Source organism: Pygocentrus nattereri, chromosome 2 (genome assembly GCF_015220715.1).
Source record: "Pygocentrus nattereri isolate fPygNat1 chromosome 2, fPygNat1.pri, whole genome shotgun sequence".
Taxonomy (NCBI): domain Eukaryota; kingdom Metazoa; phylum Chordata; class Actinopteri; order Characiformes; family Serrasalmidae; genus Pygocentrus; species Pygocentrus nattereri.
The window spans coordinates 52,114,609-52,169,609 of NC_051212.1; the positions used below are offsets into that span (position 1 = coordinate 52,114,609).

At 42.3% G+C, this 55,001-nt stretch overlaps 3 protein-coding genes across 3 annotated transcripts; 2 read left to right on the plus strand and 1 right to left on the minus strand.

Annotated features, from left to right (window-relative positions):
- The first annotated feature begins 4,744 nt into the window (after positions 1 to 4,744).
- On the plus strand, positions 4,745 to 13,692 carry dnajb4 (DnaJ heat shock protein family (Hsp40) member B4). Its single transcript, XM_017703370.2, has 3 exons — positions 4,745 to 5,354; positions 8,342 to 8,925; positions 11,517 to 13,692. The coding sequence occupies exons 1-3, from the start codon at positions 5,144 to 5,146 to the stop codon at positions 11,748 to 11,750; spliced, it is 1,029 nt and encodes a 342-aa protein (XP_017558859.1). The 5' UTR covers positions 4,745 to 5,143; the 3' UTR covers positions 11,751 to 13,692.
- A 4,746-nt stretch (positions 13,693 to 18,438) lies between these two features.
- On the plus strand, positions 18,439 to 40,429 carry gipc2 (GIPC PDZ domain containing family, member 2). Its single transcript, XM_017703371.2, has 6 exons — positions 18,439 to 19,136; positions 34,505 to 34,690; positions 35,979 to 36,159; positions 36,910 to 37,022; positions 37,129 to 37,210; positions 38,772 to 40,429. The coding sequence occupies exons 1-6, from the start codon at positions 18,879 to 18,881 to the stop codon at positions 38,921 to 38,923; spliced, it is 972 nt and encodes a 323-aa protein (XP_017558860.1). The 5' UTR covers positions 18,439 to 18,878; the 3' UTR covers positions 38,924 to 40,429.
- A 1,376-nt stretch (positions 40,430 to 41,805) lies between these two features.
- txndc12 (thioredoxin domain containing 12 (endoplasmic reticulum)) lies at positions 41,806 to 52,739 on the minus strand. Its single transcript, XM_017703372.2, has 7 exons — positions 52,538 to 52,739; positions 51,907 to 51,967; positions 50,496 to 50,548; positions 49,230 to 49,303; positions 47,840 to 47,909; positions 46,623 to 46,706; positions 41,806 to 42,692 (listed from the first exon to the last, which is right to left on the minus strand). Exons 1-7 carry the CDS (start codon positions 52,632 to 52,634, stop codon positions 42,613 to 42,615), a joined length of 519 nt encoding a protein of 172 aa, XP_017558861.1. The 5' UTR covers positions 52,635 to 52,739; the 3' UTR covers positions 41,806 to 42,612.
- Positions 52,740 to 55,001: the final 2,262 nt, after the last annotated feature.

Here is a 55,001-nt window from a genome sequence, read left to right on the forward strand (position 1 = left end):
AGACACAAAATCCTCTATTAAGTAAAAAAAAAATGGAATTCCCACTCCACCTTAAATGGCGCAGCAGTTACAGTGGGTGCCTGAGGCGATATAGTTAGAACTGCGGCGCCATTTAAGGTGGAACGGAAAATTCGAATGAGTCATATTGATATATTTTTCTTTTTATTTCGCATTTTTATTTTTATTTTGTTTGTTTTTTTTATTTACATTCATTTAAATAGTGAACGATGAAAAACGGAACAATTTCAGTATAAATAACGGCTACAAACCGTCGTCGGGTGCATGCGAAATATTTTTTTCTTTAAAAAAAAATTAATAAAATCTGATCGTTCGTTACGTAACTCTGTCTAAAACAGCACCATGACTGGGCTTTGTGGTTCTGCAGGTACCGCTGAGTCATATGTGGGTTTGTAATCCACTTGAGTTGTTGCAGTTCAGGCGACCGACCAGGAGGCGGCGCCAGAAACCGCAGCTTATTCGGTAAATGAGTAGGAGCGACTGGGGCGCCTATAACTCCTAAAAATGAGGCCTTTAAAGCCGATCGTTTTTCTGTTCGATGCTTAAAGATTTAGCATTTAATGTTACAGTGTTTAATAGCTTTAAATGAATAACAGTATCAGGCTTGCTTTTTAAGCATAGCGCTGCTCTCGGAACAAAACTTCGTCTCTCCAAAACGCTAACTTTACAGGAGAAGGAAAAAACTCACCTCACTTTTAATTGAAGTCAATGGAACCAGACGTCTTTCCAAGTCGTTCTGAGCCATTTCTTTTGGTCCATTCATCGTGAAATTCACGCACAGTGTAAAGAACAGCAGGCTTCTTCAAATTATGTCAAACACTGAAAAACGACCGAAAAAGGAGATACGAGGTTTTGCTCCGATAGGTTTTTAAAGCATGGGGTTAGTAGCAGCCATGCTAACATGTTGAGAGCATCAAGGATATTCTAATGATTTTTAAAGTATGTGTATATTTTTAAGGAATAATTTACTTTCAGTCTATAATTTCAGTAACAGGGCTGTATTTGAATACTTCCTAAAAGTGAAGTATTTTAACGATTATATTTCAAGGTAAAAATGCGGTAGATGCAGTGTATTAATAGGATTTTCCTCACTTTTTAAAATAAAACAGTTTGTAGACGCTGGGACACCTTCAAATCATACCCCACCCATTAACACTGAAGCTATAGGGAGTGTGTCATGCCAGACTGAGGTGCAATACAGGTCATCCAATCAGAACAGAGCTTATTTACATATATCGGTGTTAAAGATGCAGTAACAAAACTGTGCGTTTAATATGTGGACTTAGGATAGTGGTGGCGTGGTGGGTAGCGCTGCTATCTCACAGCAAGTACGGCCTGGGTTCGATTCCCCGGCCAGGTGATTGGGGTCCTCTCTGTGTGGAGTTCTCCACGTTCTCCCCGTGTCTGCGTGGGTTTCCCTCCAGGTGCTCTGATTTCCCCCCACAGTCCAAAGTCCATCTGACATGGTAAATTGCCCCTAGGTGTGAATCTGTCGGTCTGTCTGCCCTGACCTGTCCTGCCTTCCGCCCGATGACCGCTGGGATGGGCTCCGACACCCCCCCTGCGACCCAGAAGGAGAAGCGGCTTAGAGGAGGTGTGTGTGTGCACCTTAAATACATCCACTTACTGCCCACTTTATGAGCTTCACATACCTTAAAGTAGAACTCCACCAAATTTTCAAAATTTCTATGGATTTAGTTGGTCACAACGTAATCAGAGTCATTCAGAGTGACTCTACAGTCAGAGCTGTTCACAGTGGTGGTGATAGGAACCAGACGTCCACCTTTAAATATAAAATAATCCCTATTTTACCATCCTCACCATGGCGTATGAAAACTCACTGGTGGATTGGATAGTAAATAAAATGGCTATATTTGTGTTGTAGCCATGGTGACCCCTGGTTCCCATCACCACCACTGAGTTGGTAATTTCCTCTAGAAGGAACCGTTTCACATCAAACCACTCTGGGCGACTTTGTTTACATCTCAACCATTTAATTCAACTGCAATTTGGAAAAATCTGTGGAGTTCCCCTTCCAAGGTCCACATCTACAGTATATTAGCCCACCTCAACCTTCGTCATTGGTCGTTTTCTGGTCGCAGGATCTCCAGGGTCACTGCTAGGTTGAGAGTAGTCCACCGCCCAGTAATGTCCAGCCAAGACATGCTCTGTGGTCAGAAACTGAAGGGCTAGTGGATAGCTAGCTAACACTTTTTAGGCCTTTTACTCTTTAATGGCACACATATTAATAGCCAGGTCAGTTATGACGACTGTCCTTTCCGTCCTCCAAGACCGGTGGGGGGAGATGGGGTTCTGTCCTTTAATATCACAGATATCCCACTTGCTATTTATAGGGAATGACCCGCAGTAGCCTGCATCTGTGGCAGCTTTGTTTCCTGCTCGCTGACGTGGCCAGTAAGCCAGCCGGCTGCAGTGCCAGCTGGCGGTCAGACGCTTTTGGGTAAACTCAGAGTTTTAGGCTGGTGTGGGTCAGCAGGGGCTACACAATCATCACAAAGTGCTCAGAGATGTTACTTTGGCCCACGTCAAGACAAGAGAGCACAGGACGGTGGGCAGTGCTTGTGTCTGATTCGAGATTAAAGGGCCCATATGTTGTTTTTTAACGTATTTTTTTACGGCTTATAAGATTTGTGAGGTTTTTGGGTTCCCAAAACAATTGTACTTTGTCCTTACATGATCATTTTCCATGAGAATGTGCTGTATATGGTTCTCTATAGCACCAAAAAGGGTTCTTCTGTTGTCACGAGCTTGACGTCAAAACAATGGACCATATGCATCAAATTCTCCATCAGTCTGAAGAACCATTTAAGCATGAAATGGTTCTAGATAGAAGTGCCTTTACCAAAGAAAAACTGGAGAAGTGTGTAGTGTGATTGGTTCCCTTCAAAAAGTAGCCTGAAACAGGGTGAAGCATAAATGGGCGGGGCTAAACTGCTGTAGGCTGAATAGGTGAATGTAAATATGTTGATATTTGTGACATCACAAAAACAGTGAATTTAACATTTACATTATACATTAAACTCTTTCCTTTATAAATAAAAAAAACAGTTTTCCGTGATGAAGTAATGGATGTAGGCCAGAGTTTCCTGTCCATCTGTGTTACCTGTTGGCTGAGGAACATGGGAAGGGTCAGTTTCCCAGATAGGGCTTAGGCCTAGTCCTGAACATATTACATATCACTGCTACCAGAGTGAAACCTCTTATCTCCATGTTTGTCATAATTTGAAAGTACCTGTTGTTCTTTACATTGTGTTCAAATGTCAGGATGCATGGACCAAAAGAAACGGCCCAAAATTGCTCAGAAAAAACTCTGGTTCCATTGACTTACATTAAAAGTAAAGTGTGTTTTTCCTTCTCCTGTAAAGTTACTGTTTTGGATATAGGAGGTTTGCACAGCAGTGATGTTCATTTCACTGGATGATCCCCACTCAGAGTACTGGACAGTCCAGGTCTCTGCCTAATGCCTGTGCCAGAAACCAACCCTAAACGTCTTTGGTGATTTTCAGGTAAAACATTCCAGGTATATCATAGTATAGTGATTATAATAGGGGGCAAAACAAGCCACACCAGTCCGATAAGCATTCCAAGGTAATATGCACCTTTAGTACTGAGCCATACTGAGACAAAACTGCAAAGCAAGCATCTGATTTCTGGCTAAATCTCAGATGGCTTATCTACATAGGCCTTGAAAAAGGGGGCTTCTATAGACAAACACTGTGGGCTGGTTTCACAAGCATGAATTAAAATGGGCTGGAGGTTAGGGAACCAGCCCGGTGACCGGAAGGTCGCTGGTTTGAGCCCGAGAGAGGTGTCCTTGAGCAAGACACCTAACCCCCAACTGCTCCCCAGCTGCCCACCGCTCCGGGCAAGTGTGCTCACTGCCCCCTAGTGTGTGTGTGCTCACCTGTGTGTATGTGGTGTTTCACTCACTGGTGGTTTAGGGTAGTAAATAAAATGGCTTTGTTTGTGTCGTAGACGTGCCGACCCCTGGTTCCCATCACCGCCACTGTACAGAAACCAGTAAGAGTCAGAAAGCTCCTCTACGAAAAGAGCCATTTCACCATTTTACAGTGAATGACTTCACTTAGGTCACACCTCAGAGATTCAGGTAAGCAGGAATCTTCTGGGAAAATCAGCGGAATTGCCCTTTAAAGGGGAACTCCACCAGTGTTTCAAAATTTCTGCCGAATTAATTGTCAATTAAAGTCATTCAGAGTGGTTTGGTGTGCAGTGCTCCGCTCTAGAGAGACTAACCAAGTCAGAATCCTTCACAGTGGTGGTGATAGGAACCAGACGTCCACCTCTAAAAGCTCCGTCATGGAAAGATATTATATGAAATGGTTATGAATACTCGGCCTGATGTCACCGAGACACCGTTTTACATTGTTTTGTAGTCAAGTTTAGGCTTAAAATGTATTTCAATCCTTTTATTTAACCCATTCATGGCAGAGGGGCACATGGAGGGCAATGCAAGGCCAAACAGTCCCCAAAGAAAACACAATTTGACCATCATCACAATTTGACCATCTAGATTTGTGCTGTTGTTCGTGAGGACCACCTGTTTACTGGTTCTGTAAGGAACCGTAGACCTTGAGGACTGAATTACTCCAAAATTTTGAAAAATTGGTGGAATGGTCCTTCCTGTTTAGACTGGGTTTAGACTGGGTTTGGGCTGAATCTGGGTCTGGGGAAAAGGGGGTCTCTTTTTGTGTGTAAAAAAGCCATTAGAGGCCATCATCCCTGGATCTCCAGACCCTTTTTTTTGTGGTGGTATCCAAAACTCAGCTATGTGGACGTAGGAGATGACGTGAAGTTTGGCGTTAGCTTTCTAGAAAGAGCCAGGGGTGCAGCACTGGCAGCTACGAGGGAGGGCGGAATGGCTATTTAAAGAGGGGGAACCAGAGAGAGGAGGAGAGGAGAAACAGAGCACAACACAAGCCACAGCATCGAGTAACCGCCTCCGATATAGACCGACGAGCGGAGGGAGAAAAGCCAGCGAACAGTGACGCTAACCCAGCTAGTCCCGCCATCACCCTCCACACATAACGGTTAACGGTTTTTCCTCCACAGGCTAACCGGCTAATTCGCCTCCGGGGGGGCAAAGATGGGGAAAGACTACTACAAAATCTTGGGCATTTCGAAAGGAGCGGCCGAGGAGGACATTAAAAAGGCGTACAAAAAACAGGCTCTAAAATGGCACCCGGACAAAAACAAGGCGCCCAACGCCAGCGAGAAATTCAAGGCGATAGCCGAGGCTTACGAGGTCCTCAGCGACCCGAAGAAGCGAGAAATATACGACCAGTACGGAGAGGAAGGTAGGAATGAAGACTCTCTCTCGGCTTTTCCCGTCTTCTTCCATGTCTGCTGGCTTAAAGGATCGAGTAGAAGCCAAGCAGCAACATTTATGGTCGTGTCTGCCTCATATTTTCGTCGTTTTCAGAGATTTTTTTTCGGCGTTTTTCCCCATCTCTCCGTTCCACCTTAAATGGTGCGGCGGTTACATTATGGCACCTGAGGCGCCAGGCTGCAACTGCCGCACCATTTAAGGTGGAACGGATAGTTAGTTAAAAGCCCATTTAATCTGAACCAAAACCACGTATTTAAACACACAGGCTCAAAATCTGTAGTTTGTGTGCTCACGAACCTTGTTTTAGCGTTTAGGTGAGACAATTTGGATCACATTAGTGGGGATGTGACGTTAGGATACTGAATATATAACATAGAATAGGTCTAAAAAGGATTGGGCTGGTCTCTGTGCTGTCAGTGTCATGTGCTGTAATCTGTAATATGCTCCACATAGGTGTCTGAGCTGGCACCACCAGTGCCATCAGTTACTGATGGTCCTTTTAATGGGCTGTGTTATATTTCTTGGCACATCCACACATTTTGGGGAGCTGGCAGGTCGCTGAGCTATGCAGTGCTGCACGATCTGGAAGGGACAGGTAGGGGGCAGTTATGGTGCCCCAACGAAATCAAGCTGCCATGTCACATCAAGATGCACTGGGCACCCCTGACATGAACATAATCTCACAGGTCTCACCTGTTCGAGCTTTTCGTGCTGCCTGATCCAGTGCAAGATGCTTCTTCAGTAAAGACAGTGGTTCTAGACGACTCAGAGAACCATATGCATGCTTAAAGGGTTCTTTGTGTGGTGAAGTGGTTCTTCAGATTGATGGAGAGTATGTTGTATATGGCTCTATATAGCACCAAAAAGGGTTCTGCTATTATTATAAGCTTGACACAGTAACAATAGTAGGACCCCTTTTGGTGCTATACAGAACCTCTTCCAAAAAGGTTCTATATAGAAATACCTTCTCCAGCAATGTGAAGAACCATTTCACCATGCCAGGGACCATTTAAGCATTCATGGTTTTGTATGGAACCATCGTCTTCACTAAGGAACCCTTGAAGAATCATCTTTTTTTTTAAAGAGTATATATATAGAACCATTTAACGCCTCGACGGCTTGCATGGTGAATCATATTGATGGAGAATGTGCTTTATATTTTTTCTATGTAGAATCAAAAAGGGTTCTCCTGTTGTTGTGATGTAAAGGTTGTAACAATAGAAGAACCCTTTTCGGTGCTACACGGAACCATTTTCCAAAAAGGCTGTATGTAGAACCGTACACAACGCATCCCCCATCAATCTGAAGAGCCCTTTAATCATTAAAAAAAGAAAAGAGCCAGAATAGAACCATTAGCTTTATTAAAGAACCCCTGAAGAACCCTTTGTTTTGAGTGTAGGGCTTCAGCCAAGTGTTGGTTAACAGTGCAGATTAAGATGGAAAGTAATGCTCAAAGATCTTAAAATAGATAAGACCTCCCAAAGTGAGGCCTGGTGGGCCAAAGTTGGCCTGCCCGAATGTTTGATTTGGCCCATCTGAGCTCCCCACCGCTTATCCAGTGAGAGGACAAACATTTTTATAAACGTATGTGTTTTATATGATCTCAGAATCATATCAGAATTGGCAGATAATTGCTTAAAAATTATTTTTGGGGAAAAAATGTTTAGATTTGATCAGTACCGCAAACTGAGATTGATGTTGACGTATTTGTTGTACTGCGGAAGAGCTGAGCGTTTAGACGGCTGGGATACTGTACTAAAGTTTCTGCATTTTATTCATTTGACTGTATTTGTGTCCCTCTATAGACAAATATCACATTCGGATCCAGGTAGATTTATCAAATTTCTACATTTTATAAACGTTTATGTATCAGCATCATCAGGCCGCATGGAGGTGGGCGATATGGCAAAAACATAACATCGCGATACTTCTGGAAATTTTCACGATACACGTTATGTCACGATTTTCAGCAGGAACAGAGAAAAAAAGAACCAGAAGTGCAACATTAAAAAATATATTATCAAAACTGTAAATATGATAGGATAGGGCTGCCCACCGCTCTGAGCAAGTGTGCTCACTGCCCCCTAGTGTGTGTGAGCTCACTAGAGTGTATGGTGTTTCACTTCACTGTGAAATTTCCCCATTTGTGGGACTAATAAGGGTCTCTTAAGAAAGACCAATTCAGGACTAGGCTTAATCCTTGTCTTGAAACCCTACTTTTAGTCTAATGAAATATAATAAATAAAGATTCAGTAATAACTAAGCATAACATGGATAATAACAACATGTAATATTGTATGCAGATGTTTAGGCATCCCAATTATTGTGAAAACACAGTAAGACACTGCTTATTGCCAAAGATCATATGTAAGGTAAACCAAGATGATGCATGCTTGTCCAAGTAAATAGCACACAGAAATGATAGTTCTGTGAGCTTATAGGGGAACTCCACTGATGTTTCAACATTTCTGCATAATTACTTGGTTAACGTGTTGGTAACAAGTCATTCAGAGAGGTTTGGTGTGAAATGCTTCGTTCTAGAGAAACTTTCTGAATCCAGAATCGTTCACAGCGGTGGTGATAGGAACCAGACGCAGCCGGGGAAAAATTATCGCTATTCACTGTACTAGTCGGTTTCTTTAACGGTTCTTTAGTAAAGACAATGGTTCTATATAGATCCATGAACCCTCAACAAACCCTTTCATGATTAAAGTGTTCGTCGTATCATGAAATGGTTCTTCAGGTAGATAATGTGCTGTAGATGGTTCCATGTAGAACCTTTTTGAAATGGGTTCTATGTAGCACCTTATGTAGGTTCTGTATAACAAACATAGTGCTAAGTGTCAAGCGTGTAGCAATAGAGAACCCTTTTCAAAAAGGTTATATAAAGAAAACTAAGCTTAGGCTGCCTAATGAAATCACTAGACTAATGTAGCAAAATCTCATGATTTTCAGGTCTGAAAGGAGGTGGAGGACCCACGGACGGACAGGGAAGCAACTTCACCTACACCTTCCACGGAGACCCCCACGCCACCTTCGCCACCTTCTTCGGCGGCGCCAACCCGTTCGAGATGTTTTTCGGCAGGAAGGTGAACGGGAGGGACGATGACGACATGGAGGTGGACGGCAGCGACCCCTTCGGCTCTTTCACCAGCTTCAACATCAACGGGTTCCCCCGTGGTGACCGGCACGTAGGGCTGGGAGGACAGCCTCGGACCAGGAAGCAGGACCCCCCCATCCACCACGAACTGAGAGTGTCGCTGGAGGAGGTCTTCCACGGCTGCACCAAGCGCATGAAGATATCCCGCAAGCGCCTGAACCCGGACGGGCGCACCATGAGGACGGAGGACAAGATCCTCACCATCGAGATCAAGCGCGGCTGGAAGGAGGGCACAAAGATCACGTTCCCACGTGAGGGCGATGAGTCGCCCAACACCATCCCGGCCGACATCGTCTTCGTCATCAAGGACAAACCCCACGCCCACTTTAGAAGAGAGGGATCTGACATCGTCTATCCTGTGCGAGTCAGCTTGCGGCAGGTGAGACTCCCCATACGGCAGTTTAGCTCCGCCCATCCACGCTGAAGTTATAAGGAGTGTTTCAGCCTGGACTGCTTTTGAACGAGGCACAGTACAATGAGAACGTAGCTCGTTTACATAGATCAGTCTTAAAGGCACAAATAGAGCCTGTGTTTGGTACATACAACCACACAAAGTTCAAATGATTCTATTTCAAAATTGAATTAAAAGATAAATGTAGGTTATGGGCCTATGCGCCCGGTGGGGTGATGAGAACCGCGAGTGAGTGGGTGATGCAGTGTAAATCCCGAACACCGCTGAGGGACGGGAGTGATGACGGGAGAAGGACGACGAGGACTACCACGAGAGGCACGAAGTCCCGCAGTCCCGGGACTTGCGACATCACTCTCCCGACATTGCTCGCGTCCCTCAGCAGTGTTCGGGATTTATGCGCTGTCCCCCACTCACTCCGAGTTTGTGCCCTGCCTTCCTGCCGGCTCTCGCAGCCGTCATCGGGGCTCAGGGGACAGGCGCGTACCCTATAGCCCTTCAACCCATCTAACCCTATTGACTAGAATTGTCCTCTTCTGTTCCACCTTAAATGGTGCAGCGGTTAGTTTGGCTCCACAGGTGCCAAACCAACAAGCTAAATTGCACTATTTAAGGTGGAATTGTAAGATTTGAAACCAGCCTCTTCTGCTCAGATACAAGGCAGGTGCCAGATTCTAACTGCTGCACCATTTAAGGTGGAACGGGGAAACTGTAATAAGAAGCTGCCAAAAGAAACCAGCTTCAGCTTCGTACTCATCAGCTCTTTACCAAACTCTTGATGAGCTTAAAGTGGATGTGCAGTGCAGGCTAAGATAATATCGGCGCACAATATGACACGTAGTCTTTCCAGCCATTTCATATTCAGGTCTTAATGTTCTGCACGTCACACCTTGCATTACTAATATGTGCACCATAAAGAAACTGAACTGTAGGCCTTTCGATTATGGCTATTCTTGTACAGCGCAGAGCCTTGAACAGTCATGAGATGAGGCACTACTGGGGCCGCAGTTATTGCATCTCCCTTCAGTCAGCGCGTCTCTTATGTAATGTAAAGTATGAGCAGCGAGAGACGTGAGTTGAATCAGCTGTGCGGTGCCAAAAGACAAGCATCCGCCCCCTTAAATTGTTCTTGGCTTACTAGTAGCTCCTTGTACGGCAGAAGCAGTTGGAAGTGAGAGCCAGCAGTTTTACTCTAAGGAGCGCTTTGCCTTTATCGTGGACGGCTCAGTCAAACTAGGCTCCAGCTAACAGTACCAGCTCTAAAAGGTGATAAGATAGTCTATAGTCAGTAACAGGCACAAAACACACAATATCACATTTAAAACGGCTAGGTTTATTTTTTATAGGTGTATCACTGTATTGAGTTCAACAGTGGCCAGTGAACAAAGACTATTAGATATAGCCTTTCAGGTCAGGCTGTAACTGTTAAAAACTATTCAGAGGTTAAGTGATACTTTTTTAATCCCACAAACGGGGAAATTCCACCTCCGCAATTAACCCATCCGTGAAGTGAAACACCACATACACACTAGTGAATACACACACACACACACTAGGGGGCAGTGAGCACACTTGCCCGGAGCGGTGGGCAGCCCTGTCCACGGTGCCTGGGGAGCAATTGGGGGTTAGGTGTCTTGCTCAAGGACACCTCACTCATGGACTGTCGGCCCTGGGGATTGAACCTGCAACCTTCCGGTCACAGGGCCAGTTCCCTAACCTCCAGCCCACGACTGCCCCCAAAAAACAAGATTTGATGATGCTCATTTCTGCTAGTGTCCCTAAGGACTTTGTAGGATGTAAGCACTAAGCTAATCGCTATTAAACATTTTTGGTCGTTTTAGATTAAGCGTGAACATTTGAAGCAGACTTTAACGTAGTGAACAGCGACTCTTTCAGTAAGAGTTTCAGGAGAGCTGCCGCCACTGTTTTCCATTCTTTACAACTAACCGAAACCGGCTTAGACTCTGGCTTGTTCACAGTCAGTAATGTGTGTCGAACTTCCAGAATGTCTAGAATGACGTTTGTTTCTCATTAAATTGGTCTTTATTAATCAGAACGTAACTGGTCGCTTGCTAATTTTGTTTCCGGATGTTCAGATCATGAAGTCCTAAGTATCTGTCTAGATAAGTGGTAGAAAAGTTCTGATTGGGTCAATGTCTGTTGAGCGTTTTTCGAGATATTTGTTTGTTTCCAACCAAAAGTTACCAATGAAATAAGAGTTACTGCATGGCGCCCTGCTGGTGACATCCGGTATAAACGAAAATATTTAGTAAGGGGTGGGAACAAGACAACAGCTCAATAAGGCATGATCTCGTTCCAACACTTTACTAAGTCAGCCATGAATTATAGATCTTGTTCCCATGCCTTATTGCCACACAGTATGACCTTAGGATGCAGTTATTCCATATCCTAAAATTACTGATCTAATCAGAAATGAATAGAATTTCATCCGATCACCCAGCTAGTCTCGATTTCTAGCTTGAGTGATCAGATCTATTCATTTTCCTGACGTCTGCTCAGTAAAACGACTGACGATGCCTCTCCTGTTTCTTTGGTTCCAGTCTTTGTGCGGCTGCTCCGTTACCGTGTCGACGATAGACGGGAAAACGTGCAATATAAAGATCACCGACGTCATCAAACCCGGCATGAGGAAGATAATCGCGGGACAGGGGTTGCCCTTCCCTAAAAACCCGGAGCAAAGAGGGGACCTCATAGTGGAATTTGACGTGACCTTTCCGGACAGCCTGCCATCCAACGCCAAGGACGTCCTGAAACGGCACTTACCAGCTTCGTAAAACAAAAACGGGACCGGACTGAAAGGACAATAAAGTCCCGAGAACTGCTTTCCACCTCCTCTCTTTGGACGTTGCCGACAAATCACCGCTACGCCCCCATACAGAATGTGCAATTTCTATTTTTTAAACTATATTTAGTGTTTAGTTTTGTTGTTTTTAAACTGTTGCATGCTGAAATAAGGTCATAAGTGCAATCCCAGTGTCCGAAAGTAAACATCGACATTTGACTTCTTTCCACGGTGGCTGTATTTTCTCATTTCTCTCTTCAGTCGTGCCGTTTGGGCAGGAAACACTGAGCACAAGTACAACACTCTGAGAAATGAGAGACTGTTTCCTACATTTTACAGAGTAGCATTATTTCTATGTGTTTCTATAGACGGCGACGATTTTCTTACCGAAAGGAACTGCCTAATGCAAACTGTGAAACGGTAGATTCTACATCTTGCTTCAGAACAGGTTTTCAAGCCCCCAGGTAACCTAAATCTGTGGTCATCTTGCACAAACAGTGTCCTGTGAATAGCCTAATGGCTGGTGCATTTCTCCTCTTTGGAAACTGTCCTGATCTTGGGTGGCACTTGTATAAGCAGTAACATGAAGCTGATGTGGGCTGTCCTGCCCACGTAGCTGCCCATGTAACTTTCAGAGCGAGCGCTAACCACCAAGCGACAACTAACCTAACAAGCATACCTGAGCTGTCAGACTGGCTAATCTGCCTGACTGTCCGGTTATTTAACCGGCCATGCCAGCAGTGTCTGTGCGCAAGTCCTGCAGTAAAGTGAAAAAGAGACGTCACTGATGTTTTTAGTGACCCATAGACCACCTGCATATCACTGCCGTTGGAACAAAATATCCATTTTTGTCGTTTTTTTTTTTTTTGGATGTAATTTGAAAATGCCTGTTGTCCTTTACATTGTGCGTTAATTTCATGATCATTGGACCAACCCAAATGGCCCAAAATTACTTGGACAAAAAGTCTGGTTCCATTGACTTGCATTAAAAGTAAAGAAAGTTTTTTGCTTCTCCTGTAAAGTTACTGTTTGGGAGATTTTGTTCTGACAGCAGCGACATGGAGAGTGCGTCTCACGCATTTCTCACCACTCACACTGTTGTGTTTAGTTCTGCTTCAGTGCCGTTGAAGGATGGGAGTGTTGACAGACCGTCGGAACATTAGACCACACCCAGACTTCTCGGATTGGTCTGACGAGCCATTTTTAAGCTGTGTTCTTATATTTTTCTATCTTGTTTTTCAAACATTGCTGAACATTTAATATAGCGCCCAACATTAGCATCATTTTTAATATTTCACCCTTTGTGTCCTGGGACTTTAAAGGCTACGAGTACAAGCCTGAGACCCTGAAGCATAAGAGGGAGAGCCTTGATTCCTGGAAGGCTGATACAAAAAGGTTGGCTTAAAGGAAAGTGGCCTTCTCGAGTGTCCTAGATGGATTTCTGCTCACGGCGCTCTGGTCTATGCTGCTGCTCCCAGTGATGAACTACTGTGTTTGGAACATTGTGCCCGGGAAATGTTAGATCCATATGTTCAGCTCCTCCAGATGTTGGTCATATTGAATATTCAGACGTCCACTAGGGGACGCCACATGTCTGGCTGCACCAGAGCAGCTGCCAGGCGAGTGCTGGATTGATCAGGACTGTAAATGAACCATGTTTGGAACTGTTTAATTCACAGTTGTTTGCATCAGGTGTGATATTTAAAGTGGGAGGTACGAAGAAGATTCGCATCGAATTGAATCGCTTGCTGTCGGTCTTGGACGACAGGTTGTGTTTAGGTGAAATATACGCAATGCAATACTGAACAGAGTCAAAGATGGACACTTATTGTGATCAAATACATCACGATACGCTGTTGGGTATCATCAGTACTTCTAGAACGCTGAAGAACTGTATGGACCATTAAAAAGACCAATTACAGAGAACCTATAAACAGCAGCCACTGTGAAGTATTTGCATGAACTGTGTAGTAACAAGCATTCGATTGGTTATCAGCTCATTATGACATCATCTGATGGTCAGGACCCCCATTGACATTCACAGAGCAGGTACTATTTGGGTGGTGGACCATGCTCAGCACTGCAGTAACACTGACGTGGTGGTGGTGGTGGTGTGTTAGTGTGTGTTGTGCTGGTTTGAGTGGATCAGACGCAGCAGTGCTGCTGGAGTTTTTAAACACTGTGTCCACTCACTGTCCACTCTATTAGACACTCCTACCTTGTCGGTCTACCTTGTAGATGTAAAGTCAGAGACGACAGCTCATCTGCTGCTGCACAGTCTGTATTGGTCATTCTCTAGTCCTTCATCAGTGGTCACAGGATGCTGTCGGCTGGATGTTTTTGGTCGGTGGACTGTTCTCAGTCCAGCAGCGACACTGATGTGTTTAAAAACTCCAGCAGCACTGCTGTGTCTGATCCACTCAGACCAACGCAACACACACTAACCGTGCTGAGAATGATTCACCACCCAAACAGCACCTGTGAGGGTCCATGGGGGTCCTGACCACTGAAGAACAGGGTAACAGAGTATCAGAGAAACAGATGGACTACAGTCTGTAACTGTAGAACTACAGAGTGCAGCTATACAGTAAGTGGAGCTGATAAAGTGGACAATGAGCGTCGAAACAGGGAGGTGGTCATGATGTTATACCTGAACTTTAGAGTAACAAGTAGCTGATTGGCTGTCGACCCATTATGACATTTGTATGTATGTAATACAAAAGTTGTGAAAGCAGCTGAGCAGAGTTGAAGGAAAACCTACAGGTAGGTTTTACGATATTATAGTTGCTGTGATAAATTACGTCACAATACGCTTTTGGGTATCATCACTTCTTCTAGAACAGCGAAGAGCAGTATGGATCATTAAAAAGACAGATTTAGAAACAAACACTGAACAAAATGTCCAATTATTTACAAACCCCAGGAAAATTCGTTGATGTGAAACTATCACTATCATGATGTTTATGTACACTATGTTTCCAAAAGTCTTCGCTCGCCTGGCTTCACACACATATGAGCTTGAGTGACATCCCATTCTTAACCCATAGGGTTTAATATGATGTTGGCCCACCCTTTGCAGCTATAACAGCTTCAACTCTTCTTGGAAGGCTTTCCACAAGGTTTAGGGAATTTTGGCCACTCTTCCAGAAGCGCATTTGGCTCACAGTCTCCGTTCTGATTCTATCGGGTTGAGGTCAGGACTCTGTGCAGGCCAGTCAAGTTCTTCCACACCAAACTGGCTCATCCGTGTCTTTATGGACCTGCTTTGTTCACTGGTGTGTAAGGTTTGGATGCAGCTGCTCGGCCATGGAAACCCATTCCATGAAGCTCTCTACGCTGTTCTTGAGCTGATCTGAAGGCCACATGAAGTTTGGAGGTCTGTAGTGATTGACTCTGCAGAAAGTCGGTGACCTCTGCGCACTATGCCCCTCAGCATCCGCTGACCGCTCTGTCATTTTACGTGGCCGACCACTTCGTGGCTGAGTTGCTGTCGTTCCCGATCGCTTCCACTTTGTTATAATCCCACTGACAGTTGACTGTGGAATATTTAGTAGTGAGGAAATTTCACGACTGGACTTGCTGCACAGGTGGTGTCCGATCACGGTACCACGCTGGAATTCACTGAGCTCCTGAGAGCGACCCATTCTTTCACTAATGTCTGTAGAAGCAGTCTGCAGGCCTTTTGGACTTTTGGATATATAGTGTATATATGGCCCATCCTTAATAGAAACCTTTGGTAGCAGGAGACATTAGTTACCAAAGGTTACACTAATTACCAACAGTTATGCAGAGCAATTGCACTGAGATGGGTTGCTCTTTCCTAAAAACCTCATCACTAGAAAGCAAACAAGCTTGTTTTATACCTGAAATCAGATGAACAGAGTGGAGAACTGAAACTTCAGGGTAGCGTATTTGTTTCTAGAGACAAGGTCCAAAAAAATGGTTGAAGCTGCTTTGTGCAGCATGAACTGTCTTAATATTGTTTACCGTTTTACAACATTTTAGATTTACTTCTTATAATTAAGCCAACTTTTACACTGATTTTTATGAAGGACCATGACTGGCCCACTGTGGACCATTGGCTCCTCCTCAGTACCGGCCCGAGCACCACAATAGGGTGCTTTGCAGCCCACTTGTGGTCCAAGGCCCGGTGGTCTAGTCTTCATTAACTCCAGCTGAAATACTGCAAGAGGGAAATCAGCACTGCAGGAGTTTCTGTCGAATGAGCACTTTACAGTTTAGCTGGGCAGTGTAGCCAAGCTGAAGGGGCAGCGTGGCAGTGTCAGAGTTAGTGGGCTGTCCACCGACTTCTCAAAATTTCTGCATAGTGCAGTTGTTGAGACGGTCATTCAGAGTGGTTTGGTGTGAAATGGGTCATTGTAGAGAAACGTAGTCATTTCTTTACAGTGGTGGTGATGGGAACCAGGCGTCACCATGTCTACAACACAGATATAGCCGTTTTATTTACTGTCCAGAACCACCAGGGAACCCACACGTGTCTCCTGAGGTTTATATGGAAAGCTGATGAGGGTAAATAGCCATGAATCTGGAAAAAGAAGTTTTCTTTGGGGGCTATTTTGCCTTAGAACGATCTACAGTCGTCACTTTACAGTGGCGGTGATGGGAACCAGACGTCATGATGTGTACAACACAAGTATAGCCATTTTTTAACCATCCAGAATGACCAGAGTTTTATATCCCAGATGGAGAGCATACATCTGTCCACTGGCTTGATAATGTACTCTGATAATGGACCACCCAGATTTCTGTTTGGCCTAACTCGTTTTTTAGTCTTCTCTGAGAGACTTTTATTTTGGAAAATAAACTAAATTACGAAGAAGTGAGAGAAAAATGAAGCGGCTGTGCCTAATATTAAATGATTTTTGTTGACACTGTGCTAGATTGAGTACAGCTGTATAACCAGCTTTGTAATATTGCTGTTAAAATGATCTAATAAAGTAATTTCCAAAGCATGAAGAGAGAAAGAAATGGATGAAAAATGAGTAAAATTGGACTGTAAGTGGAAAATGAGAGATGAAAAGTGGCATTTTCTCTAATGCTGCTTAGCCACCCGTGACCTGACCGCGTACTGACCTGCAGGTTAGGCCAAAAACTTTTGGCAAAACTACTGAAAAAGTCAGATATTCATTACTGCTCTGCCCAGTCGTGGGCTGGAGGTTAGGGAACCGGCCCTGTGACCGGAAGGTTGCTGGTTCGATCCCCAGTGCTGACAGCACATGACTGAGGTGTCCTTGAGCAAGACACCTAACCCCCAACTGCTCCCTGGGCGCCGTGGATAGGGCTGCCCACCGCTCCGGGCAAGTGTGCTCACTGCCCTCTAGTGTGTGTGTACTCACTAGTGTGTATGTGGTGTTTCACTTCATGGATGGGTTAAATGCAGAGGTGGAGTTTCCCCGTTTGTGGGATTAAAAAAGTATCCAGATGTGTACAAAGTGCACAAATCATGTACTTGAGTTAAAGTCGAGACGCCCAAGGTAAAATATTCCTCCAGTAAAAGTAGAAGTTCCTCCCTTTAGACCTCCACTTGAGTAAAAGTACTAAAGTATTTACCTTCAAATGTACTTCAGTATAAAGTAAAAGTACTAAAAGAGTAATTCTGGCTCTGATGTCCTGTTATCATTTTTATAACCAGACTGGCTTCATGAACTCATTTCAGGTGAAAGTCCTCCAGCGTCTCTCTTGGTAAACCAGTCTTTTAATAGAACGTCATTAATTAGTGACGCTGACGTCTATTAAAATGACCAGAAGCACAAAACACTGAAGGTAAACAGTTTCCATCAGGGAGAACCGAGTGGCTCTGAAATCACTTTTTACACACAAGCAAAGTTTCAGTTTCAGATTTATTTACAACTTAGTTCCAAGTTTAAGTTGAATAAAAACTGGCTTTAAACTCAGGATCACAGATGAGCTCCTTTACTATGTTGATCTGTAGGCGTCTGTTCATAAACATAAACCAGCCCAAACTCATTTACTATAAAATGAAATGGTGTTTGTAGAAATTCAGAAAAAAGCCGCGTCAGTCTCGACTGCATATGTGGACATATTTCTATATTGAGCTCTATTTACACAAAGTTAGGTTAGTTCATCATTTATGTTGAACAGACTCTCCCAAAGTTTTACGCTGCTGCGCTGACGTTGAACCGCGTGCTGCACTGGGTCGGTATGACCAACAGGTCAAAACCAGCTCTAAACAAAGTGACCGCTGGGCCCTGATTGGTGCTCTGGCTTTACGCTTCTTTCGTTTTGACATGTTACGTTTTTATACACACAGAAACCAAAAGGAACGACAGATTTCTCAAAATGTAGGAGGGAAAAGTCGGATATTAGACTCTGAAATGTAGTGGAGTGAAAGGAAAAAGTCGCCCAGAAATGGAGAAACTTCAGTACAGATACACCAAAAATACTAAAGTACAGAAACCAATTACATTTACTCAGTTACTCAGTTACTGTCCACCACTGAAAGTATCACTTAACTTAAAAACCTTCTGTGAGGGAGCTTTTAGAGCCTTGAGCACTTTGGACTCTTCTCTTTCCTCATCAGCCCATTCTGAGTGATGACCGTTAACATCTTAACGGCCGAGTCAGCCTGAAAGTCCCAGAGCTCTGGCTGGATTCCCCTGACCGGAGCAGACAGTCATTACCGAGGGATTCAAGGCTGTTTTCATCCAGATCAACGCGTCCACTCCGGCTTGGTTCAGCTCTGCGGTCGACTGTTTCTGCCTTTGGGCGAGAAAACAGAACACTCGAATACCTGAGGCAGGTAAATGAGTTTCTGTGTGACGTAGGCAGGCTCACTGCGCGTGCGCACTGAGCTCGAGCCCTGTGGGGAAACACTGTCAGTATTGTTCTCGCGTCCAGTTTAGGAGCCCGGAGCAGCAGGAGGAGCAGCAGGAGCAGCAGCAGGAGGAGGAGGAGGAGCAGCAGCACTCCTCTGACAAATTCAACACTTTTCTTCTTCCAACTCCCGAGCGCTTCCCGGCAGCAGAGAGGACAGGAAAGCTGGGTTTTTTCTACAGGTTGTTGTTGTTTCTAATGAGCCTCTCGTAGACCCACCTGAGCCTGAGAGAGAGAGAGAGAGAGAGAGAGAGAGAGAGCAGCCATGCCTCTGGGGCTGAGGAGGAAGAAGAACAAGTCGCGGGAGAGCTCTCATCTGGTGGAGAATGAGGAGGTGGGCGGTGTGGGGAAGACGGAGCTGAACGGCGACGGGGTGGCTCCTCCGCCCGCAGCGCTCCGGCCCCGGCTGGTCTTCCACACGCAGCTCGCTCACGGCAGCGCCACCGGCCGGATAGAGGGATTCAGCAACGTCAAAGAGCTGTACGGCAAGATAGCAGAGGCCTTCAACATACAGCCCACTGAGGTAACCAGAGAGAGAGAGAGAGAGAGACACTGAGAGAGAGACAGACAGACAGACAGACAGACAGACAGAGAGAGTAAACACAGTAAAATAATCCATAAATGCTGAGAGAGAAAATTAATCAGAATTAAATGCAGTAAAATAATCAATAAATCAACATACAGCCCACTGAGGTAACTAGAGAGAGAAATAATCAAATAAACAATCATACATCCGTCTGTCTACCTTTCTATTACTCGCTGTGTGTTTGTGTGTGTGTGTATATATATATATATATATACACACACACACACACACACACACACACACACACATGTACATTTAATGTCTTGTTCATAGATTTCTTGAACTATTGACTAAAACATCTCCCAAATAAGGGGAATATTTAGCTGGTTAGGTTATTATTGTTTATAAAATTCCAAGATTTTTCGATTTTTCAGTTGTCTCTCTCTCGTATGTACATATACATATACATGTACGTGTGTGTGTGTATGTATGTATGTATGTATGTATATATATTCACACACACACACGTGTACATACATACAAAATCAATACACATTATGGCAGGTGTGCTAAACACTCTGTTCTACTACAGAAAAACTTCATATTTTTAAAGTAATATTTTTTTCACACGTCCGTTTTGTCCTCTGTGTAGAACGTATGAGTGTTGGTGATTCAGCAGATTCAGACTTTCTTTACATGTGAAACTCCACGTTTTGCCTCCACTCAAAGCAAAGAGGAAAGTAATGGGGTCTCTTAATAAATATAATCACACAAACACGCCGTCGGATTCCAGTAAAAACACGCTTTTCTCGGCGTATTGTCCTTTTCTGTGGGTTTCCAGGGACTTTATATTCTAGGGTCACGTACAGTGTACAGTGTAATATCTGCAGACCCTGTCGCTGTAGTGGATCGCGGTGTGTGTGCGCGGCAGGTGCGAGGGGTTTTGTTTGAAAGCTGACGCTCGGAGCGCTCAGGGCTGGGACGGAGGCCTCTGAAGGAGCTTTAGACTTCGCACTGCCCTTTGACTCGCTGTGGAAGTTAAAGAGTAGAGAGCGGCATTAGCTTCCAGGGGTGCTTCCTAGAAACCAGTCTGACGAGTAAAGGCGCAGTGTGGGCCGAGCCTGACGCTGGGCTGGGTGTGGGGTGGGGTGCGGAGAGTAACCTGGGCAGGTAACAGCTTGACACACTACCTGCTGGTTATATATTACCAGGAAGACCATCGCAGAACGAAGAGCGCAGCTCTTTACCTGTGAAGGCCTCTATGAGGCAATAAAGTCTGAGCTCAGTTGAAGGAGATACAGAAACTCATATCTCTGAAGTGGTAGCTCCCATATCTGTCCGTTCTCTAGGAAAAATGTTCTTACAAGGGAGTTCCACTGTTTGTTTGATATTCCTGCATATTTCAGTCATTAAAATGTGAGCAAAGTCGTTCAGAGCGGTTTGGTGTGAAACGCTGTGTTCTAGAGAAACTTACAGTCAGAACTGTTCACAGTGGTGGTGATAGGAACCAGACGTCCACCTCTAAGAGCTCCTTCACGGAAGGTCATTACATGAAATGGTTATGAATTCACTGCCTGACGAGACATCGTTTTACCATGGTTTTTGAGATTTCTGCTTAAAATATCTTATTTGTTTTAACCCTCCGGTCATCTTCCCGGTCAAATTGACCCGTTTCAAAGTTTCAAAGTACAGGAAAAACGTTTTTATGCATTTTTGGAGCATGAAACCTTTTCTTATTGCTCATTTAGTGTGATTAAACACGTCAGTTTGACCCGGAATAGAAGTTTGTACAAATCAATATGCCCCAAAATTGTAAATAAGAAAAAAAGACTAGTGGAAATTTTTTTTGTTTTTTTTTTTTTTTTTACCAAAGTATAGAAAAGAAAAAGGTTAAAAACTATTTTTTTAAAATGAAAAGTGAGTGAATTATTATAATTTAACTGATTTGTAATGGGTGAAAAACTTCATTGCGCTAATTATTGATTAAATTGATATTAATTGAGGTAAAGATAATATAAAAATATTTTTTGGATGGTTAAACATGTATCAGGTCAGTTTGAGCAGTGATCATTATAGCTGTTCCTTACAACCGAACATATCAGGAGGGTTAAAATAGATGAGATGTAAGGCTGCATGTGGATTGGTGTGAGGCAAAGTAGTCCCCAATACATACAACCCCAATTCCAATGAAGTCGAGACGTTGTGTAAAACATAAATAAGAACAGAATACGATGATTTACAAATCCTTTTCAACCCATATTCAATTGAATACACTACAAAGACGAGATATTTAATGTTCAAATGGATAAACTTTATTGTTTTTTGCAAACTGAAAGGCTCAGTCATTCACGAGCAAGGACGAGGCGAGGTTCACCACTTAGTGAACAACTGCGTGAGCAAATAATCCAACAGTTTAAGAACAACGTTTCTCAACGTGCAACTGCAAGGAATTTAGCTGTTTCATCATCTATAGTCCATAATATCATCAAAAGATTCAGGGAATCTGGAGAAATCTCTGCAAGTAAGCAGCAAGGCAAAAAAAAAACACTGAATGCCCGTGACCTTCGATCCCTCAGGCGTCACTGCATTAAAAACCCACATCATTCTGTAATGGATATTCCCACATGGGCTCAGGACACTTCAGAAAACCACTGTCGGTGAACTCAGTTCGTCGCTCCGTCTACAAGTGCAAGTTAAAACTCTGCCATGCAAAGCGAAGCCACATATCAACACCACCCAGAAACGCCGCCGGCTTCTCTGGGCCGAGCTCACCTGAGATGGACTGACGCAGAGTGGAAAAGTGTCCTGTGGTCTGACGCGTCCACATTTCACACTGTTTTTGGAAATCACGGACGTCGCGTGGCTTCATAGTAAAAGAGTGCGGGTACTAGACTGGCCTGCCTGCAGTCCAGACCGTCTCCCATTGAAAATGTGTGGCGCATTATGAAGCGCAAAATACGACAGCGGAGACCACAGACTGCTGAGCAGCTGAAGTTATACAACAAGCAAGAATGGGAAAGAATTCCACCTACAAAGCTTCAACAATCAGTGTCCTCAGTTCCCAAACGCTTATTGAGTGTTAAAGGAAAGGTGATGTAACACAGTGGTAAACACGCCCCTGTCCCAACTTCTCTGGAACGTGTTGCAGGCATCAAATTCAAAATGAGTGAATATTTGCAAAAAACAATAAAGTTTATCCGTTTGAACATTAAATATCTCGTCTTTGTAGTGTATTCAATTGAATAGAGGTTGAAAAGGATTTGCAAATCATCGTATTCTGTTTTTATTTATGTTTCCCACAAAGTCCCAACTTCATTGGAATTGGGGTTGTATTATTTCAGATTTATTACAATTTTTCCAGCATCAATATTACATATAAAAGCTAGGAAGACATGTGTGGGTTCACTGGTGTTTTGGGTAGTAAATAAAACTGTGTTGTAGACATGTTGACGTCTGGTTCCTGTCACCACCACTGTAAAGAAACCTAAGCCTGTAAGTTTCTCTAAACTGAACCATTTCCCACCAAACCACTCTGAACGACTCACAGTCTATGGAAGGTTTTCAGATGGTTTCCCAGGCCCAGAGTCTAGACTAAAAGCCGTATTAGGCTATAATAGGTTTCCAGTGGTGAATAGCCACGTGCACTATAGTTTATCCCAAAACTAGGCTTGACCCAAGCCTGAGAAACTGGGCTGTATTGCTGGTCTTGAACTTTTTCTGTGCCGTCAGTGAGGTGATGTGCAGGGTTGAGGCTTTCTCATGTGATAATTGGTGGGTTTTGGGGGTTTTTGGTGGGCGTAGGGCAAACTCAGGCCCTTGGAGGAAGTCCCTCACGTCCTGTGCGATGGAACTGCCTGAAACTTGTGCTGATAAAGCTCACAGTTAGGATCCTCTGGGGAGTGGGGGGCTGCCCACACACTCGTTCCATCCGCGGCCGATGGACAGGTCTAACTGGACCATCTGTCAGTCCTGAGGGTTACAGACATACTGCTGCTCTAATGGGAGGATGGTTCGAAATGTGTGGGAGGTTTAGTGACGTGGCCGTTGGTCGAGTCAGTTTAAACAGCTTTTGATTAGTAATTATAACAAATTTAGAGCGAATGGATGTTGGAAAAAATCTACATATGAAGATCCATGTATATCTGATTTTAGGACCTCCTACTACAAAGAAGGTGTAAAGTCTGAATGCTCACAGTGGTGGTGATAGGAACCAGACGTCCACCTCCAAAAGCTCCCTCACAGAAAGTTATTACATGAAATAGTTAGTGAGTTCACTGCCTGATGCCTGAGATGCTGTTTTATGATGGTTTTTGAGAAAAGCTTTTGGTCTAAAACATGAAATCCATTCATGCTGGAGGGGAACATGCAGGGCGTTGTGGGGCAGAGTAACCCCCAGTGAAAGCTTATTTTTCCAGATTTACTAACATTTTATCATCAAATTCCATATGAAAGCTCAGAAGACTCGTGTGGGTTCACTGGTGGGTTCAGACAGTAAATAAAATGGCTATGTTTGTGCTGTAGTCATGGCGACGTCTGGTTCCCATCACTACCACTGTAAAGACATCTGAGCCTCTACAGTCAACCACTTCACACCAAACCCAATGTAAATGACTCTGTTTACATCGCAACAGTTGGATTATGCAGAAATCTATGTGAGAGGATTGTAATGGAATATTATAGTTTTACTGTATAGTCACTGAAATAGACTATAGGCCTAATCCTCTCAACTTCTGAATTATATACAGCCATGATAGACTGTTTTAGCCTAAATCCTGAGATCAGAGTTTACTGATTTATTTTGCCATAGCATGAATTTTCCTTCTAGATAAGGAAGGAATAATATTGATAGTAGTTTTAGTTCTGAGGAAGCACAGTTTAGTGATTCCTGTACTAACATACAGTCTAACGCAAACGTCTGTAGCGCCCTGGACAAATAACATGTTTTTGTTGATTTCCTAAATAAAAATAAGTCAACGCTTCTTCTAAATTATGCATATTTTAATGTACAGTTACTGTTTGTGTAACCTGTTGGTGCATAAAACATAAAAGTGCAAAAAATATGCCACATTAAATTTTTATATTTATACTTTTTCCAGTATTTTAAATAGTTAAATTGTGAAGCAAGTTGCACATTTAAAGAGGAATTCCAACAAATTCTCAAGATTTCAGAATAATCAAATGGTTAAGATGTAAACAAAGTCATTCAGAGTGGTTTGGAGTCTGAATTGTTTACAGTGGTAGTGATGGGAACCAGACGTCAAAGTAGTCTGATGCCTTTAACAGAAAGCTGTTACATTAAAATTTTACCAGTTTACCCAATGCCTCATATCTGACACATTGTGATCATTTTGAGATGATTTTGGCCTAAAATTTATTTATTTTAATTCCATTATAGGCACTGTGAGGAAAAATAGTACTCAAAAAAGTTTGGAATCGTCATCATCATCATCATCGTTATTACATATAAAAATTCAGACAGCGTGTATAGGTTTTGTATAGTAATTAAAATGGATATATTTGCACTGTAGACATCAAGACTCCTGGTTCCTATTGTTGAATTCTGTGGAAATTTTGAAAAAGTGGTGGAGTTGCCCTTTACACTGTACACACAATGAAGTGTAAACTCATTTTCACTCGGAAAATCGACAAAACATGTAATTTGACTAAACATGCGACTGTGTACTGCTCAGCTGTGAAATCCTCCTATAGCTGCAGCATTTCTATCTTTATATATCGCTGCTGTCGGAAGAAAACCTTGTATCTATATTTTTGTCGTTTTTCAGTTTTTGACCTAATTTGAAAATACCTGTTGTTCTTTACATTGTGTGGGAATTTCAGGAAGAATGGACCAAAAGAAACGGCCCAAAATGACTTGGAAAGACGTCTGGTTCCATTGACTTACATTAAAAGTAAAGTATGTTTTTTGCTTCTCCTGTAAAGTCACCGTTTTGGAGATACAAGGTTTTGTTCCGACAACAGTGATTGTGTGTGTGTGTGTGTGTGTGTGTGTGTGTGTGTGTGTGTGTGTGTGTGTGTGTGTGTGTGTGTGTGTGTGTGTATACATACAAACACATACATCTAATGATCTGTCTTGCTACTTGGAAACATGTCAGTCATATTTTCATGAAGTTCACTCCAATTTGAATGACACAGCTCGTCTATTTGCCCAGTTCTGACCGCGGCGGCTTCCATGACTCCAGCGCTGCATTAACATGTACAGTCTAATGTAAAATGAATGAAACAAATAGGCTCACTTTGTCCACTGGCCTGGGTTTTGTTTTCCACAGCCAGCGCTGGAGCTCATTTCAGCCGACTGACTGTACTGAGTAACACCGGTAGAGCGATCTGACCTCACTACATCGGGCAAAGTCTGTTTATTACCATCGTAGCTGAAGCATAAAAGCACATGTTTGACTACGTGACTCCTGGATGCAGTGGTTGTCCATCACCTGTTCATGTGGCTGGAGGATCATTTGCTTACAGTTTGAATGCAGCGCTGTGAATAGAACAAGAGACAAAACTAAGCGATGGTGAGAAAGTCTGAGAGCTGCGCTTAAAAATGACCTCCAGGGCCTTCAGATTATGGCCATGTTATGGCTCGGTTATGTGAATCCCATTGCAAGGAAAAGCCCTAAAAGTGTCGATGCAGCTTGATTAGTGGATTTTGCTGGTGTGACATTTAGCTTTTATGACCAGGAGCGATTGCGAATCCCCCTTTGTCTGTTTAACTGTGCAGAAGTCAGAGACCACCTTTCGTGTCCTAGTTCCAGTCAAAACAGCCATTAAGTACTAGTTATTTTCCAGCGATGTTTCCAAGGAGATTAGATATAAAACAATCCACTTGCATAAGAAAGAGGAATGTCAAAGGAAAATTAGGACCAATCCCATTTTATATGTGTACCCCTAACCCTTGTTTTCGAGCGTCATCTTGCCCTTTGAAATCTTGCCCTACAAAAACGGGGCCAGCAAATAAAAAGAGCCTCACTTCATTAACAGCTACCAGCGCTGCTCTGTAGGCGACCCTGCCCGTCTGCAGTCACAGCAGAGGAGGGGAAAATTCAGCTCCTCACTTTAGTTACATTTAGGGATCATACGCCTTCAAATTTCCCCCTGGGATCAATAAAGGAATCGGAATCTGAATCTGAAAGAGGGGGACAATTATTTATTATCACCCACCACTCATTCTTCAGTGGTTAAGCTTAAGTCCGATATTCACTAGATTCTTTTTGGAATTTTCCTGTTCCACCTTAAATGATGCCTAAGGTGCCAGAATGTAACTGCTGTCCCATTTAAGGTGGAACGGGAAAATTTGAACAAGAAGCCGGTGAATGAGAAACTTCAGAAACTTCTTTTAATTCTCTTTCTTTTCTTTGCCGTTTCGTAGCTACTAGCTGGGCGAGACTGTTGTCTGTGTTGCTATGGCGACCAGCCGTCTGCGCTGATCTTCAGGGTTAAAGGGTGAATCAGCAGTTCTACATTAACTCCAGTGTTTAAGACCATTTACTGTTAAACTGTGTTGAACGATCAGCTTTATTTTACTGTAAAAGAGGATTATTTTATTATTACCATCAAATCCGATTCTGCTGTGGAGCCACAACAGGGCAGTAAAAGAGCCGCATGTTGCTGACCCCTGGTGTAGCTCAACCATTTGTGCAAGTTTGTTTGCTGTAGGGATTTTAGAGGTCTTCGTTGGGTCACAAGGGGTTGTTGAGGTATAGAGTAGGGTTTACTCTTAAGGAAAGGTTTTAATGAACGTTTCAACCCTTTTACCCACAGCGTAATTAACACTACCTTCAGGGATTTGAGCAGTAATGGTGCAGCAGCCGAGTCACTGACTTGCCTCAAATGATAAAGGGAAAAGCCACTTGTTGCCCTCGTCGTATTCATATACAGTGCTGGAGGTAAAAGCCAAAGCGTTAAATTATTTCCCTATATTTGCATTGTTGGTAAGCAACAGACATCAGGAGCACTGGCCTTAGGGCAGAGCTGCTGTGTTTGGAGAACGATGGTTATGAAGGTGTAGAACCTCTTGAGAAGACGTTTAAAGGCTTGATGGGTCCTGGATTGTGTCTTGAAAGGTGCACAGCTCATAATTCTGCTAATTCACACTGTCTTATTGATGAGTGTAGGTGTATCACTGGACTGGCTCTTGTTTTGTGTTAGAAGGCTGCTGAAGATCCAACAGAGGAGAGCCAGAGCCAGCAGAGGACATGGGCGGGTGGCAGGGTGGAAAAAGTCATCATGGAACACTTGGCAGCTAATAACAAAATAATAATAATAATAATAATAATAATAATAATAAACAGCAACTATATTTATATGAAACAGCAGCTAGTAAGGGATTAATAATAATAATAACAATGATAAACTAACTATATGGAACAGTTAGCAGCTAGTAAGGTAATAATAATAATAATAATAATAATAATAAACAGCAACTTTATATGAAACAGCAGCTAGTAAGGGATTAATAATAATAATAACAATGATAAACTAACTATATGGAACAGTTAGCAGCTAGTAAGGTAATAATAATAATAATAATAATAATAATAATAATAATAATAAACAGCAACTTTATTTATATGAAACAGCAGCTAGTAAGGGATTAATAATAATAATAACAATGATAAACTAACTATATGGAACAGTTAGCAGCTAGTAAGGTAATAATAATAATAATAATAATAAACAGTAACTATTTATATGAAACAGCAGCTAGTAAAGTAATAATATTAATAATAAACAGTAACTATTTATATGTAACAGCAGCTAGTTAGATAATAATAATAATACTAATAATAAACAATAACTTTATATGGAACAGTTAGCAGCTAGTAAGGGAACAATAATAATACACAGTAACTTTATAGAGCATGTTTATAAAAGTAAAAGCAGGAAGAAAAAAAACAGTAAGACAGAAAATGCCGTCATATCAAATGACATTGTTTATTTAACCTATTGGAGGGAAAAAGCATATAAGCAATACATTAACAACCATTTTGGGAGAAAATATAAAAATATTTAACAGAAAAAAATTTTTAATGTTTAATTTTTTTCTCAAAATGCTTTTGTGTACTAAGATGTGCAGAAGCGAGTTCTCTGTAGAGGATGTGTTCACTTATTGTCTCTTAGAACATCAACAAAACACATTTGACCATGGGTGCCAACATTTTTGCACACGTTTGCCAGTCCAATTGAATGCATGCTGATTACAGATTCAGACTGAGGTGTTTAGGCTCACTCTACTCAACAATCTGATGGAAAATCTCTGTTTACATGCTCACAAGTAATCCGATCCAAACTTTCACACATGCGTAGAGAAACACTTTGTGTAGATGTTACTATGACGACCAGCATCACGAGTCCAGTCAGAGTGAGATGAGCAGCAGTGAGCAGTGCTTGTGTTTTTAACTGCTTTAAAATGACGTCAGACTCAGGAAAACGTCCTTCACATGTCCTCCTTAAAGAAGGCCGACGTGTTCTGAGACACATAAGCTGGACGTCCGTCCCACCGCCGTCTTTTAAAGATCAGAGCATGAACTTCGTCTCCTCTGCAGACCAGTTTCTGCTCCGCCGTGTTGAACGGTATAAACTCTCACTGTGACGCGACGCACATGCAGAACGGACTTAAACTTTCCGATAGGGAATGTAATCGGATACAGGCGTTTACACTGATATTATTCTTCTATTTAACGGATTATTTACAGGATTACCCACCTTATTCAGTCAGGTGGAAACTGTATTCTGAATGGCCTCAATCAGACTCGCCTATTCCAATTGAGGTGTATACATGGACATGTTAAATTCCGATTGAGCTATTAGTCGGATTCTTAACAGAATATCAGGCTGCATGTAAACGTGGCTACTGTGTTGTGTATGTATTGGTTATTGTGCTGATGCACTCCACACTGTCTAATGGTGAGACAGCATATTGTAAATGGCCTTGTCTTTCGTTGTTGTAAAGTCTTGATGTGCTTTGCTTATGCAGCGTCTCCTGTGAGATGAATGGTGTGATATTTCTTTAGTCACTCAACTCTCTGAGAGTGAATGAGGCCTCAGCCCTGCCGAGAATTAATTAGCACTGACGCGCTGAGCTACTGCTAAAAATATCAGGCTCACCATGGCCACAGACAGCCTGAGCTTTAAATATAAAGCCAAATATTCACCGTCCTCCGCACTCGCGCTGATTCCACAGCAGACAGTTTTAGAGTGACATGGCCGGAGTGGGCTTTTTTAGTCATTACTTCTTCATGGTCAAAAAGAAGAGGATGACTACATGTGGAAATGACTGCGCCGGCTCATCCCAAACATGGAATTCTCTTTTATCTCAAAGACGCGGGTTATTACATAAAGCATTCGATCAAAACACAAGCGCATACTTGACCTCTTTCAACAGCTCCTTAAGCAGAGTGGAATGCGTTCAGACCCGTAAGACGCCGCAGGTTCAGCCTCGCTTGGAACAGGTTTTTAAAAGTTCAATCACTAGTTTGGCAAGAAATCAAACGCACAGGCGTAGGTCTTGCCTTAAATGCAGTCGGTGAGGACTTGTTTGATTGTTTGGTGTCCTAACTTGCTTAAAGATTCAAAAGATGGTTCTTATTGGGTTCTTTAGTAAAGAAAATGGTTCTATATAGGACCATGAACACTCAAAGAAGCAGGGTGTAGCTTTACTTCTTAAATGGTAGCGCTCATGTTAGGAGGCTAAAATCAAAAAACATGTTGTATTATTTCCAAAAAAGCCAAAAAACCCCCAAAAACAGTAGATGTTTGTGTTGTAGAGGTAACGGAAGCTGCCTCAGATGAGCTAATGAGGTAGCTCTGAAGAGAAACTAGCACAACGCTGAATGAGGACTCATCTTCTACATCTTCTCCTTCGTGGACGATGTGCCAACATGTTACTTTCTCTGAGAAATATATATTCATTGGGCCTCATTTTCCAATATCTTGGACATCACATTCAGACACAGCAGTGCTGCTATAGTTTTTAAACACTGTGTCCACTCACTGTCCACTCTATTAGACACTCCTACCTTGTCGGTCCACCTTGTAGATGTAAAGTCAGAGACGATAGCTCATCTGCTGCTGTTGGTCATCCTCTCGTCCTTCATCACTGGTCACAGGACGCTGTTTGCTGGATATTTGTGGTTCTCAGTTCAGTTCAGTGTTTAAAAACTCCAGCAGCACTGCTGTGTCTGATCCACTCAGACCAGCGCAACACGCACTCTCACACCACCACCACCACGTCAGTGTCACTGCAGTGCAGAGAATGACCCACCATCCAAATAGTACCTGCTCTGTGAGGGTCCATGGGGGTCCTGACCACTGAAGAACAGGGTAACAGAGTATCAGAGAAACAGATGGACTACAGTCTGTAACTGTAGAACTACAGAGTGCAGCTATACAGTAAGTGGAGCTGATAAGATGTAGGGACACAGTTTATATGATGCTAATTGGTGGGCTATAAGCTTCCATTGCTTGTTAGCTACATTAGCCTCATATGTCTGGTGCAAAAAGAAACAAACTTCAGGCACAAAACCTGTCTTGGTTAATGGACTACACTCAGAATAAGAGTAAGAGGACGCTGTGTAGACTGTTAAAGTGTAAAACTATTGCTTTACCGCATTTCCGCCTGGGTAATGATTGTTTATGTATTACTGCTGATGAGCATTTCTGGCTCATGTATTTGGACTTAAGCGGTCATGTTATAAGCCACTCAGTCAGTCATTTAAAAGAATGATTTAAAATGACTGACCCCACCCCCCAAACAACAAACATATGCTGTCCTGCTGGAAGGCTTGTGGCACGAACTATGTCCAGATCAGCGTTTTAACCTGCTTAACTAGGTTAATCTTTAAAGCCCAAACTCACCATAAACACCGGCTTTGTTTTTCTTTCCCTGACTGATACTGAAGTCCGGCCGCTCTCGAGGCTCTGCCACGTCCATTCTTGCTTAATTAGTGTAGAGTGCAGTGGCCGTGCCCCAGAGTAGTCCCCCGTTGCCACAGAAACAAGCCGTGCTGCCTGCTCCAAGCACTGTTACACTAATTTTTAGGCCTCTCTTTCTAAGGCCTGTTCTGTTTCCCTAGAAGTGCTTGAACAAGGCTGGTACATGCTGTCATACGCTGGCGTTATCAGGGCAAGCTATAATTGGTCATTGTTGTTTTCATTCATTTTCAAACTCTCTGGAGCTCGAAAAGGAAAGGAAAATAATTTCACTCTCTGTTCTTTGGAATCCAGAATAATGACATTTGTTTGTATTGCATGTTTCATTCATAGCAATGCAGCTTTTAAAAAGCCAAAGAAAAGCAAAAAGTATTTAAAAGCTAAATAGAAGTAAATAAAACTGTCAACTGAACGAGTCTTCCAGCAGTTAAAACTGCACTAATAGTTGTTTTGTGTTTTGTTTTTTTTTTTAATTGAAAAAGTAGCATTACTGAGTCAGTTTTTTGGCCCAAATGTACGTCTTTGAGGCCTCAAACGCAAAATCAACGTTATACTAATGAAGATTTGATGACAACAGTAGATAATCACTCGCATCCTCGGAGGACGCGTCCGTCAAGTTTCGGAAGGAGTCTGAACACCACCCACATTATTCTGCATGCTGTGTGCAATTACACCTTTCCACCAGAGAGGTCGCCAAATCACATCTTACATTATGCAGCTTTGAAGGAATCGACATGTACTCTAGCACCACATTTTGTACTAACTGTAAGTGGTTTTAAAGTAATCCATTACAGAGGAGGTTGTTTATCTTCATATCTCCAGAGACAGAGTAGTACAGTGCATTTGGACAGTCCTCATCAACTCGTAAATTCAGAGAATTGTCACATCAGATCGTAAGTAAGTAGTTGTTTATGTTCAGGCCGACATCAACAACTGGTGAATTTAAATTTAACACATAAAAAAATATGTATCTGTTGTGCTTGATATGCTGTGTTGCCAAGTTCTGCAGCATATTTTCTCATAAACTCAGGCACAGTATATAAACTCAGGTGACTTGCCCGGGTTTACCGTTCGTGTTTATGACTTTGTCAGACATTTAAGTGCAACTTCCGTGAGGTTGACTCAGACATTTGCAAGTTTAAGAGCACCGACCAAGTGCGTTACTGCTGCAGCAGAAAGACAAAGAAAGTAGGGAAGGGAAATATGAACTAATATGACATTTTATACTATTCAGACAATAACTGTGTCATGATATACATACTACACCTAAACTGTCACTGGGGTGGTCCCCTCAAGGGTACACGTCAGTTCCTTTAGTCAGGGAACATAATTATTCCATAATGATATTTTTTAAGCTGTACTGACTCCACACACCCTGCCTCGCCTCCAGGCTTTTATTTTATTGTTCTGTTTTAAAACATTTGGTAATGAAACACTACAAATACAAACTTTTTACCTGGAAAAACTGATTTAAGGTTCACTGCTGTACCTTTGCGGGCGCAATCACACTGTTTGTACCTTGATGAACTAAATATACCTGATATTCCCTGTGTACCTCCCATCTGTAAAATGCTGTATTGATCCCTATGGAGAAAAAGTAGCAATTAACACCAGACAGTATGTGCACGTGATAATTGCACATAATTACAAGTGTATGTCCTCAGTTTGCCCTGGTCAGCTTGTGTGTATCCCATAATTGACTGGACCTGCGAACCGAGCATGTCCTGCAGAGACCGGAGCTTTGCCCCATACGGCGCGCCCCTCTACGGGTGGTGTGTCGTTGCAAGGAGGCAAAGGTGCCCAGGAACATCCTGTGCACTTCAAAGCATGCCTGTGAGAGGCAGCATGATGTCAGCTGCATCCTTGGCAACGGCAGCGTGGGTGTCTGTGAATCCGCCCACAGATAACAGCTTTTAGTGTATTTTTTTTTTTCTTAGCAAGACTCGAGCAGGCGAAACCTGCTGCTTCATTCACTCTAACACCCCCGCCCCCTTTCCAATACCCCTACCCATGCTCCCTCCTAATCCAGGCCTTTTTATACGCTCCGGTTACCAAGGGCAACATGCCTCAGTGTGAGTGCGTGTCACAGCTGATGTGTGTCCAGCGCACAGACGGCTACAAAACAGGCCAGGTTTTGTCGGAGCACCTGGCAATCCGAAGGTCACTCTAGTTAATTGATACAAGCCAATATAGCTTTTCTTCCTTTTTATGACCACAAATTCCAGTCTTGTGCTCTGTCCAAAGGTCTGACTGAGTGTGTCGTCAGACGTTTTTATCAACAAACGAGTACAACGTAAGATCGGCTGCTGGAAGTGAGCCAAATTAGCATTTGAAACGCAGCCCGCTTTGTTCTCGCTTGCCCGTGCCGTTGTGTTCCAAGGCCCTTATGCTAAACTCTCTCTCTCTCAGCTAGAACGTTCTTCCCCTGGCTCTCGCCAGCACAGTGCCTCAACGGTTGCTCTTAAATCTGGCAACAAATATCTCAGGTTGCCAGGCATCGTGTTTCCTGTCTTTGCTGCCAGAGGTCACACTGAAAGAAGGGATGCCAGATTTGAGGGCGATTGGAACCCACGATATGGTCACTCTATCAGTGCATATGGACATCTCGCCGTCTGCCATGTAGCGGTTAAGAAACCCATCAGACTGACCAGACGGATCAGATTTCAGTTTAAAGGAGCAGCCGCTGGAGTCTGTTCCAAGTATTCAAGTTTCATGATATTACTGAATAGGTCACTCTGTTATTAAGGCCTGGGATAAATCAGTATTGTGCAATGTGTGTGCATGGGCGTTTCATCATAACGTTCCCGAAGCCTTTGCTCTACCCATTCCCAAATGCTCAGGGATTTACCCATTTCCTTAATTAAACCAATGGCTTTTCTTCTCCATAATTCAAACCAATTACACTCACATTTGGTAACTAATGAGTGAAAGTTAGAGGCTATTTAGAGGTAGAGGTATTTCATCAATCTTTTGTTCAGCCTTCTCATCAACATAGCCCATTACCCTTTTCTAAAAAAGCGCTTTATACTATACACTGTTAGAAATAAAGATTCTGTTCAGGTACATCAAGATACAAACACTGTAAATGTTCTCTCAAAGGTACAACAGTGGTCCAGTTGTGTGCCTTAAGTAAGTTTTTCCAGGTGAAAAGTACGTATTTGTACCTTTTCCTTAACAGAACCTTTTTTAAAGCAGAACCATATAATTAAAAAGCCTGGAGACGAGACTGGGTGGGAGGAGTCAACACAACTAATTTCAGTGGATTATGGTTCAGTTATGTTCCCTGACTAAAGGTACTGAGATGCACCCTTGAGGGAACCACCCCAGTGACGAGAGGGGTCCTGCCCCAGTGACAGTTTTTTTCTGAGTGTGTATCTATTTGCGCTGTGGAACGTTAACCTTCCTTTCTTGCCTGGCAGATTTTGTTTTGCACCCTCAACACTCACAAAATTGATATGGAGAAGCTGCTTGGAGGGCAGATCGGCCTGGAGGACTTCATCTTCGCTCACATTAAAGGGATCAAAAAGGAAGTGGAGGTGTTCAAGGCTGAGGACGCGCTGGGCCTCACCATCACAGACAACGGGGCTGGATATGCATTCATAAAGGTAGGATCACTGGGCAACATAGTCCTGAGAAGAAAAAACACGTTCTTCCAAAGCGTCACCTGAAGGCACCAAAGTGAGTGGATCTCAAAATCTGTTTGCTTTTGACGTGAAGCTGAATCTGATCATGTGACAGGCTCCAGTCCTCACGGGCCGAAGCTCTGCAGACTTCAGCCTCATTGAACACACCTGATTCAGGCCTTGGTGAACGCATTCAGAGCGTTAGATGAGGGTAGACGCTAATCTCTGCAGCACTTTGGCCCAGAAGGTCCCCAGTTTGACCTGCCTGGTTTGGAGAAACATATGGTTGCTGTCAGAACTAAAGCTTGTATACGAAAGCTCACAATGGCAGCTTTACAGGAGAAGGAAAAGCTGTAACATTCCATCATTTCTGACCGTTTCTCTCGGTGAGTTCATCATGAGCTGTTGGAATTTACAAATCATGGCTTTTTCAGACAGTGATGACGTAACTCCTGTACAAAATTAAATATCCAGGTCATGATGACTGAAGAGAGTCTGCTCTGTCATCTGGAATAAATATGGATGTGACTTGCTGTTTTTTTGAGAAGCGAGGAGAAGGGTGCCACCTTGTGTCGATGAGGCCTGCCGTAGCTTTAGTTTAGCTTTAGCAGGTTTAGTTTTGCTCATCATGATTCAGATTCATGATCTGGGTTAATTTGAAGAAAAAAGAAACTATTGTTTATATAAACTGATAACAGATTTCTAGGTTATGCATCTGCCAGCAAAGCATATGGACTTGCATCCCTTCTAAAACCTTTTCAGAAGCTCCAGTGAGGATTTAAATATTTCAGACTATTCAGAAAAAAAGATTTTTTAGATGTTTTATTGAATGTTTCAAGAATTCTTTCAAAAAAGAAAAGTTTGTTAAAGGATAATTTGACAAAGTCTACTAAATTAGAATTAATAGACTAGTTTATTTGCATTTTTACTCTGATTTTTGTTAAAATATCTTCTTTGAGATTCGATGTCCACTTTGAAATCTGATGAATTCTGGATGCAATTTCTTTATAACGTAATTCTGGACGTTATACAGCTTTTAGAATCATCTGCAGCTCTGTTTGTCATTTTGGACTCCTCTTAAATTCCTTCATTTTTATTTACAGCTTCCCCGTGGCCTCCTTTCACATTTGAGTGGTAGTGGAACTCACCAACACCACCCTGCTTTATCTGTTTATCTGTGCGGCTGACCTGATGATTTCTAGGTGGTCCTAATCTGAAAAGCTGACTACATGTTTTATGCGTAACCCCACACATTTCTGTGTTTGTGCAGCGTATAAAGGAGGGCAGTGTGGTGGACGGTGTGAAGGTGATCTGTGTGGGAGACCACATCGAGTGCATTAACGGGAAGAACATTGTGGGAACGCGGCATTACGAAGTGGCCCGAATGCTGAAGGATCTGCCCAAAGATCAGTCCTTCACCCTCAAACTGGTCGAGCCCATGAAAGCCTTTGGTCAGTCTTTCTCCAAAACTTCTTCATCTGCTTAACTGATGGGAATAGCAAGAGTCAAGAATACGTGAATTTTAGAAAAGTGATCAGTAGGAAAGAAACTAAACACAGCTTTTAGGCAGAGGTCTTGTACATCTGACTGAAACTGTGTATTGATTTGGAGATTTTAACTCAAAACTAACTCTGACCTGGCTGCAGTGTCTGAAACACTGGCCCAATCCCTGTAGATTTCTCGGTAACTAGCTAAATTTCCCATTCCACCTTAAATGGTGCAGCAGCTAGGTTTACCATTTAAGGTGGAACAGAAAACTTTGAAGAATCTGGAGAATCTCTGACTTCATATCACTGAAGAATCAGGGGTGCGTGATAATAAATAATTGCCCCCCTCTTTGAAGGCGTATGATGCCCTAAATGTAACTAAAGCCCAGCAGTGAGGAGCTGAACTTTCCCCTCCTCTGCTGTCACTGCAGACGGGCAGGGTCGCCTACAGAGCGGCGCTGGTAGCCGTTAATGAAGTGAGGCCCTTTTTATTTGAGGGTCTCATTTTTGGGGGACGATTTCAACCATTAACCCTTGCAACTCAGTTCCAGGAAGCAAGATAACACTGGAAAACAAGGCGTAGGGGTAAAAGCACTAAATGGGGTTGGGCCTTTGGTTTTAGGTGTTTTTATCATTTCAGGTCATTTGTCCCTTAACTTTCCTGTTAACTTTCTTAGAGTGTTTTGATCTCAAACAGCACTGGTTTCATTGCAGATATGCTGGAGCCAAGGTCAAAAGGAGGCAAACCTGGAGGAGAAAACAAGATTGGCACTGGCAGAGGGACTCTCAGACTACGCTCCAAAGGTCCAGCAACCGTGGAGGAAGTGGTGAGAACACTTGCCATTATTATGCAAGTAATGATATCGCTTGGCCAGTGCAGTATATGTTGGCAATTTGTCTGACTGTTTCCATATGGGATGCTCTCTTTCACAGCCCACAGAGTTTGAAGAGAAGGCAGTGAAGAAAGTGGATGACCTGCTCGAGAGTTACATGGGCATCCGTGACACGGAATTAGGTGAGTGGATGTATAAACTTAAAACGTTACACATTCCCACACATTCCCTCACATTCCACTTTATTAGAAGCACCAACCGTACTGGCCACTTTGAGCTCCACCTACTTTATGCGCCAACTACTGTATGTAGACTGTTACTGTCTTCCAAAGCCTAACAGTGGTTAAAAACGTTCTCTGTTAGCCAAAGTTTAGGCATTCAAACTAGTAGGCTTGTTCTTGCCAACCAAGATATCCTGCCTCATTAGACGCTTCATCTGACCAAAGATGAAAGGATGGCAGCAACAGATGGTCTACAGCAGGGGTTCCGCAAACGGATGCAACTAAGCAGGAACACTGCTGATTCTACTCGCCTAATCAGTTGGTCAGAGGTTCACACCTGCTTAGTTCCGATGAAAACCTGTGGTCACATAATGTTCCTGCAACTTGACAAAGTTGTAAGCAACATATCTAACCACTCCACTGGCCAAATTAGCTGCTTGTTCGTGCTGAATCCTGTCATCTACATGGGCTTTGTTCTTCTCGATGTACTTAAAAGTTGATAGACTCTCTGTATTGCAAGACTTTGAAAATTACGCTGTGACGTTACTTTTGTACTTGACCTTATTAGGGGGCATGGAGAGGAGAACAATCACAATAACAGAAGGCTAAAAACGTTGCTCAAGGTTGCTCAAGCAGCCATTCTTACAGCTCCTGGCCTTAGCTGACTAGTCAAACCTGCTGGTCACAGAATGTTTTCATGGCTCAGGAAACTGAAAAAAGTGAAAAAGCACCAAAAAGCCAATAAGGGTCTCATTTTCAGCTGTCCAACAAAACGTCATCTGTTCCATTTTCTTGTCCGCTGACCCGTTAGAGCTTCTTTTCAAATGATGAATTCATCACGAGATGCATCATCAGCATTTTGATTGGCTGTTTCATGAAACTTGTTCCACGAATTTAAGACGCTTGCAACAGTGTTTCAAATGAGTGTTAGGACGCTTTACATTCTGCAACTCGAGAGCAACATTAAGAGCCAAGTTGGAGCTACACCTTCTCTGTATTGATCTTCTACATAGTACAGCTCTTGAGACGAAAGTAAAAACCTGTGACACTCATGACTCTCATGACTATCCCTGATAAAAGCTCCCGCCAAAATGCAGACGTTTCTGCCCATAGCCACGTTATAGTGAAAGCTTTTTACCTCTGAGTGCCATGAATTTTGACCTTTTGCTCAAGATTTTGAACTTGATTACCAATAGCAAATCGCTGTTGTCGGATGAAAACCTTGTATGTCCATTTTTGTCATTTTTCCGTTTTTGACAGTTTGAAAATGCCTGTTGTTCTTCACATTGTGTGTAAATTTTATGAGAAATGGACCAAAAGAAACGGCCCAAAATGACCTGGACAAAATTCTGGTTCCATTGACTTACATTAAAAGTAAAGTAGGTTTTGTCCTTCTCCTGGAAAGTTACCATTTCGGAGAGGCACGTTTCTGTTCCAACAACAGCGGAATGTTCATTTCCTAAAAGCAGCCCTCTCTGTTTGTATTCCTCCGAATACCACAACTCCCATTTCTCTCCCACAGCGGCAACAATGGTGGAGGTCGGTCGGGACAAGGTGAACCCGGACGAGTTCGCTATGGCTCTAGACGAAGCTCTCGGAGACTTCGCCTTCCCAGACGAGTTTGTGTTCGACGTGTGGGGAGCTATTGGAGACGCCAAGCAGGGACGGTTTTAATCTCACCCCCCCACTTCCCATGCTCAGCGAAGTCTTCGGGATGCTGTATAGAGAACAGCAGTACGTAGAAGGGAGTGATGCTGATTTCCTACCACTGTGATCTGGCGGCACATATACTATAGCTCACTCAAAGTGTACTTATTTTCTTAGGCATCACAAACTTGTTAAGGCATATACTTTTCTGTAGAGCGGAGAAGCAAACCCCAGTCATTTTAACAGGGCCCTCATATTCTGGGGATTTTAAAATTACACTAAGAAGAGTTCTAGTTTTTGTGCTTCAGTTTGCTGATTTCCTTCTAAGCACCACGTATCATGAATGTGCCTTTCAGGCTGATTTACTAATGTTTGATTAAAATCGGTAACAAGGTCAGTGAGCGGTCACTGTGTACGAGTAATAGAATGGTCTGTTGTTTTGTGGGGTAGTGATTTTTCTTGAACAAGCTCACTGAGGCCTAAATGAGGGGAAACTCTGAATATAAGTGAATTCATGTGTGACCTGGGCGACAGTCACAAGCATCCGGCCTGTTTAATGTTCGCACCACATTTTTCTACCGTATTTTCTAAACCATGTGCTAGAAGGGGCTTCTTTTACTGCACTTGTGTTGACCTTAGATTCAAAGCAGGTTCGCGTTGCTTAGAAATCTGTTCCAATGAAGGACTATAGGAGTTTTAGCCTCAAGTCTAGACTTCAGTCTGCCGTTATGTTTTATACAATATCTATGACTAAAATATGAAATCGTGACGCTTAACTTTAGACGAGGGTGATCTCCGACACATTCCTATGAGAATATTTTGTACATGAATATACGATAATTGTCATTTTATAGATGGATAGATATATTTTCAGCCTTTTAATTTATTTGTTTAATAAAATTCTTGTTTTACGCAGAATGTTTCGAGACACTGGACGAGGACTATTTTCGATATCTGATATGTTTTATAATGAAATTTCAGCTTGGGAAGCTACAGTTTTGCCTCAGCATTAAACTTCTGATGTAGTGCCATCTTATTGCTAAGCTAGTTTTAGAAAATCTCACTGCGGCGGCTCAAAGTTTGTTGTCTGCCTGTTTTTTGTCCATCGGGGAGGAAAACGTACTAGTGAGCCAAAAATGAAAATGGAAATATGAACAGAAAGCTTTTAATTAATGTGAGAATCGCTGGCTCAGAGCTAGTGCGCCACCTGCTGGACAAAAAACCTCTATTGGGCTGCTCTTTTTTATAATCGCTGTAGTGTCACTCCATAAGGGACATTTGTGATAGAGATTTATGTACGTATGTATGTATGTATGTATGTATGTATGTATGTACGCCTACACAGATGTATTGTGTTATTTTGTATGAACAATACTTTATTGTGCTCAAATGCAGGTACTCAGTTAAGCAGCGTGGGACTACTTTCACCAAACCCTGGAAAAGATATCGGTGTCGGATATCAGCGTCCTATTTTATTAAGCAAATGTTTGAATAGTCACTCACTGTGATGAATAAACTACTATGATCCTTGTAGTTCTTTATGAAGTAGTATTGTTTCACTGGGGCAACAGTAGGGGGTCATATTTATTGTCATTGTGATAAACTTGTATTACACTAATACAGTAGATCCATTATAGAGCCTAATTAGTCCTGTTTAACCGGATCCAATGCAGCACAGTATAATCGATGCTGTCAGACCAAAACCTTGTATCTCCAGAATGGTAACTTTACAGGAGAAGGGAAAAACCTACTTTTAATGCAAGTCAATGGAACCAGACGTCTTTGCAAAGTAATTTTGGGTCATTTCTTTTGGTCCATTCGTCATGAAATTTACACACAACGTAAATATATTTTCAAACTAGCAAAAACTGAGGTGGTTTTGTTCTGAGAGCATTGATATGGTAGACATAATTCATTTATACATTTACCACTTTCCAGCCTCTCTTTATCCATGTTTCTGTTACTCTGCCTTTAATGCTGTTGTATTTAAATCAGCTCTTTTCTGATTGTCCTGTATTGTACCTTCGTTCAAGAGGGGGCGGAGCTAAACTGCTGTAGGCTGAATAGGCTTTTAACTACGAATTCAAAACTGGCTGTTTGTGCAGTTCATTTGATCATATATGGACTCTATTGAGTGAAGCTTTAACAATGTTTAAATATTACATTTTTAAAAAAAATGTGATTTTCTATAATATGGGCCCTTTAATTTGGTATAGTATTTAAAATACTATTGGTTCTTTTTTTTCCCCCGTTCCAACTTATCAAAATGAAACACGATAAATATTGGCTTTTGTGAAAATGTCGAAGTATTGTGTTTCGATTTTTTGCCATATCTCCCATCCCTAGGCAACATTGTCTTCTTTCCTCAAAATCAAAATATCGCTGCTGACAGAACAAAATTTCATGTCCAAAATGGTAACTTAACAGAAAAAGCAGAAAAAAGACACAATGTAAGTCAATTTTGGTTTTGGTTCATTCATCATGAATTTCATCAAATTGCATCAAAATCTGATGAAATGCAAAAATGGAGATACAAGGTTTTGTTCTGACAGCAGGACCTGAGCGACGTCACCACGTTATCAAAGGAAATATCACAGATGAAGCTGCACAAACCCATTCAGATGTTTGGGATTATCTTCAGCACAGAACCATATATATATATATATATATATATATATATATATATATATATATATATATATATATATATATATATATATATATATATATATATATATATATATAGTGTGTGTATGTATATATGTATGTATGTCCATGTAGAAGTTCACAAGAAATGACTGTGTTATGTCAGAATATGATAATGCAACATCGAGCTCCCCTGAGCGTCTCCACGGGAATCTAAAACACTCGCGAACCAGCGTGTTCCTAGATTTTAGCCAATGACTAGATAACCTTAATCAAGTACCAACTTTAATTGTACACTTGGCCATATACATACATGTAAAAAATACAGTATGGCAAAGACACTTTCACACAGATTATTCCCTCTTTAGAAAACGCTTTAAACACCAGCTCGTGTCACTGGCCCTTCACATTTCTATTAATAGGCATTTACTACAGTAAAAATCTGAAGTCTTATAAAACCAGAGGCAAATCCATACTGCTGACTGGATTACACAAATTGGCAGGATAAGAAATATACTCGTTAGAATAATCTCATCATTTTAGGACTGTTAAAGTCAGAAATACAAAATTTTAAGCTCATCACGCTTGGGTGGGGGAAGTAAGGCCCTTTGTTCATGTGGCTGGCCACTGTGTTGTCATTCTGCAGCATGAGATGGAGCTTGGAAGCACGTGATAACGGTTTCATCGTCTCAAGTGTAGTCAGTAGTTTAATTTTGAACAAAATCGCCTATTAAAAATGCAGTAGGAGGGCGGTATGCAGACATATTGCTCTGAGCTCAACGAAACATTTATATGAGGGCATAACAAACAGAACCTCAGCATAATGTCAGATGACCAAACCCAGTAGCACCTTTAACAAATGGACAGCTAAGTAGAATGCTTTGGTTCGATTTATGCCATTTTACGGAGAGCGGGTACTTTGCAACGACTGAAAACATGGAGAACAGTGGACGGAGAGCGAATCCGCTCCGCTAAAGTGGACCACATAAACTGAAACGAGGAGTTGAGGTTTGGGCTGGCCCCAGTGCAAACAGTGGTTTGAAAGTGATGTAGTGTTGTGGCCGCGCTTCTCACAGCTCGTCGCCCATGTGGGCCTTTCTGAAGGCATCTCCGGTCAGCTTCTCCTGAGCCTCCTTCATGCTGGCCACCACTGCGGATAAAGGAGAAGAGAGGTGGTCACTTTAAACATGCGTCATTCATTCAGTTGCCATTAAAGGTTTCGTTATAAAGTACAGTGCTGTGAAAATGCCAGAGACTACCTTTCATCTAATTACGTCCCAGTCAAAACGATCGCCGAGTCAAAGTTATCAATTCAGGAACATTTAAAAGAAGATTACACATAAAACCTCAACACATAAATATAATATCAAAACGTTCAGTGTTTAGTTGGCTGCATCTTCTGCTTCTCATGATCCAAGTAATCAAAAACATTCAGTGGTGTTGAGGTCTGGACTCTGGGGTGGTCAGTCCATCGTTCAGCTTCTTTGTTTGATGTGTCCGTCTCCTTTTCTCAGTGAGGTTCTTCTTGATCAGCTACACGTCCTTTCAGACCCACGGTGCTGAGTGGTCTTCTCACAGTGGAATGATGGACAGAAACACCTGTGGACGTTTTCAGATCTGAAGCAGCTTGATCTCCTCTATCTCAGAGATGAAAGCTTTAAGTGCTGTTTATCTGACGGGGGCGGTTTTGGTGTCTACCAGGTCTTGCACGGCTGGTAGGAGTCTCCTTTCATTGTTAGGAGCTTTGGAAGCTCATTTTTCCTTTTGACTTTCCTCTTCCTCATGCAAATGGATTAGGTTACGTCTAGTTGTCTCAGAAATATGAATAACTTGTGTTTAACGGCTGTTTTGACTAGAAATTAAATAAAGGGTTAGTCTCTGTATTTTCTGGCTTTAGGCATGATTGTTCATCCTGGCACCAAGAAAAAAGTCTTTCCAATTCTGACTGACATTTGAAATCACAGCTAAAGCTGGAGAAAAATATCTAATAATTTGTGGTCTTTATATCAAATAACACTCAAAATGTATATTTATTTATTTAGGCTGCTCTGGCTACAGTGTGTGTGCATTCCTCCACAACAAGAAGGCAAAGGTTTGACCACACCAACCCTCTTTATGGCTGCTTCTATGGTTATTCCTCTGATAAAGTCTCTGCTATAAGGACTGTTGCAAAGACAGAAGCAGCCTAATTTGCTGTTGTGTCAAATGTAAGACTATGATATCTCTGACACTTTTCCTAGTTATGTCTTTATTAAAAAGTCCATTTTATATTGAGCGACAGGATGTCCTGTAACGCGCTTGCTATGTTTAGCGATACAAGCTATGCCATTTACATTTCACCCGGTAAGCTCCTCTGGTGTCGCATCTGCCGTGAGCACCAGTTCAAAGCACGTATGATCCAATTAACTTGGCAAAATAAATAAATAAATAATAACAATACAAATTATGCCTTTCATGTTTGTTAAACAGTGCCTTGACAACACAAGTTAAACAATGAAAATGCCTGGTGAACTTTGAAGATCATTTTTCCCTCAGAGAAATAAACAGTTATTATCGTTAGCTAGCTTTGTAATTAGTATGGACTTTTCTAAAAGGAAGTGCAAAATTAAGCCCACAGTGTTTTGACACATTTCTCATTTACAGGCTGCACTGTGGGCTCGATGAGAACAGCCAGTGCAGATGCTGCATTTATAGCCTGAGAGAACAACATACCAGTAGAGCTGCATAACTAGTAACAAACTTTTATACAGACCAAGACAACTTTGACCCCGTTTACACCTGATCACTTCATGTGACTGCATTCTACACTATACTTCCAAAAGTACTTGCTCATCTGGCTTCATACACAAATGAACTTGAGTGACATCCCGTTCTTAATCCATAGGGTTTAATATGATGTCGGCTCGCCCTTTGCAGCTATAACAGCTTCAACTCTTCTGGGAAGGCTTTCCACAAGGGTTAGGAGTGTGTTTATAGGAATTTTTGACCGTTCTTCCAGAAGTGCATTTGTGAGGTCAGACACTGATGTTGGACGAGAAGGCCTGGCTCACAGTCTCCACTCTAATTCTATTGGGTTGAGGTCAGGACTCAACCCAAGTGCAGGCCAGTCAAGTTCTTCCACACCAAACTGGCTCATCCGTGTCTTTATGGACCTGTTTTGTGCACTGGTGGGCAGTCATGTTGGAACAGGAAGGGGCCGTCCCCAAACGGTTCCCAGAAAGTTGAGAGCATGAAATTGTCCGAAATCTCTTGGTGCTGAAGCTTTAAGAGTTCCTTTCACTGGAACTAAGGGGCCGAGTCCAACTCCTGAAAAACACCCCCACACCATAATCCCCCCTCCACCAAGCTTCACACTTGGCACAATGCAGTCAGACAAGTACCGTCTCCTGGTAACCACCAAACCCAGACTCATCCATCGGATTGCCAGACAGAGAAGCGTGATTGGTCACTCCAGAGAACACGTCTCCACTGCACTAGAGTCCAGTGGCGGCGCTTTACACCACTGCATTCCACGCTTTGCATTGCCCTTGGTGATGTAAGGCTTGGATGCAGCTGCTCGGCCACGGAAACCCATTCCATGAAGCTCTCTATGCTGTTCTTGAGCTGATCTGAAGACCACATGAAGTTTGGAGGTCTGTAGTGATTGACTCTGAAGAAAGTCGGTGACCTCTGCGCACTATGCCCCTCAGTATCCGGTGACCCCGCTCTGTCATTTTACGTGGCCGACCACTTCGTGGCTGAGTTGCTGTCATTCCAAATCACTTCCACATTGTTATAATACCACTGACAGTCGACTGTGGAATATTTAGTAGTGAGGAAATTTCACAACTGGACTTGCTGCACAGGTGGCGTCTGATCACGGTACCACGCTGGAATTCACTGAGCTCCTGAGAGCGACCCATTCTTTCACTAATGTCTGTAGAAGCAGTCTGCAGGCCTAGGGGCTCGGCTTCATACACCTGTGGCCATGGAAGTGACTGGAACACCTGAATTCAAAGATTTGGATGGGTGAGTGAAAACTTTTGGCAATATTGTGTATATTGTTTCCAGATATGCATTTGACTAAATCTTTTAAACTTGGTAGTCAAATCTGTCTCTAGATAGCTGGATGGAAATCAGACTGCTATGTGGGACAGAACATGCAAATCCACTCATTATGTGGCAACCAGATACCAACTATTTATCCATTCATTCTCTTCCTGTGTTACACTGAAGATGGTTGCTGCCTAAAAATGTGTCTGTCCGTGTTGCTAATAAGCACTTTGTGTCATCTGGTCCCCAACCATGCATGTCCTCCATGATTATCTTCCTCACCGACACGGATCACATGCCCAGTGACGTACTGCATAGGGAGGAGTTTCGACTGCCGAATGTCTTGGAGAGACAGTTGCATTTACACTGCTTTGATATGTAGTTCAAATCCATTTTGAAAGCGTCTTGAGTCCCTTTACACTTGTAGGTTTATGTGGTTTGGCCTCATCCAGATACAATCCGGATACTCACGATGCAGTGATGAAGTGTCCAGGCGCATACGGGGCCTTTGGCAAACGTTATTGTATCTGTGATGTCAGTGAGATCATAATAAAAACCTCTTACTTACAAAATAGTAGGAGAATGGGGGGGGGAAGCTTTTAAAGAGTTTTTACTGTCAAGTAAATGTCAATTTTTTTTTTCTGTCAATTTTTATTCCAGTGAATTTGGACTGTTTCCTAGTTCCTATGTTCATACAATCTAAAGAGCAGTTGGTATTTTTTTTAACCGCATAACAAAATACAAGCCAAAAAGTTATGAGATTTTCTTATGATAGGAAAAGTAGAATTACTGGGAAACTAGCCTGGTCAAAGTCAGGCCGAATCTTGTGCTGTTTCATTTTGTTTTCTATGGATTTCGGTCGGTCACTGGACTGACGCTGATTGCAGAACTGATGAACAGTTCAGTGGTGATGTCCACAGAATCCACAGAGCAAAGATGAAACTGAAAGCTTGTGAGGTTCAGGGTGTTTTTACAAGGCAAATGAAAAACAAACAAAATGGTAACTCAAAGCAGAACTCACAGCTTGAAATTTCTGCACTGTGCTCACCTTGATCTGCATTGCTGTAGAAAAACTTGTAGTTTGGGTTCCCGTTCTTGTTTGTGATCTCAGCACGGACTTTACCGCTGGGATCTACAATGGAAAAAAAAAATCATCATCTTCATCATCATCATCATCATTAGATCACTGCTCACCTTTCCAGCCTACATGGGTCTTCACCCTGGAATACTGTAGGCTAACACTTAACTGGTTAAAAAAAACTATTATTTCATAATTACATAACAAAGTAAGAGTGTGGCCTTTTCCCAAAACCAAGTGATCTGGTGTACCTCATGCTTTTGAAGACCTGTGGGGGTATTTTACTCAATTAGGCCAATGTAAAGCCTGTCAAAGGGGAGAAGAGCTAAGAAAGGTTTCTACTGGAGAACTGCTTAAATATCCCAGCTACCAGGAAATTTCATTTAGTAAAATACACAACCTGACTGCTTTAGCAGAGCAGTGTCAGTGTCAAATTTATGACATTTGCTTATGTTAAGTTGCAATCTACAACAGACAAATTGTGACATACATTTTACACGAATACTAGATTCCAGATCCTACACGATACTTTCAATGTCTGTCCAAGTTTACTGAACTGAAACTTTTTTTATAACACTCAGCCAGGTTCAAATAAACGGTCTGTTTGCTTACCAACCTGCCTAAACACCTGCCAAAAAGAAGCAACACTGAGTAAACGCCCAGCTTCCTATTCACGGACTGAAAGTTCGTTTCTTTGATATACAATCTTTTACGCATCCTGCAGAGCCGAATGATTCGTTATACATGCTGAATGTAGAAAGCCAGCTATCCATTCTTTGGCAATGAGGCATTTTGTCTCCACAGAAAGAACTCAAATGAACAAACAACACATTCAACTCGCATAAACTTATTGCTGCTGTCGGAACGAAACCTCGCATCTCCAATTTTGACGTTTTTCACTTTCTGACATAAATTGAAAATACTTGTTGGCCTTTATATTGTGTATTAATTTCATGATGAATGGCCCAAAAGAAACGGCCCAAAACGACTCCAAAAAAACGTCCATTGACTTGCATTAAAAGTAGGTTTGAAAAGTAAGAAAACTATAAAGTTTCTATTTTGGAGATATGAGGTTTTGTTCCAACAACAGTGATATAAAAAAATAATAAAATACATTTTGAAATCCAGGTTATGCCATTTAAACACACACACACACACACACACACACACACAAGGTAGTTTCTTACCCAGAAAGAGTATTCTGGGAATATAACCTCCATCTGGGCTGAAGGCTTCATCTTTTGGCTCCTCTTCATCCTGTAGATAAAACTGAATATTTAGAAGGAAATCTCTGTCCACCACTGGACGTCTAGTAGTAATTTCCAAATCCATATCTATACTAGAATGTAATCCGCAAGCACATCTTGGTACATATGAGCAGGCATCCAAAAAGGGCATGGAAGCCAGATAGACAGATCTATTCAGTTTGCTATGCTGGGAAATGGAACTGAAATTTAGGTATATTTATAGTAATTATATGTAAAAATGTGCCAATTGCTCTGACCTGATCTGTGCATGACATGAAGTCACACAGTCTAACGGTATAAGGAAGGCTCATAGTCTCTATGAGCTGAAAGCTCTGTTGGCTAGCATGAACACATTACAGCAAGCAAATTGCCATGTTTACACAAAATAAAACAAACAGGTTCTTATGACCCACTTTGTGCATATTTCAGACCAACATTGTCCTCAAAAGCCCACAAAATGTAAAGCTGATCGTAGTAACATTGCAAAATAAGGTCAACCCAACCTCCTCATGGTGTGCCAAGTTAGCCAGGTCATTACAGCTTGCTAAAACCATCTGAACCTTCCGCTCCAATGACCGTTTCATTCAGCGTTTCAGCTGGACTCGGCTTAGACTGCTCAAATTAAAAGTCCCCTGCGGAGTTTTGTAACTGCAGTTCATAAAAACGTTCGCCTTGGCAATACGTGAAGCTTCTGAACGAGCACTGAAAGGAGTAACACTGTATGATGAACCCATTACGTGATGAGAGTGCGTGTCGTACTGTTTTAAAGCCTCAAACATAACAGTTCCAAAAGAATTGAAATGTTTGAGGTTGTTTCTACCAAGGGCGGCACGGTGGCGTGGTGGGTAGCGCTGTCGCCTCACAGCGAGGAGGGCCTGGGTTCGATTCCCCAGCCGGACGGCCAGGGTCCTCTCTGTGTGGAGTTTGCATGTTCTCCCCGTGTCTGCGTGGGTTTCCTCCCACAGTCCAAAGACATGCAGTCAGGCCAATTGGACCTGCTAAACTGCCCTTGGGTGTGAGTGACTGTCTGTGTCTGTCTGCCCTGCGATGGACTGGCGACCTGTCCAGGGTGTATCCTGCCTTCCGCCCGAAGACTGCTGGGATAGGCTCCAGCATCCCCCCCGACCCTGACGGAGAAGCGGCTTAGAAAATGGATGGATGGATGTTTCTACCAACGCTACCTCACTTTCTACAAACTTCATCATGAGGTTACATAACAACAGGGAGCAATTTTAATGCTTTTCCACAGCTGCAGAGGCAACACTGGGGCCTTCTGGCATGTCGTCTTGAAGATATTGCTGTGAAAATGACCAGCGCTTCAAATTCTCACCTCCAAGTTAACCATGACGAAGTTGTGAGCCAGCTCCGAGATCTCCTTAGATTCAGCGAACTTCGGCTTCAGTGCTACAAAGACACAAATTTGGGAGGAAAAAAATGTTTACATTTTAGTCGAATCACAACCGGATCTAATGCGGTGTTCATGACAACCGGGACATCTGACTTTCTCTGAGCTTCTTACTTCTCAGCTCAACTGATCGAAGTAAGAAAAAACAAACAGATGCTGAGAGCGATAAAGTGCATGTTTGGCTGCTGGGGGCATATATATATATATATATATATATATATATAAAAAAAAAAGCTTTAAAAAGCTTTTAGGCGAGAGTGAACGAGCTTTTTGGTTAGTGCTTCACTTATTTTTAAAGCAGACGTGGGTTGTGTGGTTTACCAGTAAAACTGAGCCGAAAATGACATGAAAGTGCAAAGTTTGCTCAAGAATCTTGAACTACTTAACTTCGCAGTTATCCAAGTACTCAAATTTATTCAGCGATACACACAAACAGCATTTAACAGAATAAAAAAACCTCCAAAGTCTGACTAAAAAGCTCAAAAAGCCTTAGTCTTCGGGTGCCTTAATGTTGACATGGCCTCACAGAAGCTGGAGCTCTTGACAGACAGACACTTTCCAAGGGGGAATTACAAGCTGGATGGCCATTAAAATGGATTCGGAAGTTTCTGTTCCCACTTGGGTCATAAACACAGCACAACACCATCCTACACTGTTCACTGTAGCCTTTGATAGACGTGGACTAATACAGGAGACAGAGGTAGTGACAACAGTAAAATATGCTGAAATACGGTTGGGGCAGTCGCGGGCTGGAGGTTAGAGAACTGGACTGAAGTGCCCTTGAGCAAGGCACCTCACCCCCCCTCTCCCCCCTGGGCGACGTGGATAGGGCTGCCCCCTAGCATGTGTGTTCACTAGTGGGTTTTTCACTGCAAGGACGGTTTAAATGCGGAGGTGTGCAAACACAGTTGGCTGATGGTTCTGAATTCAATTCACAAATCATTAGACACGATTTTCAACCTAATCGTGATTCTAGAAACAGCCAGAAGAATGTTACTATTATCTTTAACTCTTTTCAGTGTAATTGTGATTCTGAAACAATAAGGTGACTTTTACAAGTTGCCTTACACCATTTTCAATCTGACGCCGATTCTAAAAAACTAATCTCGTTAAGATTCTTGCGTGAAACCTGGCCTGAATACTTATTTCAAGAAGCTTTTTATATTTATTGTGTTGAGGAAGAGAGCATACCTTTACAGGCACCACACCAGGTCTTGTGGATGATGACCATGACCGGCAGCCCACTGCACAGAATGAGGAAAGTTAGAAAGATCAGTTCAAGGCGGGTATAAGCTAAAAACACACGGAAGTATCCAAAAGAATAACTGCACACAGATTCTTTTCGATAAGGACGTAGACAGGTGCAAATTCCAGTCGTCACAACTGGGAGGACATTCCAGTAATTTTTCTAAATTTTGCATAATTAAATGGTTGAGATTTGCAGAAATGTAGGGGAAAAAAGGTGGAATTTGCCTTTAAGCAATTTAAAGGGAAACAAAGTCATTCCGAGTGGTTTGGTGTGAAATGCTCTGTTCTACACTCTTTAAAAAAGACTGTTCTTTAAGGGTTCTTTAGTAAAGAAAATGGTTCTATATTAGATCCAACACTCACAGAACCCTTTGCATGATTAACGGTTCTATGCATCATGACAAGGTTCTTCAGATTGATGTGCTGTAAATGGTTCTATATAGGACCTTTTTGAAAAAGTTCTATTTAGCACCCAGAAGAGTTCTTCTGTTTTTACAAGCCGACGTCGTAACAAAAGAGCTCTGTATAGAACTCTGCTTTAAAGAACCCGTCTCGAAAAGTGTTCTGTGAGTGCATGTTTCAACATGGAACCGTTTTCTTTAATAAAGAGCCCCATAAGAACCGTCGTTCTTAAGTGTGTAGAGGAGCTTACAGAGTCAGAACTGTTCACAGTGGTGGTGATAGGAACCAGACGTCCACCTCTAAAAGCTCCCTCACAGAAAAGTTACGAGCATATGAAATGGCTATCCATATGCTGCCTCTCTGAGACACTGTTTTACACGTGTTGTGATGAAGTTTTGGCCAAAAACGTCTAATTAAGCCAATTATTTATATCCGTTCATGGTGGTGGGAAACATGTGCGGTGTTGTAGAACAAAGTAGCCCCCAGAGAAAACTGAAAAAATGTGTTTTAACACTATTTTACCATCATCAGCACTACATATAAAAACTCAGAAGACACGTGTAGGTTCACTGGTGGTTTTGGACGGTCTGCAATTGTGTTGTAGACACGGTGACCCCTGGTTCCCCATCACCACCACTGTAAAAAAAAATGTCATTAAGTTTCTCTACAAGGAGGCATTTCACACCAAACCACTCTGAATGACTTTGTTTACAACTTCGTGGTGTAACTGCGCAAGACTTTGGAAAGAACGGTGGAATCCCCCTTTTAAGCAACTTGAGTTGTGTGGTTGGTTAGTGTTGTGGGTAACACCTCTACCTTCTACGCTGGAGACTGGGGTTCAAGCGCCCTACACTATACCAATGAGAGTCCTTGGGCAAGACTCCCAACACCACCTTCACCCACCTGTGTAAAATGATCAAAGTGAGCGTCAGCCAAATGAGTTGACTCCTACCTTGCTTCAGCCTCTTTCTTCCCATCCTCCAGACTCCTCCAGTGGATGTGGTCGCCAAACCCTATTTAAAAACGAGTCAAAAGTGCAGAAACCCTGTAATTAGACACTATAATCAGTACAGCGCAGAAACAGTGACCTACCTGGGGAAAAGGTGTAATGAGACGGCAGTAGATTAAAGCGAAGTTAACCCGTTAAGGCAGTTACGATTTCTACTGCTTTCACAGCCTCAACAGAGGTGTGTATAACTGCATGGAAATATATAATTATTACGTTATCACAGGATGCAAAGCAGGTGTCCTACTTAAGGTGAGCCAGCTGTTTATCAGTTAGCCGTTAGCTTGCTTAGTCGCAGCGGCGGCGGCGACAGAAAAATCGAATTAATCCGTTATTACCCGAGCTGGAAACCCCGAATATACTACTTTAGGATAAAACATGTCCAATTCGTGCATAACTACCGTTTTAGATGCTTTGTATTCAAATTATTTGGTTAAAGTTAGTACCATGCTAAAGCTAACTAGTTAGCCACTGCCTAGCAACCAAAAGGTACCGGTAGCTAGCTAACTGGCTAACTAGCTTACCGGCTAAAGGCAGACGAGCCTTTAAGCGCTTTTCGCGGCTGGGTTAATGTTACCTTTCCCCGGCCCGTCGGCTGAAACCCGTCCGAGCTGCGTTAGGAGGACAAATGGTGCGAACGTAAGCAAAGCGACGCTGAGGAAAGCCGACTGCATGGTTTCACTCAGGCGTTAGCGTCGAAGGAGAAACCCAACTGCGGCGAGTCCAGCTGCCCGAGGAGGGACGAGTCCATCCGCTCATCCGGATAAACAAGACCCCGCTTCTGCGCAGCTGCGCTCCAGATAAAAATGAGATTTTACGATAAAAAAAGTCTGTTGGCTGAAAAAAAACATATTTTATATAAGTGGTGTCCTTTATAGTGGACAACAGGACGTTGGATAGTATTCATGCAGATGTATTCCTCTTTTCTACACCGGTCAGGCATAACATGACAACACTGCCCAGTTTATCAGCTCCACTTACTGTATAGCTGCTCTTTGTAGTTCTACAGTTACAGACTGTAGTCCATCTGTTTCTCTGATGCTTTACTACCCTGTTCTTCAGTGGTCAGGACCCCCATGGACCCTCACAGAGCAGGTACTATTTGGGTGGCGGATCATTCTCAGCACTGTGTGTTGCGCTGGTCTGAGTGGATCAGACACAGCAGTGCCGCTGGAGGTTTTTAACACCTGAGTGTCGCTGCTGGACTGAGAATAGTCCACCAACCCAAAACATCTGGCCAACAGCGTCCTGTGACCACTGATGAAGGACTAGAGGATGACCAACACAAACTGTGCAGCAGCAGATGAGCTGTCGTCTCTGACTTTACATCTACAAGGTGGACCGACAAGGTAGGAGTGTCTAATAGAGTGGGCAGTGAGTGGACACAGTGCAGCACTCGCCATCAAAAATGCACATCAATAAAAAATTGCTCTGAAAGTTTAACTAAAACATTGTTTTACCTAAAATGTATCAACTACTTTCAAAACATCATAAATGCATATTTTTCTTTTTATGTCTCTTGCTCCCCTAAAATGTAGTTGCTGAGATGACAGCCATTTGGAAAAGGCAGAGCTCCTGTATTGAATTACACACCCCAAAAACTGATATATCACTGGAAAGGCCTGGGTGTCTCTACATGGCGCGCCAGGTTTAAGCACTGTAGCTTATATGGTTTTTGAAATATCCTTTGGGGACTCACGTCCCCCACAGAGGACAGAACATGAATTACCAGGTCTCACAAGGATATGGAAGACTGTTTCCACCACCGGAGAAAAACATAAAGCCATGTAGTGAGTTATAATCATGAGAAAGTCCTCCATAGTTATGCCATAGCAACTCATGTATCTCTTACATATGACTTAATATCTCATAATGCCACAAAAAAGTTTCTCATTATGACTTAATATCATAACATTTACTTAATACATCATCATAATGAGAAAGGAAGTTATAATTATAATATCATTATAAGAGGCTAATAAGTCACAATTGAGAGTCACAGTTATAACTTATTATCTCATAAAAATGAAAATTGAGTCATAGTTCTGACATAGTAAGTCATTACGAGATACTAAGTCATAATTATGAGACATTAAGTTATAATTGTGAGATCGAATCATTGAATTATTGTGAGCTACTAAGTCAAAATTATGAGAAAGTACGTCACACCTATGAGATGCTAATTTGTAATTTTAAGACTTAGAATCTCATAAAAATGAAAAATGACTCATAATTCTGACTTAGTAAGTCATTTCCAGATACTAAGTCATAATTATGAGACATTAAGTCAAAATTGTGATATTGAATCTCATTATTGTGAGCTACTAAGTCCAAATTATGAGAAAGTATGTCATACCTATGAGATGCTAATTCGTAATTTTAAGATTGTAAGTCATAATTATAACATGGTAAGTCATTATTATGAGTAAGTAAGTCATCATTCTGAGATGTTAAGTCAGTAAGGACCCAGGTCGCCCGGCTGGGGCATCAAACCCTGGCCTTTCTTGCTGTGAGGCAAGTTTTATGCAGGTCCAAAGTTCTATTACACACTTCTATGACCTAAGAACAGCTCAGCCAGTTTGCATTGAAGTCCCTGTAGTTACTGGATAATAAACCTTAGTATGTAAGCCTGAGATTTTAAGGGGTTAATACTGCATTTAATAGAGAAATAAAAATGTGTTTTTTTAAATGATTTACATGTCATTACATGTCTTTATTGATTTCAAACCACTTTACATCCAAAATTGTTGCACGTAGATATAGGGAAGAGTGGTGCGCAACCTAAGGTGGGGTAAAACTGTAATATTGATAATTTATGTAGTTATGTAGTAGTGATCATTTATGTAGAACATGATTTTTGTCATATTCATCATCAGTGACAACAATCAGACAGATATTTCTTAAGCTCAAGACCTTTTATCATCATATATATGAAATAAATGAGACAATCCTACTTTGCGTGCAGATGTAAATCTGCCACGATTGACACAGGCCTCTTTTATTTTAACTTAAAAGTTCATTTTTATGTATTTTTGGTTGGT

Excerpts from the sequence above, each read along its gene's own strand:
- txndc12 (XM_017703372.2), bottom strand. The coding sequence starts at position 52,634 with ATGCAGTCGGCTTTCCTCAGCGTCGCTTTGCTTACGTTCGCACCATTT. Across the intron at positions 51,968-52,537 it reads AGCCGACGGGCCGGGGAAAG|GGTTTGGCGACCACATCCAC; the intron begins GTAACATTAACC and ends GTTTTTAAATAG. Across the intron at positions 47,910-49,229 it reads TCGTCATGGTTAACTTGGAG|GATGAAGAGGAGCCAAAAGA; the intron begins GTGAGAATTTGA and ends TTTTATCTACAG.
- gipc2 (XM_017703371.2), top strand. The coding sequence starts at position 18,879 with ATGCCTCTGGGGCTGAGGAGGAAGAAGAACAAGTCGCGGGAGAGCTCT. Across the intron at positions 34,691-35,978 it reads CTGGATATGCATTCATAAAG|CGTATAAAGGAGGGCAGTGT; the intron begins GTAGGATCACTG and ends GTGTTTGTGCAG. Across the intron at positions 37,211-38,771 it reads CATCCGTGACACGGAATTAG|CGGCAACAATGGTGGAGGTC; the intron begins GTGAGTGGATGT and ends TCTCTCCCACAG.
- dnajb4 (XM_017703370.2), top strand. The coding sequence starts at position 5,144 with ATGGGGAAAGACTACTACAAAATCTTGGGCATTTCGAAAGGAGCGGCC. Across the intron at positions 5,355-8,341 it reads CGACCAGTACGGAGAGGAAG|GTCTGAAAGGAGGTGGAGGA; the intron begins GTAGGAATGAAG and ends CATGATTTTCAG. Across the intron at positions 8,926-11,516 it reads TGCGAGTCAGCTTGCGGCAG|TCTTTGTGCGGCTGCTCCGT; the intron begins GTGAGACTCCCC and ends CTTTGGTTCCAG.